Genomic DNA, 71,918 nt, shown 5'->3' with positions numbered 1-71,918 from the left:
TATTGATGGGAATAACTTGGTCGACTCCTAATGTCCTGAAACAGATTTGGTCCAAAGAGACATAGGGTCTAAAACTGTTATTTCGATGAGGAATGTTTTGGCCGTATCAAATGATATATACCCTCCTTAGCCATATGGCTGAGGGTACCAAAAATTGTATATAATACTAACTCATTATTGCAGAAGTTATATACAGGGTGAGATAAAGCAAAAAATGTCGGAAATAGCAACAAATTTTAGAATAAGTTTAGATTTGTTCGAATTGGTCACCTTTAGCACGAATTATGGCCTTCAAACGACCAGTGAAACCGTCACACGCTGCCTGAATGTTGCTCTGTGATATTTTGGCCCATTCCCGGCGAGGCGCTTGCTTGAGGTGATCGACACGTTGGTATTTTTAGTGCCAAACTTGCTTTCCAAAATACTCCAGACACAATAGTACAACGGATTGGTATTAATACGAGCGGAGAGCGACCATCGGCTGTTATGGCGGCCCACACCATCACCATGGCCGGCGCTTGAGTTCTGGTGGCCAACCGAAGGTGAACATTTTCAGCTGACATCTTTGGCAAGTAAACACGATCATTTTAATTGCTTACAAACTGCTGGACAACGAATGTTTTCTCATCGGAGAAAACAAAATTCGGCAGTTGATCACTTTCGACCAAGCGAAGCAACTCTTTAGCTCGTTTGAGTCTATTTTCTTTCTGTTGAGGTGTAAGTTCTTGCACTTTTTGGAATTTCAATGGCTTTATCCCGAGCTCATTTTTCAATATTTTCCGAATGGAATATTGCGATATATTCAGCTCACGAACCAGTTTCCGCCCACTGCGACGAGGGTTTCGATCAAGTCGTTTTTTTACTTTTCGAACCATTTCTGCTGATGTTGCTGGTTTCTTTCGCCCACTTCATTGACGTCGGGCTACGCTACCAGTATCACGGTAACGAGCGATGGGTACGAGACACAAACGATTTATTCACATATAATAGCTGGAGTGATCTAACGATAGCCACTTGTGGTTTTCCAGCCAAATAGAAAGAAATTACACTATCACTCTTGAATTCCATCACGAATAACTTCTTTTCTGGAAAATTTTCACCAAAATGCTTTTGTACGCTTGTAAACAATATAATGAGCTGTCACTGGAATAATTTTAAACGGCTGTCGGACGAGTTGCTATGGAATGACAGTAGTCTGAAGTTGGTTGCAGTTTTTTCATCTCACCCTGTATACCTTCTGTAGCCATATGGCTGAGGGTATAATAAAATTGTATCCAATAATAACTCAGTATTGCAGAAGGTATGTAATTATCATTATTTTTGACATTCTGCAAATGTCTAATAAATTTGTGCAGGGCAGAGTTCTGTTTCGGTTCAAACCAGTATTAAATTTTCTTTAAATAATTTACCACTGTGGAAAACATTTTATTTCGAGTTTATCTAGCTCAATAGATACCTGGAATTATAGGGTGGGTTATTTGGAAGCTTCTTTTTGAGCTAAGACTTATTTAAGGTATCGTAATGAAAATGAATATGTTGTAGGTACAGCTATCTTAGACACATGCATATTTAGAATCTTAAATACTGGTATTAGTTTTTTTAGAAAAAAAAAATTAACAAGTGAAAAGGCTGCAATTTCTGACGTGCCGAACTTTGAATACCCTCCACCATATGGAACGTATTTGGCAATTTTCAAAAAAATGAAATTCGTTAAAAATTCTTTTAAAATCTTAAAAATACCGAATGTAGCTGTTATATTACGGCCTATACGACGACGTGGACCTGCATAGTCAACTTTTGTCATAAGCAATTATAATATTCAAATACGAAAAAATATATTGGGGCTATACGAAGACGTGGGCCTGCTCAGATAATTTTCTGTCTTAGGCTGTACTATCCATTACAAACTTCAAATACCAAATTTGAAACAATTCCGGTGAATAATGCCGCTTAAATCATCAAAATACCGAATTTCGGGAGGTAACGTTATATGGATCCTATACGAATACGTGGACCTGCACAGATGTATGTCTTAGACTGTGCTATCCATTACAAACTTCAAATACCAAATTTGAAACAATTCCGGTGGATAATGTCGCTAAAATCATCAAAATACCGAATATCGGGAGGTACCGTTATCTGGAGGCTATATGAAGGCATGGACCTGCACAAAAAATTTTCTGTCATAGGTTGTAGTATCCATTACGAACTTCAAATACCAAATTTGAAACATTTCCGGTGAATAATGCCGCTTAAATCACCAAAATACCGAATTTCGGGAGGTAACGTTATGTGGATCCTATACGAATACGTGGACCTGCACAGACAATTGTATGTCTTAGACTGTGCTATCCATTACAAACTTCAAATACCAAATTTGAAACAATTCAGGTGGATAATGTCGCTAAAATCATCAAAATACCGAAAATCGGGGGTTCCGTTATATGGGGGCTATATGAAGGCGTGGATCTGCACAGACAATTTTCTGTCATAGGTTGTAATATCCATTACGAACTTTAAATACCAAAGTTGAAACATTTCCGGTAAATAATGCCGCTTAAATCACCAAAATACCGAATTTCGGGAGGTACCGTTATATGGGGGCTATATGAAGGCGTGGATCTGCACAGACAATTTTCTGTCTTAGGCTGTACTATTTATTACAAACTTAAAATACCAAATTTGAAACAATTCCGGTGAATAATGTCGCTAAAATCATTAAAATACCGAATATCGGAAGGTACGGTTATATGGGGGCTATATGAAGGCGTAAACCTGCACAAACAATTTTCTGTCATAGATTGAATTATCCATTACGAACTTCAAATACCAAATTTGAAACAATTCCGGTGAATAATGTCGCTAAAATCATCAAAATACCGAATATCGGAAGGTACCGTTATATGGGGGATATATGAAGGCTTGGATCTGCACAGACAATTTTCTGTCATAGGTTGTAGTATCCATTAAGGAACTTCAAATACCAAATTTGAAAAATTATCGGTGAATAATGTCGCTTAAATCACCTAAATAACGAATATCGGAAAGTAACGTTATACCAAAACGGTACCGGGCTATACCAAAACGGTGATCTACATGACCTATTTTCAATACCAAAAGTCTTGCAGACATAATATACATTTGAGTAAAATTTTATCAGTCTACTCCAATTCGTTCGGAAGCTAGAGTGATTTCCACAGACGGACGGACATCACTAAATCGACATAGAATTTTATGCTGATCAAGAATATATATACTTTGTGGGGTCTAAAATGTATATTTCGAGGTGTTACAAACGGAATGAGAAACTTAATATACCCTCCATACTATGGTGGAGGGTATAGTAACCACCACTTTGCTTAAAAATTTTCAAATATTTCATGAACTATACAGGTTCATCAGAATATTTGACACTTTTTTTGAAGCCTCTCTGCTTTTCTAGGAAAAAAAATGGGCCACCCTATAGAACAATCGAACACATTCATATGTATATATATGCGAAAATGTTTAAATCAACACATAAATGCAACTTAATTGCCACCTTTTATAACGGATTATGACTCAAATATTGAAAAACAAAAAAAAACGAACAAAAAGGTAGCAAATGGCCAAAGTTACCGCTGCAATGGTCTTGAGACAAGCACCAGATTTGAGACGAAACGAAGCAAAAAATACAGTTAGATAAACTAACTGTTTATGTGCAGTTATTGGGGCATTGATCGAGATTTTAACCTTGTTCGCTTGCTGTCATGTAATAATTCTGTGATTTTGTTGAGGTTTTTTATGCTGTTCTGGCATTTGATGGTGTTGCTGCTGTTGTTTTCGGTTTTTTTTTTTTTTTGTTTTTTTCGTGTTGACTTCATTGTCCAAACACGGTGTGGTGTGGTGAAACCACTGGAAAGACACTTTTGTCGGACACACTCTTATGAATGCAAATCGTGAGCGATTCTATGGTCAAACACCTCTGCCCTACCCATGGATGATTGAAGGCAAAGGTAGCAAGGGAAGGGATATAACAAGGAGAAGACAATTATTTGTTCGTTATTATTGTTGCCATTGTGTGGTCAAACAAATAAACTATTAATTCGTTAACCGACCATTCCCGAACAACAAAAAAAAGGTAGAACTTTGGAACCAAAATAACAATTGCAGGTAACAGACAACAGCCACAACAATCAAATCTTGAAATGTGGTTGTTCTACTTCGATAAATAAATTCTGAAATTTTGACTTATTTTGGGCGTTCTTAAAAACGTTTTCCATTCTAGATTCAGATTTGGAAATGGCGTTGACGAATATATGGCGATTTAAAGATTTCTTTTCATTGATATAATAAATTTTAAAATTTAACAAGATTTAATAACAAACAACTTGTGGCCGACTGGCAGTATGGGTAGGATGTTGATTGATTTTTAAAATAGATTATTGTGTAAATGCAAATATTTCATATTTCATAAACAATTAACATTTCAGTAAAAACCATAAAAAAATTGAAGGAAAAAACCGTCAACTTCGGAAAACCAATTATAATATTTTAGAGAAGACCAATGGGTCCTCTATGGGAAGACCTTCATGATGCCTATGAGTAGATCTTTACGTCGTCTAGACTCTTAAATCGTCTATGAGACCTTGTCAGCTCTTCTATACGAAGACCTTGTCAGCTCTTCTATACGAAGACCTTGTCAGCTCTTCTATACGAAGACCTGTCAGCTCTTCTATACGAAGACCTTGTCAGCTCTTCTATACGAAGACCTTGTCAGCTCTTCTATACGAAGACCTTGTCAGCTCTTCTATACGAAGACCTTGTCAGCTATTCTATACGAAGACCTTGTCAGCTCTTCTATACGAAGACCTGTCAGTTCTTCTATACGAAGACCTCGTCAGCTCTTCTATACGAAGACCTTGTCAGCTCTTCTATACGAAGACCTTGTCAGCTCTTCTATACGAAGACCTTGTCAGCTCTTCTATACGAAGACCTTGTCAGCTCTTCTATACGAAGACCTTGTCAGCTCTTCTATACGAAGACCTTGTCAGCTCTTCTATACGAAGACCTTGTCAGCTCTTCTATACGAAGACCTTGTCAGCTCTTCTATACGAAGACCTTGTCAGCTCTTCTATACGAAGACCTTGTCAGCTCTTCTATACGAAGACCTTGTCAGCTCTTCTATACGAAGACCTTGTCAGCTCTTCTATACGAAGACCTTGTCAGCTCTTCTATACGAAGACCTTGTCAGCTCTTCTATACGAAGACCTTGTCAGCTCTTCTATACGAAGACCTTGTCAGCTCTTCTATACGAAGACCATTGTCAGCTCTTCTATACGAAGACCTTGTCAGCTCTTCTATACGAAGACCATGTCAGCTCTTCTATACGAAGACCTTGTCAGCTCTTCTATACGAAGACCTTGTCAGCTCTTCTATACGAAGACCTTGTCAGCTCTTCTATACGAAGACCTCCTCAGCTCTTATATACGAAGACCTTCTCAGCTCTTCTATACGAGGACCTCTTCAGCTCTTCTACACGAAGACCTCCTCAGCTCTTCTATACGAAGACCTCCTCAGCTCCTCTATACGAAGACCTCCTCAGCTCTTCTATACGAAGACCTCCTCAGCTCTTCTATACGAAGACCTCCTCAGCTCTTCTATACGAAGACCTCCTCAGCTCTTCTATACGAAGACCTCCTCAGCTCTTCCATACGAAGACCTCCTCAGCTCTTCGTATAGAAGACCTCCTCAGCTCTTCTATACGAAGACCTCCTCAGCTCTTCTATACGAAGACCTCCTCAGCTCTTCTATACGAAGACCTCCTCAGCTCTTCTATACGAAGACCTCCTCAGCTCTTCTATACGAAGACCTCCTCAGCTCTTCTATACGAAGACCTCCTCAGCTCTTCTATACGAAGACCTCCTCAGCTCTCTATACGAAGACCTCCTCAGCTCTTCTATACGAAGACCTCCTCAGCTCTTCTATACGAAGACCTCCTCAGCTCTTCTATACGAAGACCTCCTCAGCTCTTCTATACGAAGACCTCCTCAGCTCTTCTATACGAAGACCTCCTCAGCTCTTCTATACGAAGACCTCCTCAGCTCTTCTATACGAAGACCTCCTCAGCTCTTCTATACGAAGACCTTCTCAGCTCTTCTATACGAAGACCTTCTCAGCTCTTCTATACGAAGACCTTCTCAGCTCTTCTATACGAAGACCTTCTCAGCTCTTCTATACGAAGACCTTCTCAGCTCTTCTATAAGAAGACCTTCTCAGCTTTTCTATGAAAAGGCCTTCTCAGTTCTTCTATAAGAAGCTCTTCTATACGAAGACCTTCTCAGCTCTTCTATACGAAGACCTTCTCAGCTCTTCTATACGAAGACCTTCTCAGCCTTCTATACGAAGACCTTCTCAGCTCTTCTATACGAAGACCTTCTCAGCTCTTCTATACGAAGACCTTCTCAGCTCTTCTATACGAAGACCTTCTCAGCTCTTCTATACGAAGACCTTCTCAGCTCTTCTATACGAAGACCTTCTCAGCTCTTCTATACGAAGACCTTCTCAGCTCTTCTATACGAAGACCTTCTCAGCTCTTCTATACGAAGACCTTCTCAGCTCTTCTATGAGAAGACCTTCTTAGCTCCTCCATGAGAAGACCTTCTCAGCTCTTCTGTACGAAGACCTTCTCAGCTCTTCTGTACGAAGACCTTCTCAGCTCTTCTGAACGAAGACCTTCTCAGCTCTTCTGTACGAACCCTTTTCAGCTCTTCTCTACGAAGACCTTCTCAGCTCTTCGTCGTCTTCTTTGAGAAGACCTTCTGGTCTTCTATGAGAAGAGTTTGCAGTCGGGAGAAAAAATTAAAAAAAAAATATTTCTGCAGATCTTATTTTAATCTTAACATAAACAACAAACATAACATTTTTTAAATGCAATTAAAAACAATTTCTAACCAATTTAATATAACTTTCAGACAGCGTCGTCAGATGGGTTGCAAAAATTGCCATGGATGTCTTCGAAGGGTCATCATCTGTGACGATACCCTGAAGACCATTTCTCAAACCCTGAACAAGTTGGGGAAAGATGGGTGTGGGTTTTCTCACCAAACACTCTAATGTCGTGCCGATTTGCAAGGAGAGTCTTCCAACGGTGGCAATATCCGTAGCTTCGGGAGCTGGGGCTCTCTTTTGACCAATTAAACCATCCGTGACATTGGCACAGCGTTTATCAATGCCTCGCTCATAAACAATGGAATTCAGTAGGGCAATGTTGACCACATCGACGACTTGTTCATCGCTGAGTTTAGGATTGGCGGTCTGGCGAATATAGGCAACGGCGGCATCGGCAACGGCATGAACTTTGAAGCGTACAGTTGCATCGTTGCTTATATTGGCCAGACAAAGTTTTGTCAAGCCATGGGCCTCAAAATTTGCCGCCACTTCGGACAGATCATTTTTAATGTTGCCACTTCCAGCCTGGACCAAGCTGATCAAGAAAACGAGAGCTGAAAAATAAAAGTATGCAATTAATAAAATTTGCTGTAAATTCGATTTCATTACAAAACTTACAAGCAATCACTGCAAAAAGATTCAGTTTTGTCATTTTCTTCTGAATGCTTCTGTTACTGTTGTGAAGACTAAGCGTTTTCGGAATGTCAGCTGTGAAAATGAAAACTCTTTTTATAAAGCAATGCATTGCGGAAGTTTGATTTTTATAACATTTTTGAAAAACTTCTTTTGCCTTAAATAAAAAAACAAAAACGCCTTGTTTTAACAGGTGGCACCTCGCCTTTTCATTTTTGAAATCAATTGATTTCCTCAATAAAAATTTTGTAAAATTTTTGCCCCCTAAAATATTTCGTTTTTTACACATTCCGAAAAAACCAGATGTCCGATATAATTGCTGGTCAAGTTTTGTGAAAGTGTGTCGATAATTTATGAGAATTGAAAAAAAAAAAAAAATCAAAAAAAAAAGCCACAGAATTTAATTTTTTGAATTTTGGTTAATGCCATGCAGTTTGATTAGTGACACACTTTGCAAGATGTGCGAAATATTCTACCAACAACAAGTATTTTAATTTTTATACAAATTTTTTGTTCTAAAATCCGATCCAGAATTGATCAGATTACAAAACATTGTCAAGAATAAAACAGCTGCGATAAAGAAATCCACAGATTTCTGGATCAGATTTTTACAATTATTTTTTTTTTAATACATTAAATTAAATAAATTGCAATAAATATTATTTATTAAATATTTCCATATGTTGCATTGTTATTAAGGCATTATGTTTAATCACAAAGAGACTTCATCACAGAGAGTTCTCAAATTTGAGTTGACGTCAAGGAAAGCTTATATTGAACTAGTAACCCACAAAACGAAACAGAAAATCATTTGTTTGGTATTCATACAACTGACTAAAAACCGTCTCTACCCTTTTCGAATTATATTCCAAAAATGGAAGTAGCTTTATAACATTAAACCCATAACGAAGCCCAGCATGGTTTCCAAAAAAAGCGAAGAATTTTTTGATGTAGAACACCAATAAGTCTTCCTATAGAAAATCATAAAGCTATCCTATGGAAACAGAAGGGCTTCTTAGGAAAGACTTAAAATAACGTTAGGAGATATTTTCATAGAAGACCCACCAGAATATTCTACAAAAGGTCAAGCAGACAGGTCAACTCAAAGACAAAAGGCCCATATATAGAAGACCACAAGGTAGAAGAGGCCTCCATGTAGCAAACAACAAAGTCTTTTTATAAAAAGCCATAGACATAGAAGAAGGATGGTTTTTCAGAAGAATTTCTCACACAGAAATGAAAATCAGAACATATTTTCATATTTAAATAAACCCTAAAAGGTTTCCTATAAAATCTAGTTATAAAAGACAAGATGGAATGTTCTCTATAAAATGAAGTTCGGAAAATGAACTTTTAAAAAATAAAAATAAAATCTCTCACAAGAACAGCAATTCTTCTCACAGAAAAGCTGAAGGGTTTCTAATAAAAGCCGAGATAGTATTTTCATTGAAGTCCAAAATGTCTTTTCATAAAAGACTTTACCGTCTTCTCATAGAAAAGCCAAATGTCTTCTTTGAGAATAACAGAAGATCTCATAGAATACAGGAAAGTTTTTTCATTGACCTAGAAGACCCATAAGTTTTGTCATGGTAGACCTATAAGTAGAAGGTAATAAGTTCTTCTCATTGAAGAAAAAGAGCTGAAGGTCTTCCATAGAAGTGCTGGCGAAGAACTGAAGATCTTCTCCGAGAGAAGCTTAAAGTCTCCTCGTAATGGAGCCGAATATCTTCGAATAGAACACAGAAGGCCAGCAGGTCTTCTCATAGAAGGCCAGAAAGTATTATCATAGAAGACCGGAAGGTCTTCTCATAGAAGGTCGGAAGGTCTTCTCATAGAAGGCCGGAAAGTTTTTTCAAAGAAAGCCACAAGGTCTTTACACAGAAGGCCGGAAGGTCTTTGCATAGAAGGTCACAAGCCCTTCTCATAGAAGGGCCAGAAAAGTCTGCTCTGAGAAGAGATAAAGAAAGTCTTCTCATGGAAGGGCTGAGAAGGTCTTCTCATAGAAGAGCTGAGAAGGTCTTCACATAGAAGGGCTGAGAAGGGGTTCTCATAGAAGGACTGAGAAGGTCTTATTTAAGAGGACAGAAGATTTGTTCATAGAAGGCTGTAAAGTCTTCACATAGAAGGCCAGAAAATTATCTCATCGCAGGCCAGGAAGGTCTTCTCACAGAAGGCCAGGAAGGTCTTATTTAAGAGGACTGAAGATTTGTTCAAAGAAGGGCGGAAAGTCTTATCATAGAAGGCCTGAAGGCCGGAAGGATTTCTCGTAGAAAAGCCCAAGAGAAGGTATTTTCTTCGAAGACCATAAGAGAAGGTTTGCTCACCAAAGACCTAAAAAGAAGATTTTTTCAGAGGAAAGCGGAAGAAAATTACTTTTTATCGGAAACAGAAAAAATGAATATTTTTAACAAAGATCAGAAGAAAGCTTGTTCTCAGAGAAGACCGAACGTTTTTTATTGAAGATCTTTTCATAAAAGACCGAAAGTTCTTCTCATAGAAAACCGGAAGGTCTTCTCACAGAGGACAGGTAGGTTATCTCAAAGTGGACCGAAAGGTCTTCTCTGAGAAAAGCTGAAGTTCGTTTCTGAGAAGATCTGGAAGTCTTCTCGGAGAACTCTCGAAGTTCTTTTCTGAGGAGGCTTAAAAGGTTTCTCTGAAAAGTGCTGAACACCTTTTTTTAAAAGAACAGAAGAGAATCATCGGAGACCACAAAGAAAGGTCTTCTCGTCGAAGGCCAGATAATAAGGTCTTCTCATCGAAAACTAAAAAAAATCTCATCATCTCATCTCAGCTCTTCCTATAACAGTATAGAAGGTCTTCTCAAGGCAGCTGGAAAATTCTTGTATAGAGGACAAAAGACGTTTGTTATTGAAAATTAAGATTTTTCGTGTAAAAGAAGAAGAAGAAGTTCTATCCGAAGAAATGCTGGTCGTCTAAACAAAGAATATCTTTCGGTATTCTTTGTTTAGACGACCAGCATTTCTGCGGATAGAACTTCAGGAGGGTCAGGAGGTTTCTGTATTGATGACCAAAAGGTCATCTTAAAGAAATCTAGGAAATTGTATTTTTAATATAGGACAGATGATTTTTATTATCGAAGCCAAGAAAATCTTACCTTTTCCATAGAGGGCCAAACGTCTTCATTGAAAATTCGAAAATCTTCATGATTGGAGTTCTGAAGTTCTCCTCATATTTCCCTACAAAATACTTGAAATCTGTATTCTTCTCTGTTACCTTTTACATCGTATTGCAAAATGTTGAATTTCTTTGTTTTATTATTTTTTAAATATTCCCCAAACAATGATTCGGAATAGCAAGTACAAAAGTGCTATGAGTTAAGATCAGCCTCCCAAGAAGAAACAAAAAAGAATATAAATAAAATGAAAAAGCTTTGTAATGGTCGTTCGGCGGACAACGCCTCTAAATGACCTCTTGAACTGAACTACTTTTATTCAACGAAACAATACAATTTAATATTGGAAACAAATGTAAGAGAGAAACACCAGTTCCAACGCCAACACTACCTGCAGTACACCACTTGAAAAGATCATTCAAACTGGTAATGGAATGGTTTTTGGAAATTGTATTGGTGTTAGTTAGCCAAAAACTACGAAACAATGCTAAAGGTATAGACATTAATAGTTTCCAGATTAAAATCGTCTGATAAAGATAAAACCATCCTGCACTGCCAACCATTGCTATGGTCAGTGTGATTTTTGAAACTGAATTTTGAAATTAGTCCAGGAAAACATTTCATATTTGAAACATTTCACAAAAACAAATCCCAAAATGCAGTGTAACATTCACTTTTAAATGACAAAAGTTCCAATTCCAATCAATGAAGGGGTGGTGGTGGGTGGCGTTTGAAAAATTGTTCAATTAAAACCGTGATTTGGTCCAATTTATGACAGTTAATAGATTTGTTGGCGTTGGTCTTGAACGATTTAAGCTTGAGTATCAAATGCCGGCTTAATTTTTTTTTGTCTGCTGTGTGTTTGACAGTCTGACAATGACATTTAAATTATGTTTGTTTTGAGTTTTTTGTTTACAAATATTCATTTGTAATTAGCCAGTGAATTTTTTGTTTGTTGCTTGGCCTTTTTTAGTTTTTATCGGTCATATGAAAAATTGCCGAGTCATTAAGAGCGGGTTTGCATTAATGTTGATATTTAAAAATGTTGTAAAGAAATAATATTAATATTTTTTATTGCAAAATTATTATTAAGGGCTCTATGAGCTACTGGTTGCAAAAAAAAAACGTTTTAGGTCTATTACAGAGAAGGTGTTTCACTGTCTTCTCTTGCTCTTCGTTTCTACAAATGTATTTTTAATCAGGAAATATATCTTCAATTCCTTGTCTTGGACAGGTAGAAGTTTATTTGTAAAAATACCTACACTTTTGTCTATTTTAAACGAGTCAAGCTTAATTTAACTTTCTGACGGTAAACACATGACCAATAGGAGGACACCCTCCACTATAAGATGAAGGGTACATTGAAATTATCATTCGGTTTGAAACTCCTCAGAATATTCATCAGCTTATATTTGAAAAGTCGATTTAATGATCTCCAGTGTGAGATGAAAGAACTGCAACTAACTTCAGACTGCTGTCCTTTCTAAGCCATTCGTCCGGCAGCTGTTAAACTTTTTCCAGTGACAGCTCATTATATTGTTTACAAGCGTACAAAAGCATTTTGGTGAGAATTTTGCAGAAAAAATGTTATTTGTGATGGAATTCAAGCGTGGTAGTGCGATTTCTTTATATTTTTGGCAGGAGAACCACAAGTGGCTATCGTTAGAGCACTCCAGCATTTAAATGTGAATAAATCTTTCGTGTCTCGTACCATCGCTCGTTACCGCAATACTGGTAGCGTAGCCCAACGACAAGGAAGTGGACGAAAGAAAACAGCAACATCAGCAGAAATGGTTCGAAAAGTAAAGAAGCGACTTGATCGAAACCCGCGTCGCAGTGGCCGAAAAATGGCTCTTGAGATGAACATATCGCATTATTCCATTCGGCAAATATTGAAAAATGAGCTCGGGCTAAAGCCATTGAAATTCCAAAATGTGCAAGAACTTACACCGCAACAGAAAAAAAATAGATTCAAAAGAGTTGCTTCACTTGGCGGAAAGTGGTGAACTGCCGAATTTGGTTTTCTCCGATGAAAAAACATTCGTTGTCCAGCAATTTGTAAACAAACAAAATGATCATGTTTACTTGCCAAAGAGGTCAGCTGAAAATGTGCACCTTAGGTTGGCCACCAGAAATCAAGCGCCGGCCATGTTAATGGTGTGGGCCGCCATAACAGCCGATGGTCGCTCTTTGCTTGTATTAATCGACCGTGGCATCAGAATTAATGCCGAATATTATTGCAAAAATATTCTGGAGGGTGTATTAAAGCCTTGGGAACGCAAACATTTTGGCCGCAGACCTTGGACATTCCAATAGGACTCAGCACCATCGCACTTAGCACACGCCACCCAAGAATGGTTTCTAAATGAGATTCCTCACTTCATTTCCAGCGCACAATGGCCACCAAAATCACCGGGTACCAATCCGTTTGGAGTATATTGGAAAGCAAGGTTGGCAATAAAAAATACCAACGTGTCGATCACCTCAAACAAGCGCTTCGCAGAGAAAGGACCAAAATACCGCAGACAAATATTCGGGAAGCATGTGACGGCTTCATTGCCCGTTGAAGGCCGTAATTTGTGCCAAAGATGGCCAATTCGAACAAATCTAAACTTTTTCTAAAATTTTATGCTATTTCCGAATTTTTTTTTTTCTTTTCATTCAATAAAATTTAAAAAAAATGTAAAAATTATGGCGTTTGACTTTTTTGCAGTTTTTATTATCTCACCCTATCTATCCCTAATATCAACAAAGACGTCAATATCAAATTTCAGGATATGAGCCCTTTAACTTCCCCATCACCAAATTTAGTACCATTTAGTACAATTATTGTATCAATTTCCAAAACCACCTCCATATCTCAATTAAAGATTCCAAAAATACCTCAATACCAAATTTCGGCATTCCACTCTTCACCCAATACCTGATTTAGTTCTACTTAGTACTTCTCGAACAATTATAGTACACATATCCAAATCACCACCATATCATAACCACGGTGACACCTATATAAATTATTATGATACCAGCCCAAATCTCAATTTCAGATACAACCTCAAATCAAAAAATCAATTTTCTGAATTTTATCTCTATTCCTTTACCTATCTCTATTCCCTACCAATACCAAATTTTGTCCATTTCCATACATATCTCCATATCTCAATTCCAGATACCATCTGTATTCCAAATAACAAATTTCAGATTTTTATCTCTCTTCTTTCACCCACTACCAAATATAGTGTCATTCAGTGCTTTTCGTACAATTATGGTACACGTTTCAGAAACCACCTTCATAGGTCCAGCTTACACATGAAAAGCGACCCTAATACAAAACGTCAGATTTCAAGCACTATGTATTCACCCAATAATAAATTGTACCAAATATAGTACTATTTAGATTTTGTCGTGCACTTGTAGTATACATTTCCTAATCCACCTGTTTATCACTAACCAACCACCAACAGAGACTTCAATACAAACTTTCAAAATTCCAGCTTTTTCCGTTCACCCTTAACCGAACTGTTCCAAAATAAGTACCATTTAGTACAATTCCACACTTAGTACACATTTTCAAAACGGCCTTCATTTATTCAAACTCTGTCCGTTCATATAATACCAAAAGGTATCATTTTAAAAGTTTTGTACCATTTTTTAACTTTTCGTAACCTTAAAGTTTAAATTTCCAAAAACTCTTTGGTACATCTATCCTACACTCCAACATTGACTCTCATTCCAAATTTCAGCATTCTAGCTTATTCCGACAAATCATTCGATATTTAGTACATTTTTCTACTTTTTACCTAATCATACGCCTAACTCTAGCTTCAGAAGTTTCGTATGGTCGCTGATTATAGATCAGTCAGTTAGTTATTTCACTACTCTTTTATTTATAGATTGTCTCCAATTTCGAAAAAAAAAAACAATTCATTATAAATTGTTTTCTATAGAGTTTGGTAGCTATTGAGAGCATCAACAATCAAATTGGCAGAAATTGCGTTGTAAAATGTGGCTAAAATCATGAAAATTCTGAATACCTTGAGGTACCGGTATAGGTATATGGGGACCATAGGTTAACATGGATCCACAAAGGCAATGTTCTGCCACAGGACGTATAATCTTTTGCGAACTCTGAATACCAAATTCCATTTTAAATTGTGGCTTAAATCGACAAAATACCGAATATCAGCAGGTGCCGTTAAATGGGGGTTATGCGAAAACGTGGATCTATCTTTCTAGTATTTGGTCGTCAACATTGTAAGCTAAAAACCAGTAAAGAAAGTCCTAAAGTCGGGCGGGGCCGATTCTATGATACTCTACACCACTTTGCTAATTTAGTTGAGCTCCACTTAATAATTAAAAGTTTTTATAGGAGAATTCAATCATACACGCTATGATTATAATTATAATTTAAAATTCTAAGGACTAAATATGCCGAAGCATTTGTATCTTTTAAATTCGGACTTGTATTGCCCATTTGGTGCGAAATTAATTTGAAATCGGATAAAAATATATATGGGAACTATATCCAAATCTGAACCGATCTCGATAAAATTTGGCAAAGATATTTCTGAGCTGTATTTGATATAATTCCCTGAATATCGTTGTTACGGAGTGCATATTACGGCTGTGGGTAACAAATACAATAAATCGGATGAACAATATATATGGGAGCTATAACTATATTTGAACCGATCTTCACCAAATTTGGCATGCTACCTTCTAGACTAAATTCGGTTGTATGTGGCAAATTCCATCCAATTTGGACAAATATTAGACGTTTCGTGCACAATAAATGGTAAATCGGACGAAGTTATATATGGGAGCTATATCCAAATCTGAACCGATCTCGATAAAATTTAGCAAAGGTATTTCTGAGCTGCATTTGATATATTTCCCCAAATATTGTTGTTACAGAGTGCATATTACGGCTGTGGAGGACAAAAATAACAAATCGGATGAACAATATATATGGGAGCTATAGCTATATCTGAACCGATTTCGATCAAATTTGGCATACTTATTTTTTTTTTTAAAGGCAAATCGGACGAAGATATATATGGGAGCTATATCTAAATTTTTACCGATTATCTCCAATTTCAATAGGGTTCGTCCTTGGGCCAAACAAATGTTGTTTGCAAAATTTCATCTCAATCGGATAATAAATGCGACCTGCATTTTGTTCACAAGAATACATGGACAGACGGACGGACGGACTGACATGCATAAATCAACTCAGAAAGTGATTCTATGCAGATCATCAAAAGGAACTATGGGTCTATCTCGTTTCCTTTTGCCTGTTACAAACAAATGCACAAAGACATAATACCCTGACCACCTTGTGGTGTAGGGTATAATAAGTACAAGTAGCAAAATTAAATCACCTTTGCCAACTCCTTCTATTTTTGGCCACACTTAATATGTCCCCTGCTTACTCGTATACTACTCTCCAGCTTTTTGGGCAATATCAGTTCACATTTATGTATAGCTCCCATATGCCTATACTTCTTGATTTTCAATATTCAAATGGCTTTCATATAAATTTGCAACCAAATTAGTTGAACTGAATCGGTTCACCTTTCACCAAATGTAAATTCAAACGCCTGAAAGTATGCTTTAATTTTGTCACTTACCACATGAGATTCATAGACGATTAACAGCAAAAATTAACTTTCCCTCGCATATAGTAATGTAAATAAATATTAAAAAAATTGTTTATAAATCAAAAGCAAACAATGAGTCCATACGTTGGAGCAACTGAAACTATATAATATCTTGAATAACCCAAAAAAAAACCTCCAACAATAATTAGGCGGAGCTATCAACAATAGCAATATTTACATACGTGTATTTTGTACATAAAGTTTATTATATTCTAAAACAGAACTTCCTACATCTTTAATACGAAACAATAGAAATTACTATTGCAGTAAACAAAAAAATTAACAAACACAGAATGTTTGTTTTAATTTAGCACTTGAACTTGTACAACACTTCAAACATGCTTAGAAAAGTAAAGAAAGTTTTACGCCTCTAAATCTTGGATTGACTATAAATTCAAAGAAACTTCCGAATTTTTATTCATAACACATTCGTAGCAGATATTAACAAAATGTTCAACAATAAAACCATTTTTCTAATTGGAGGTAAATTAAAATTATTTACTAACTACAAAAATCCAGCTTACACCTTTCTTTTCTCTCCCTATTCACAGTCCTCTTGGCCATCAGCATTGGCCTGTCATCCTCTGCCGGTTTATGTAAGGGCTGCAAAGGCAAACTGTTGGTGAAACAATTGGAAACTCTAGACAGCAAACGCAAATGTTGGTTAAGCATGGATAATCATGTTTTGCTCAACTTTAAATTGGCTGTTCTGAAGGGTGTTGCTGGTGTCCTTGAAGACCTCTACACAAAATCCAATGATTTGTCTCGAGCCGAATGTAAAACCGAACCCATTGCTGAGTGCGAGGCTACGGCTGATAAAGATGCCGATATTGAATGCATTACCAATCGCATGAAGGCAATGGCCAATGCCTATGTTCAACTTGAGGAATGTAATGGTGAACTGTTGGATCGTAAAGATTTGAATTTGATGTTTAAGGTAATGACTGGATCTGCCGTCGGATGGCGTGTTGTCCATCCTCAGTGTTAATTTGATTTGATGGTCAGTAAGACTGTATTGTAATTTTGTGTGTACAATCACGAGTTTTATTCGTGAAATGAAGAAAATGAAAAATTAAATGTATGTAAAATATCAATCATTTTGAATCAAATTGAATCGGGGATAAAAAAGAAAATTAATTAATTATTTATTATATAATCTGAAATGGTACCAGTTGGTATTTTGTGAATGTATAGATTAAAAAATTTTGTATAAGAATCAAGGTTGGATTGTTGTATGTGGTTTTGGATTTGAACACTAAGTGTGCGAACTGTACAAAATGTCACTGAACTTGAAACAATTTGGTTTCGGGTGAACGTTTGAAGCTGGAATTTTAAAATTTTGTATTTGGATCCCTGGTGATTGGTTTGTGATAAAGCGGTAATTTTGATATTGGGTTAACAGATAGTCCTTGAAACCTGAAATTTAGTATAAGGATCGCTCCTCATGTGTAGCCAGGACATATGGAGGTGGTTTTACAAACGTGTACTATAACTGTACGAAAAGTGTTGAATGGAACTATATTTAAAACTGGGTAAAGTGATGAGGATAAAATTATGAAATTTGATATTTAGTTGTCTAATGGTACCTGTGTTTAAGATATGGCGGTATTACGGAAATGTGTCTTACATTTGTACGAAAATTACTAAATGCGACTAAATTTGGATGTTGGGTAAAGGAGTTGAGATTAAATCTTAAAAATTGATATTGAGGTCTCTACTGGGATCTGAAATTTAAATATGAAATATTGTACGAGAAGTGCTAATTAGTGCTGTATTTGACATTGGGTGAACAGATAGTGCTTGAAATCTGAAATTTAGTAATAGGGTCCCTCTTCATGTTTAGCCTGGACATATGAAGGTGATTTCGGAAATGTGTACTATGATTGTACGAATAGTACTATTGGGTGAAGGTATAAAGATAAAATTCTGAAATTTGATATAAGTTTACTGATGCTACCTGTATTTGCCATGGTTTGGAGATACGTCCCATTTGTGTGCGAAAAGAACTAAATGGTACTAATGTAATGTGGTGTATGTGGTTGAGATGTGGGCCTGGTTTTGGATATGCGTTCTAAAATTGTACTTAATGGAACTAAATTTGATAATTGATTCTAGGATTGACATATGAAACAGTTTTGAAAATGAGTACTAAAATTAGACGAAAAGTAATAAATGCTACAAAACTGGGTATTGAGTGAATGTATAGAACTGGAATCCCGAAATTTGATATAGAGCTATGGTGTTGTAAACGCGCATTATGATTTTTCGAAAAGTACTAAAATTTGGCTAAATTCTCTATGAGAATACCTTCTGGCCTCTTATGAGAAGACCCTCTGGCTTTCTATGAAAATACCTTCTGGGCTTCTATGAGAAGACTTTCTGGCCTTCTATGAGGGTACCTTCTGGCCTTCTATGAGGAGACCTTCTGTGTGTAGACCTTCTGTTCTTCTATGAGAAGACCTTAATGGCCTTCTATGAGAAGACCTCCTGGCCTTCTTTGAGAAGACCTCCTGGACTTCTTTGAGAAGACCTTCTGGCCTCCTATGAGAAGACCTTCTGGCCTTCTATGAGAAGACCTTCTGGCCTCCTATGAGAAGACCTTCTGGCCTTCTATGAGAAGAACTTCTGGCCTTCTATGAGAAGACCTTCTGGCCTTCTATGAGAAGACCTTCTGGCCTTCTATGAGAAGACCTTCTGGTCTTCTATGAGAAGACCTTCTGGCCTCCTATGAGAAGACCTTCTGGCCTCCTATGAGAAGACCATCTGGCCTTCTACGAGAACACCTTCTGGCCTTCTACGAGAACACCTTCTGGCCTTCTGTGAGAATACCCTCTGGCCGTCTGTGAGAAGACTCTCTGGCCGTCTGTCAGAAGACCCTCTGGCCTTCTATGAGAAGACCTTCTGACCTGTTATCAGAAAACCTTCTGACCTTCTAGTTGGAACCTTTTTTAAATTTCTGCAGCTTTAGTTTGGCGCTTCTTATCAGGATTTGTTTCAGCTGGACTCAATACTCGATTCCTGGGTAGTCTTATGCACTAGATTGACTTTAAATCTTCGGAAATATATTTCTGTATTCGGCACGTTAGACTGAGGGTATAGAAAAGCACAGATACTATTTTCCAATGGCAAGTCCCAAGAATTTTGAAGAATTTCGCTGTAAGTCATTATTTCATTAATTCTTCGAGAATTTTAAAAAACTTATTTATTATTTTTTTTTAATTTTTATTGAAAACTATTATTTAAAAAAAATGATGATAATAAGTTAGGTGTACATAACACAATTTTAAAATATTAAATGACTATTTTGAATAACTACAGATTAATCAAATTTTTATTCAAATGCTTTTTTTTATTCTTTAAGTTTTGTGTTTAAATATTTCAGAATTTAATTTTCAAAAAAAAAATCAATTCATATTCAATTTTACAAAAATCACCAAAACTCAAAATTAACAAGTTGGATGAACAACACGCCAACCAGCAGTTGACCCAGCCATTACTCTGAACATCATATTCAAATCTTCAGGATCCAGCAGTTCGCCATTGCATTCTTCCAATTCCACATAAGCATTGGCCATCTTTTTCATGTGGTCAATAACGCATTCAATGTCGTCATCAGTATCCCCCGAGGGAGCACAATCGGGAATGACATCCGTTTTGCATTCGGATCGCGATAATTCATTGGATTTTTTGTAGAGATCCTCTAGGACACCAGCAACGCCATTCAGCACCGCCAACTTAAAGCTGAGCAGAACGTGATTGTCCATGCTAAGCCAACATTTTCGTCTGCCATCGAGGGCATCGAGACTTTTGGCCAATTGTTTGCCGCTGCATCCTTTGCAAACGGCAGCTGAGGCGGCCAGGCCGCAGCTGATTGCCAACAAAGCTGTGTAAATCAAGGAACAGAAGGAGTTTAAGGATTATTTTCCATGTTTTAGCTATTTTGAATTAAATTTGTATTGAAATTACCTCCAATCACAAAAAGTGCTTTATTGCCAAACATTTTGTTGAATTCTTTTCAGAAATTGTTCTGAATAAAAACCAATAACTTTCTTCGATTTTATAGTCCAAAATCGTGGAAATTCTTGAATTTTCAAAATTTAATAAACCTTGAACTTCAAATTAGGGTATTCTTTAATTGTTTAACAATTTTAAATTTTGTAGTTTACAAAATTAGGTCGATGTCAAACATGATATTTTTTTGTTATTGAATTAATCCAGTTTAAGTCAATATCTTATTTCCACCTGGAACTGAATAATAAAGTCAATATTATTCTAACGTTTTTCTTTTGTTTTTTTACACTCATAACATATGGAAATTCCCGCTTTTGTTGAAAATTCGAATCCGACATGTGCACATGTATATTTTTGCAAAAATAAACATATTTGTGACTTTGTGTTTCTAATAAAAAGTTCTTTGAAGATAATTTTTTTAATAATACCCTATATCGAGTGGTGGGTGTAAATTCTTCGAGTGAACAATTTTGATGAAATTTCTAAACCATAGAAATGAAAGACATCGAAACTGAGGAACAAGAAAACATTCCTGACCTGCTATGAAAAGATATTCCTGGCCTTCGATGAGAAGACTTTATGGTCTTCTCTGAGGAGACCTTGTGGGCTTTTCTGAGAAGACCTTGTGGCCTTCTTCGAGGAAGACCTTCCATTCTCCTACGAGAAGATCTGAAGATCTTGTGGAAAACCTTCCTTGCATTTTTTGGCCTTCTCCGAGGAAGACCTTTCGACTCGAAAGTCTTCTCAAAGAATGCGAGGAAGGTTTTCCACAAGATATTCAGATCTTCTCGTAGAAGGAAGGTCTTCCTCGGAGAAGGCCAAAGAATGCGAGGAAGGTTATCTAAGAAGACCTTCCTGGTCTTTCATTCAATTACCTTATTGTCTTCTATGGGGATTTTTTCTGGTTTTATTTAAGAACTTCTTGTCTTCTTTGAGAAGAATTTCTTGTCTGCTATGAGAAGGTCTTCTGCTTTTCTAAGCTTCTGGTCTTCTATGAGATACACTTCTGACCTTCTTTGAGAAGAACTGGTGAACTTCTATTAGAATAACTTGTGGAATTCTATGCGAAGACCTTTTGGCCTCCTATGAAAGAGCATTCTTGGTCTTCTACGAGAATACTTTCCTGGCCTTATATGGAAAGACTTTGTGGTCTTTTATGAGAAGACCTTCTGGCCTTCTATGAGAAGACGTTTTAAAAAATACTTCTGATCCTATTTGAGAAGACTTGAGAAGATGTTCTGGTCTCCTTTGGGAATTAGCTTCTGGTCTCCTAGGGATGAGATTTTGGTCTTCTTTGAGAAAATACCTAGTGGTCTTCTTTGGGAAATGACCTTATGGTCTTCTATTTGAAGATCTTCCTACTCTTCTAGGAGGAAACCTTCCTGGTTTTCTACGAGAAGAACTTTTTGCCTGATCTTCCTATAGGTAAACCTCCTGATCTTCTATCGGAGTACCTTCTTATCATCTATAGGATGACCTACTACGGAAAGACCTTCCGGTCTTCTGTGGAAATACAATCTGGTTTTTGATGGGAAGACCCTCTGATGTTCTATGAGAAGACCTCCTGGAATACCTTCTTGTCGTCTACGAAGAGAAGATGTTCTTCTCTTCTGTGAAAAGAAGTTGTTCTTCTCTTCTGTGAAAAGACCTCCTGGTTCTCTATGAGAAGACCTTCTGCTCTTCTATGAAAAGACCTCTTGGTTCTCTATGAGAAGATCTTCTGCTCTTCTATGAGAAGATCTTCTGCTCTTCTATGTGAAAGCCTTAACTCTTCTATGAGAAGACCTTCTGCTCTTCTTTAAAAGACTCTTTTAAGAGAAGGCCTTCAGATCTTTTGAAAGAAGACCCTCAGCTCTCTCTCAAGACTTTCTACACTTCTGAGAGAAGTTCTGTTAAGTGAAGATCTTCTGAGTGGACACCTTCAGATCGTCTGAAGGAATACCCTCAGTTCTTCTGAGAGAAGACCTTTAGCTGTTCTCAGAAAAGACCCTCAGCTGTTAAAATAAAATTAGTTAAAATAAAATAACTACGGTATCCCAACAAATATGCCAACACTGTTCAATTTTTATTTTTACAAAAACAAATTGTAGATCTTGCAAAGAAGTCCTACTATTATGGGTGTAATTCTGCGGTCTCCAATAAAAATATGTAAGACTTCACAGTGAGTATTTATTTATTACAGGTTCTTGAGGGATATTATTAAAATATAGGAGATTTGTAGCTCTCTATAAAAAAGAACACAAAGTTCATCCACCAGAGCTTCTATAAAAATAATACTGGAAACTTCAAAATACGGCCAATGGGATGCACCGACCTGTCCACGTTTTGAAGTTTTTTATCTTCACTAATAGCCCAAAGTGCATATTTGCAAAAAAAAATCGTTTAAGAAAAATATTCAATTTGTCTAATTGGGCGCCACAATCAGAAATCATCAGTAAGGTACAACACAGTCTAACACCACCCAAATAATCCGTTTCAAAATATATTATAAATATTCTAATAAACATCTGCTAAAATAGCAAACAACGTCTGGAGTTTCAGTGTTTTCCAGAAATTCTAAACGACTACGTGTCGGAACATCTTTCAATTCGCATCATTTTATTTTTCTAAGACGGAAACAAGTGCAACACAACGCATTCATCAAGATGCAAATTTCAATAATTTTCATCCTGATATCCATGTGCTCGTGTACATGGGCCCAGTACCGATCATCGATATCAATACCACCGACCGAAAAACGTTTGGTCTGCTACTATGATTCGGCCAGTTCGGTCAAGGAAACTCTCGCCAAAATGTTTATCGACGAGTTGGAGCCGGCTTTCCAATTTTGTACCCACATTATCTATGGTTTTGCTGGCATCGAACGGGATACCTTTAAGGCCAAGAGTCTGAATGAGAATTTAGATTTAGACTTGGGTAAAGGTCTCTATCGCAAAGTTAACCGCCTCAAACGAAAATATCCCCATGTTAAGGTAATGCTGAGTGTGGGTGGTGATCGCGATGTAGATGCCAGCATTGGTGGTAAGGAAGTACCGAATAAATATTTGGAACTACTGGAATCGGCAATAGGGCGTCAACGTTTCATTCGAAGCATCTATGCCACTCTCAAGAGTTATGGTTTCGATGGTGTCGATGTGGCTTTCCAATTCCCAAAAAATAAACCCAAAAAGGTTCATGGTATCTTTGGTAGCATTTTGAAGCGCATAAAGAAGGCATTTTCCGGTAGTTTTGATGTCGATCCAAATTCCGAGAAGCACAAGGAACAATTTAGTTCCCTTATACGTGAATTGAAAACTGAATTACGTACGGATAATTATTCTTTGTCGGTCACGGTGTTACCGAATGTTAATTCAACGAAATTCTTCGACATTGGTCTGCTGGATAGTTATGTGGATTTCATTAACTTGGCTGCCTTTGATTTTTATACCCCTGAACGTAATCCCAAGGAGGCGGATATAACGGCACCCCTCTACCCCATGAGTGGTCGTAAGCCAGAATTCAGCATTGATTTTGTGGTCCAAACTTGGTTAAGCAAAGGTTTCCCCAGCTCGAAAATTAATTTGGGAATTAGCACTTATGGTCGCCCATGGAAGATGTCTGCGGACTCTGGTAAATCGGGTATACCACCAATTACCAAGGTGGAAAATGAAGCTGCCAAGGGGGAAAATACTCAAATCCAAGGATTATACAGTTGGCAGGAAGTGTGCGGAATGTTGCCGAATGCAAATAACAGGTATATTAAGGAGGGACCCAATGCTCCATTGACAAAAGTAATAGCTGATCCTGCTAGAAAAAGTGGACTTTATGCTTATCGCGCTGCTAATAAGAAAAAGAATTTCGATGGCCTTTGGATTTCATATGAAGACCCCGAGACGGCCGCAGCAAAGGCAGCTTACTCGAAGAATTTGAATTTGGGTGGTGTTGCCCTATTCGATTTGGAGTTCGACGATTTTCGTGGCCTTTGCATGGGTGAAAAATATCCCATATTGAGAGCCATTAAATATCGTTTACTGCACTAAAATGTAAAATAGAAAAAATATTAATAAAAGCGAGATCAGATAACAATTTGAGAGTCGATTTTTCTAAAGGGTGAGGGGGCGGGGCTTGGATGTCCCTTATATGAGTTGTTTTTACCAGGGTAGTCAGAAAACTTCTTTGAAAAAAAATATGACAATATTGGTCAAAGTAATTAAAATTAAATAATTTGAAAGTATTATTTAAAGGCCCTATGAGGATTGATTAAGAATCGCTTTGAAGGACCATTTGGGCTAATGACTTGATTTCATTTTGAGGACCTTCTAAGCTACTTATGTGGGATTCAGTAGATTTATAAGGAATATTTTGGGAGGACCATCTCAGCTACTAAAGTGGAATTTTTATGGAAATTTTCAAAGGACGATCTAAGACAATTTTTTAAAGAATGCTTTCGATGCTACAATTCGAAATTTATTTGTTCGAAGGACATTCTTGAATCACCATCTATTTTAGATTTGTAAGGACCTTTTTGGAAACATCAAGTGAGGATTGTTCAAGACCATTTTATAGAACCATCTAAGATGATTTTTTTAAAGGAAGGACCAAGTGGATTTTTCCAAGGATATTTTTGAATGACCACCTGTACTACCAACGTGGATTTTTTGAATCCAATTTTGACGGATGTTAAATACAATTTTTGAGGGACCAACTGAGGTACTAACGTGGATTTGAAAGGATCACTTTTTAAGTAAGCTTCTAACTTGTCCTTGGGATCTTTATAGACAAATTTTTAAGGATCATCTGGTTTACTAACATGGATTTTTAAATACCATTTTTTGAAGGACTTTGTATATACATTTTTTTGAATGGCCATATGAGCTACTAACGTGGCCTTTGGATTTTTATGAATCAGAACCATCTAAGACGATTTTTTTAAAGGATGCTTTCCTAGGACCAATTAGATTCTTCGAAGGATATTTTTCAATAACCATCTGTGCTGCTAACGTGGATTTTTAGAGACCTTTTTTGTAGGACCATCTGAGCTACTGAAGTGGATTTTTAGACACATTTTTGAAGGACCATCTGTGATACTAATGTGGATTTTGGATATTTATGGACTACTTTTGGAAGGACCATCTAAAATGATTTTTTAAGGAATGTTTTTTAAAGGATCAAGTAGTTTCTTCAAAGGATATTTTTGAGTGATCATCTAAAGTAGATTTTTAGAGATCGTTTTAGAAGTACCATCTCAGCTGTTAACATGGATTTTTAAGACAATTTTTCGAATGATCAACTGGGCTACTAACGTGGCCTTCGGATTTTCATAGATGTTTTTTGAAGGACCATCTAACATCATTTTTTAAGGAATGCTTCAGAAAAGTCATTTGCATTCTTCAAGGGATATTTTTGAATCACCTTATTCTGTGCGACTAACGTGAATTTGAAACACAATTTTGAAGGGCCATCTGAGCTAATAACGTGGATTTGAGAATACCATTTTTTAAGGATCATCTGAGCTACTAACGTGGCCTTTGGATTTTTATAGACCATTTTTGAACGAGCATCTGTGATACTAATGTGGATTTTGGATTTTTATGGACCATTTTTGGAAGGACCATCTTAGTTGATTTTTTAAAGAATGCTTTCGAAGGACAACGTAGCTTACTACTATTTTTGAAAGATCACCAGAGCCACTAACGTAGACTTTTAGATACCATCTGAGCTACTAACGGGGATTTGTAGGGACAACTTTTTGAAGGATCAACTGAGTTACTGAAGTGGTCTTTGGATTTTATGGTTCATTTTTGGAGGACTTAGATGGGTTTTAAAGGAATGTTTTCAAAGGATCAATTAGGTTTTTCAAAGGATTTTTTTGAATGACCATCTAAAGTGGATTTTTAGAGATCGTTTTTTGAAGGACCATCTGAGCTACTAAAATAGATTTTAAAAGACATAGATTTTAAAAGAAGGACCATCTAACATCATTTTTTAAGGAATGCTTCAGAACGGCCATTTACATTCTTCAAGGGATATTTTTGAATCACCTTATTCTGTGCGACTAACGTGAAATTGAAACACAATTTTTTGAAGGGCCATCTGAGCTAATAACGTAAATTTGAGAGTACCATTTTTTAAGGATCATCTGAGCTACTAACGTGGCGTTTGGATTTTTATAGACCATTTTTGAAGGACCATCTGGTAGATTTTTAAAGACCATTTTCTGAAAATTTTTTCAAGATCTATTTTTTTGTTCAGATTTTTAAAGGACACTCTGAGCTACTATTGTGAACTTATCCAATAATGTTTTTAAGAACTATCTGAACCTAAAAATAAACTTTTGAAGACCATGTGGATTTTTAAAAAATATTCCCAAATCACCATTTGAACTTGTAACGTTCATTTTCATATATTATATTTTTGCGAACATATCCGAAAAAAAATAGGCTTCCATGAAGAGTGTTTACAAATTAACATAGACAGACGAACAGACGGACTTCCGTCGGGACCGACATACACCCCATAACTGGATCGACTCAGCTCGTTGAGATAGGAATAGACCTATGAAAAACTCGCTAGAATTCATACAAAGAGTTAAAATCACTCGAATTCGAGAGAGAGAGATAGAGGACTCTGGGAGCAAACAATTAAATTTAATTTCTCGATGTCGCTCGAAAAGAAGAGAGCATGTTATGTTCGGTTTAGAGCGTAAGCAAAACTCGTTCGAAATCGAGCAGATTCTTTGGTTGCCGTGCAAATTCAATTATTCGATATCGCTCGAGTAGGAGAGAGTATGTTTTCTTTGTTTGTTGTGTTTGTTTTCTTTTTCTTTGTTATTGAGCAGGGGCAAAGTTCGTTCAAAATCAAGCAGATTCTTCTCTTGCGAGCACTCTTTTAGTTTTTACATTCTATTGTTTTATTTCTCTGTGTGTGTGTGTGTATTTTTTCTGTTCACAATCACACCCCGTTTTTCCACTCTCATCAACCTCTACCCTCCTCATCCGTCTCTTCCCTCCCAACCCCTCCTCCCTTTTACCCTTTTCTTTTACAGTACACATCGACATTAAAACCGGTATGATTTTGCACACTATATTTTTCACTCTTAGAGAAAAGTCTTGCTCTGTTTTCTGCGATTCTTCTGCCCCCTCTCTAGTTTTCAAACAGGACTCACTCGTGAGCGCTGTCACACAAATCAAAAGACTGAAGAGTATACTCCGTAAAATACTCCCACTCTTCAAGCAATATTCGCTCCCGAGTGAACTCGAACAAATCTGTGCTATGTATAAGAAGATCGATATACTACATGGTGGGTCTAGGACCAACCTGAGGTCTTCTCTTAATTAATTTCGCTAAAAAAGTGTTAATTAGAAGAAAAATGTCCCCAATTTTGAGGCATTGTATTAAGTTAAAAATAAATAAATAAATATGTATGTATGTACATATAGTACATATTTATTTTCTTTTCAAACTGGATACAATACCACATGTTCTAACAACACAATCATCTGAATAAACATAAAATTCTCTATTATTTTGCTTTTGAAAAGTCCAAAGAAATTAACAATAAAATTTTATTTATTTTTTCTATCAAAGCAATTTAACAAAAAAAAAATAGAAAATAAATTAATTTAAATTCCCTCGAATTTTATTTTTTAAAAACATTGTAAGTTATAATTTTTTACGCAGTTCAGAAAAATGTTTCACAACAGAGTGTGTCCTGGTTTAGCAGGTAGGCCACCAATATTAAAATATTAACATTTAATTGAACTTTAATAAGAAAATCATCTTCTTCACATGTTCTCAGCCTTCTTGGTCATAATTGCCCTCACTGCCTCCCCCATCTCAGCCGACGATGCCGCAGCACCCACACAATGCAAAGGATGTTCTGGCGAGGCGATGATGGATTTAATCGGGAAATTTGAAGTTAAACGTAAATGCTGGTTCGATAGCAATCATCATGTCATTATGAAATTGAAACTGTGGAATCTAATTGCCTTGGTTGAAGATTTTAAAATGGTGATAACGAATAATAACGCCGTCGTTGCAGAAGAGTGTAAAAAGAAGGTGACTCTTGAGACTTGTGATATAACTGACACTGACACGGCCTCGGAATGTTTGATGGAAAATTTGAAAATTGTCGTGGCAACCTATCGTGATCAAGAGGCATGCCATGGCAAAGCTATTCGATCGCGACTATTTACTGTAGCCAAAAAGTTGTTGATTGGCTCCTTTGTTGGCTGGGGTATGATGCATCCGGACTGTTAAGGCAAGGGAGGAAAATCTATATCTATAAAAGAGGAAAATGTTTGTACGTTTGTTTGTTTGTTTGTTTGTTTGTTTGTTTGTAATTTATGGACTCGAAAACTGCTGAATAGATTTTTCTGAAAATTTCCATATATACTGCAACATCGCCTGAAAGTAACATAGGCTATATACATTTTTGAATTCCACTTGGAACTGGAGATATAGCATCAGAATCGGAGGTACCTCCCAAAAATTTAGATTTTATATGCACATATCTATTGATCGGTTAAAGATACAGTCTCCAAATTTGGAATGTGTAACGGAATTTGGAACAAAAATAAGTTTGCTAAATTATATTGTAATCGGTTCAGATTTGGATATAGCTCCCATATATATTTTCGACCGATTTCATTCATTTGATGCCTCAAACACAATATGAATGTTCGATTCCAATGAAATTTGGAATATGTGACGGGATTTGATCCGAAAATAAATTTGTCAAATTATATTGAAATCGGTTCAGATTTGGATATAGCTCCCATATACATTTTCGGCCGATTTCATGTATTTGGTGGACCAAACAAGATATGTATGTCCAAATTTAATGAAATTTAAAATAAGTAACGGAATCGGGAGCAAAAATGAATTTTTCAAATTATATTGAAATCGGTTCAGATTTGGATATAGCTCCCATATATATTTTCGACCGATTTCATGTATTTGATGCACCAAACACGCTATGTATCTCAAATTTCAATGAAATTTGAAATGTGTAGCGGAAATTAAAACAAATATACATTTGTCAAATTATATTAAAATCTGTTCAGATTTGGATATAGCTCTCATATATATTTTCGACCGATTTCAAGTATTTTATGCACCATACACGATATGTATGTTCGATTTCCAAGAATTTTGGAATATGTAACGGGATTTTGATTAGAAAATAAATTAGTCAAATTATATTAAAATCGGTTCAGATTTGGATATAGCTCCCATATATATTATCCGCCGATTTCACATATTTGATGCACATTTGACAAATTATATTCAAATACGCTCAGATGTGATTATAGCTCCATATATATACTTAGCCGATTTCACATATTTGAAGCACCCAAAGCGAGAGAGACAAAATCTGGCACCAGCAAAAATTGCACAATTATATTGAAATCAGTTGAGGTTTGGATATAGCTAACATATATATTTCGGCCGATTTCATACATATTATGCACCAAACACGATATATATGACCGATTCCAATGAAATTCAGAATGTGTGGCGGAATTTTGTTGTAATAATAAATGTGATAAATTAATTGGAAATTAGTTAAGATTTGGATATAGCTCCCATATATATATTCTCGGCCGATTTCACATATTTGACGCACCAATTTCAATTAAATATGAAAGGTGTGGCGGAGTTTGGTGTAAAAGTAATTTTTTTTTAATTATATTTAAATCGGATCAGATTGGGATATGATTTTAATAAGAACCATTGACCCACAACGCCTTAGGCTAACACTAAAAAACAACACAACAATTTATTTGAAATACGCTTATTACGGCGAAGTATGTTGCTATCTCGAATTCACTACTTGCAATAGAAATGCCACTCTACTTAAAAAAATTGCAGTTTCCTGCACGCTTGGTATTTGCTATGAAATAAATAAATCCAAAGGACAAACCCTTCGTGTATGCATGTCATGTTACTGCTTTTGTAATGATTTTGTTTATTAACGCATTAAATTAGTGCAATATTTTTTTTAATTTTTAAATTTGTTTTTCTTTATCCAACATATATTCGTAAATAAAATTTTGAATGCATATAAAATCAAAAGGGGTAGCGAAGCGCACCGGGTTCAGCTAGTAATTTTAATAAAATACAAATAATTAAAAAATCAAATAATTTCAAAAATAAATTAATAAATAAATAAATTTATATAAATCGTATAAGAAAAGTATACCTATATTTATAATTTTTATACATAACAAGAACTCAAAAACGTAAAAAATACTTGAACTCGGAGTTATCTTTATGGGGACCACTAAGAGGTTTTTTATAGAAAGCTTTCGACCACGTTGATTCCTGGAAGGATGTTTTTGAATGACCATCTGAGCCACAAACGTGGATTTTTGAGGACTATTTATTAAAGAATCCATTGAGCTACTTTGAATTTCTTTAGACCTTTTTTTGAGGGACCATCTAGGGAATGATTTCGAAGAATCAAGTAGATCTTACGAAGGATATTTCTCTGTGTTTAATATCTGTGCTACTAGTTTGGATTTTAGACACCATCTTATGAAGGACTATCTGACCTACTTACTTGCATGTTTAGAAACCATTTTTTGAAAGATAACGTGTATTTGTAAAGGCCAGGTCTTTGGAATTTTATAGATAATCTTTTTGAAGGACCATCTAAGATTAATTCTTTAAGGAATGATTTCGTAGAATCCAGTAAATTCTTGACAGGATATCTCTATCAAATTTCTATGATGAGACCAGAAGGTCTCATCAAAAAAGACCAGATGGTCTCCTCATAGAAGACTAGAAGGTCTTCTCATAGAAGTCTTCCATATAAGACCAGAAGGTCTTCTATGAGAAGACCTTCTGGTCTTCTATGAGAAGACCTTCTGGTCTTCTATGAGAAGACCTTCTGGTCTTATATGGAAGACTTCTATGAGAAGACCTTCTAGTCTTCTATGAGGAGACCATCTGGTCTTTTTTGATGAGACCTTCTGGTTTTCTATTAGAAGACTTTTTTGGTCTTCTATGAGAAGACCTTTTGGTGTTCTATGAGAAGACCTTCTGCTGCTCTTCTCGGAGAAGACCTTCTGATACACTTCTCTGAGAAGACCTTCTTCTGCTCTTCTCTGAGAAGACCTTCTTCTGTTCCTCTCTGAGAAGACCTTCTTATGCTCTTCTCTGAGAAGACCTTCTTCCGCTCTTCTCTGAGAAGACCTTCTTCTGCTCTTCTCTGAGAAGACCTTCTTCTGCTCTTCTCTGAGAAGACCTTCTTCTGCTCTTCTCTGAGAAGACCTTCTTCTGCTCTTCTCTGAGAAGACCTTCTTCTGCTCTCCTCTGAGAAGACCTTCTTCTGCTCTTCTCTGAAAAAACCTCCTTCTGCTCTTCTCTGAGACGATCTTTTTCTGCTCTTCTCTGAGAAGACCTTCGTCTGCTCTTCTCTGAAAAGACCTCTTCTCTGAAAGGACCTTTTTTCTAAGGATCAATTGAGCTATTAACACTGAATTTTTATAGAACATCTGGTTTATTAATGTGGCTATTAAAAACCATTTTGGAGGTCTATTTTTTGAAGGACCATCTAAACTAAGTTACCTAAAAAAGGGCTATTCTAAAAAGTGGCATTGCCCCGTTTTCAGTGCCATTTATTCTGGATGTATTTCAAAGATCTCTATCAAATTTCAAAGCCTTATCCTGAATGGTAAGAAATATATCGCAAAACTATAAGAGTCCCTTTGTATATGGTCTTTTTTGAGAAAAAGTGTTATAAAAGCATTAAATTTTATTGAAGTTACATTTCCATTAGCATTATTATCTGGGCCAAATGGTCACTTTTTATAAAAATGTTGCCATAGGTCGCAAAATATTGATTTTATTAAGTTGGGCCAGTCCTCCATTATATCTGTTCCCACACTCACCCTTTATTGAATAAAATTTCCACTGCAGAATTGTTTTCTTAAACATTTAAATTCTCTTTTATTATTTTTTTGTTTAAAAAAATCCTCTTCACAATCTCCCCCACGCATTCCCTCAACAATCTGGATGTATGAAACCCCAACCAACAAAGGATCCCAACACAAGTCTACTGGCAATTTTCAGCATCGGGGATTCAATCAGCTGGCCATTGCATTTCTCTTGATCACGATACGCTTCTACGACCGTCCTGAGATTATCCATGGCACAATAACAATCCTTGTCCCAATCTTTGCTGTCACATGATTCTAAAGCAACTTCTTTCTGGCACTCATCCGCCACTACCTCATTATTTTTATCAACAACTGATTTGAAATTCTCAGCAAGTTCCATGAGATTGTATACTTGAAGCTTAACGATGACATGGTGATTGGTGTCCATCCAACATTCCAGCTTCTCGGAGTACTTTTCAACGAGCGTGAGCATGGAATCTCCGGCGCAATCTAAGCATTTTGTATTGACAAGATCGGCTGACCGTGTTGGCGTGGTAAAAATTACCAGGAATACTGAAAAGGGGAAAGTATAATGGTAAAAATTAATAAATTCTGAATTCAATTATTCATGAACATACCTCCGACAATAAAACACAATTTTGTATTCAACATTTTGTTAGGAATAATGGATCTATAAAAGTTCTAATCATTTTATAGCCCATATGTTTGGCTTTTATATTCGCTATAATATTTAAAAAAAATCGTTGTTCAAATTAACTTCAAATATAAATATTTCGAATATAAATAATTAATTGGAAACAAATGCACAGATGGCATGCGTTAATAATTTATTTGCATTTAGTCTACTGAAATGTCAGCTGGGATCTTCAGCCCGTTTTGAAGGTTACGAAAAGTGTATGATAACTCACAATTGACCAGAATTTTTCCTTTTTAGTCCCATAAAAGAAGACAGGAATATTCCTCTTCATAACCTTCTGGCATTCTGAGAGAAGACCTTCTGGTCTTCTGAGAGCTGACCATCTTCTATGAGAAGACCACGTTCTTCTGATCTTCTATGAGAGGACATTCCTGTCTTCTATGGGAGAACCTTCTGGTCTTCTATGAGAGGACCTTCTGGCCTTCTATGAGAGGACCTTCTGGTCTTCTATGAGAGGACCTTCTGGTCTTCTATGAGAGGACCTTCTGGTCTTCTATGAGAGGACCTTCTGGTCTTCTATAAGAAGACCTTCTGGCCTTCTACGAGAATACTTTCTGGCCTTCTACGAGAAGAATTGCTGACCTTCTGGTCTTCTATGATAAGATATTCTGGTCTTCTATGAGAAGACCTTCTGGTCTTCTATGAGAAGACATTCTGGTCTTCTATGAGAAGACATTCTGGCCTTTTATGAGAAGACCATCTGGCCTTCTATAAGAAGACCTTCTGGCCTTCTGTGAGAAGACCTTCTGGCCTTCTATAAGAAGACCTTCTGGCCTTCTAAGAGAAGATCTTCTGACCATCTATGAGAAGAATTTCAGGCCATAGAATTTCTGGCCTTCTATGAGAAGACGTTCTGGCCTATATGAGAAGACCTTCTGGCCTTCTATGTGCAGAGCTTCTAGCCTTCTATGAGAAGACCTTCTGGCCTTCTATGAGGAGACCTTCTGGCCTTCTACGAGAAGACCTTCTGGCCTTCTACGAGAAGACCTTCTGGCCTTCTACGAGAAAACCTTCGGGCCTTCTACGAGAAAACCTTCGGGCCTTCTACGAGAAGAATTTTTCGCCTTCTGAGAGAAAATCTTCTGGCCTTCAATGAGAAGATCTTCTGGCCTTTTGATAGTCTATGAGTTGACCTTCTAGTTTTCTATGAGGAGACCTGCTTGTTTTCTTTTGGAAAAAGTTCTGGTCTTTTATGAGAAAATGTTCTGCTTTTCTCTGAGAAGACCATTTCGTCTTCTATGAAAAGACCTTATGGGTTTCTGGTCTTCTATGGAAGACCTTCTTCTCTTTTGAGGCATGACCTTCTGCTCTTCTAAAGACTTCCTGTTCTTCCCTGAAAAGACTTTCTATGAGAAGACCTTCTGGCCTTCTATGAGAAGACCTTTTGGCCTTCTATGAGAAAACCTTCTGGCCTTCTATGAAAAACCTTCTGGCCTTCTATGAGAAGACCTTCTGGCCTTCTATGAGAAGACTTCTGACCTTCTGAGAGAAGACCTTCTGGCCTTCTGAGAAAAGACCTTCTGGCCTTCTGAGAAAAGACCTTCTGGCCTTCTACGAGAAGACCTTCTGGCCTTATACGAGAAGACTTTCTGGCCTTCTACGAGAAGATTTTCTGGCCTTCAATGAGAAGACCTAGTGCTATTCTATGAGAGGACCTAGTGCTCTTCTATGAGAAGACCTGGTGCTCTTCTATGAAAAAGCCTTCTGCTCTTCTCTAAGAAGTTTTGCTGCTCTTTTCTTTGAAGAACTTCTGTTCTTCTTTTAGAAGAACTTGTAATATTCCCTTAGAAGAACTTGTGATATTCCCTTAGAAAAATTGTTCTCTTCTTTATGAAGACCTTCCGTTCTTCTATGAGAAGATCTGATCTACTATGAGAGAACCTTCTGCTCTTCTCTGAGAAGACCTTCTATTCTTCTATGAAAACAGCTTCTGCTCTCATCAGTGAAGAATTTCTGCTCTTCTCTTAGAAGAACTTGTTTTCTTCTTTATGAAGACCTTCCGCTCTTCTATGAGAAACCCTTCTGTCCTTCTGTGAGAAGTCTTTGTCATTTTTTATAAGAAGAAGGTATTCTCTTATATAAAATGTATTTCTTGTCTTCTATAAGAAGTAATTCTGGTCTTTTAAAAGAAGACCTGATACTCTTCTATAAAAATACCTTCAGCTCTTTTATGAGAAAACCGTCTGCTCTTCTATGAAGGCCTTCGGCTATTCATACTGCTCTTCTATCAGAAGATCTTCTGTAAAAAGACCTATTGTTTTTCGGTGAGGGGACCCTCTGCCCTGCCCTTTGTGGCGCCACATTTAATGTAATTTCGGAAGAAGTTAATTTGCGTGACTTTTTCTGGCCTTGCCAAACCTTTTATTCTTAAGGAACACGCGTGCAGTCACAATGAACCTAATTTAGTAAATACAGTTGTTTCACAATTAAATGGATAATCGAATGCATTGTGAAATTTCGGAAATCCCTTTGTTTGAAAGACCATTGTTTTCTCATTAATTTTATAAGCTATTTAAATATTTGCAGTAAATGTAGAAGTTAAAAAGAATGAATAAGCCAAACAAAAAGAAAATAATTAGGCTTTAGATTTATCATCTAACAACATTTGTATAAATTGGCCATCTGTCTATATAAGTACGTCTTGAAATGGATATATTCAATTCATGTTAGCCAATATATCACAAATAGACATATTCAGAATGTTTTATTCAAAAGTGATTATATTTCTTTCTGGTAAATAGTATTTTCTAATTATTTTATGGAGAAGTTAAAAATAAGTCTTTTGTTTTTTTAGCCTTTATCCTTTTTTGTCTTAGTTTCTCCTCAGCGTTGGAGGACCCTTGTGACCAATGTATTGGTGACTCCATTGCCGAAAAGGCAAATATAATTAGCAATAAACGTGAATGTTGGTTCAATGCCAAACATCATTATATGGTGAAATTTAAGGATCTGATGATGAACACACTCGACGAAGAATTTGAGACACTGGTCAATGGTGCCAATGCCGAAGCATCGGAAGCCTGCAAGCAGGAAATTGCAATCGATGATTGTGAAAATATCGAAGAAATGGATGAACAAGCCAAATGTTTTATTAAAAATTGTAAAACAATGGCAGGGCTTTATCGTGACATTGAAGAGTGTGAAAAGAAAATCTTAATGCCACAACAGGCGAAGCTGATTGAGAGATTTTTGACAGGCATCATTGGTGGCTGGCGTCAAATTCATACAACTTGTTAGGGGAACAGAGAGAGAGTGAAAGAAACAATTAAAAGAAATGATATTTTAATAAATAAATAAAAATAAAAAACAAAATATTTAAATGTTTTAATCTATCGTTCTGTTGGAAATTATTGAATTAAGCGTTAATGCATGTCCTTATTTGGTATGACGAAGAGACATTGATTATCCGTGCTAAATGCCCTAATGCATTCTTTAAAAAATCGCGAATATTGCCATGAAGGTTCTGGGTACAAATTCTTTAAAAACTACGATTATTGCCTTGATGGTTCCCAGGTAAAATTTTAAAAGAACTCCGCCATTATTCATTTTTGATAATATTCGGAATGTTTTTTTTTTTTTTAAGGATCCGAGTTAATTTGCTTGATGGTCTTTAGAAAAAATTCTATAAAAATCTACAATAATTTACTTGATGGTTCACAGGAAAAATTATTTTTTTCGTGATTATTGCCTTGATGGTCCTTAGGAAAACTTCCCAAAAAATTCACAAATATTGTTTTAATGGACCTTGGGAAAAAAATTTTGCAAAAAATGCACAACTACTGCATTAATGATCCTCAGGAAAAATTACAAGACGATAATTTTTCCTGAGGATAAATAAAATATAAATAAAATAATGAATGTTACATCGATGGGCCTAAGGAAAGAATCTGTAAAAAAATTAACATTATTACTTCGATGATCGTCGGGAGAAATTATTTTAAAAAATCACAATTTTTACATCAATGGTTCTCAAGAAAAATATTTAACAACTTTCAAATTGTTATTGATGGATGGGTCCTCAGGAGAAATTCTTTAAAATCAATAGTTATTGCCCTGATGGTCTTAGAATTCATTATAAAAATTAAAATTTTTGCCTTGATGGTCCTCTGGAAAAAAATCTTAAAAAACCCCACAGTCATTGCCTTAAGGATCCTCTAGAAAAAAAATTTAAAAAAAAATCCGCGGCATTTGCCTTGATAGTCCTTTGGAAAAATTACAGGACTATTGACTTGATGGTCCTCTAGAAAAATACTTAAAAAAATCCGTAACTATAAACTTGATGGTTCTCCAGAAAAACTCTTAAAAAATCTACGACCATTGACTTGATGAAAAATTCTTAAAAAAATGCCTTGATGGTCCTTTGGAAAAAAAATCCACTACTATTGCCTTGATGGACCTAAAAAATTCCCCTGTTACTGTCTTATGGTCCCAATAAAAAATATTTACGGCCATTGGTTGAAATGTCCTCAGGAAAAATTCTTTAAAAATTCCAAAATTATTATTTCGTTTGTCATCAGAAAAAAAGAAATCTTAAAAAATCTTCAATTATTGCCTTAACGGACCTCAGGAAAAATTCTTTAAAAATTCCGCAATTATTGCCTTAAGGTCCTCAGGAAAAATTGTTTAAAATATCCACACTTTTTGATTTGATTTGATTTGATCTTCACAAATCCTTAAATTCTAAGGAAACTCCACTTAATTTGCCATAATTATCCTTAGGAAAAATTATTGTAAAAATTATCGGATATTGCCTTGTTGGTCCTCAGGAAAATTTCTCTAGAATTATTCTAGGTTCTGAAGAAAAATTCCTTAAAAAGTCTAAAATGATTGACTCGTTGGTTCCAGTTAAAGTTATTTAAAAACACCCAAATTATTGCCTCAGGAAAAATTCTGCAAAAAATCCACAATTATTGCCTCGATTGACCTCAGAAAAAATTATCTAAATTTTTCCATATACAAGCCCTACAAACCAACAGTGACATGTATATCAAATTTCAGGATTTCAGCTCTATTCCTTAACCCAATACCAAATTTACTATCATATAATACGCATATCCAAAACAACCGAACCATTATAGTAGGTATTTGCAAAACCCCCACCTGATCTCAATTCCAGATACAAACAGAGACAGCAACATAAAATTTCGGGATTCCGGCTCTGACCCTTTACCGAATATCTAATATAGTGCCACTTAGTACTTTTCGTATAGTTTTAATACCTATTTGCTAAATCGTTCTATATCTCAATGCCAGGTAACACAGAGACTTCAATATCAAATTTAAAGATTTCGGCTCTATCCCTTCACCCAAGACCAAATTCAGTACATTTTAGAACTTTTCGTACAATTATAATACACATTTCCAAAACCACCTCTATATCTTAACCACATACACCTACAGAGTCTTCTATATCAAATTTCGAGATTTCAGCTCTATCCCTTCACCCAAGACCAAATTTAGTACATATTAGTACTTTTCGTACATTTATAGTTCACATATCCAAAAAAAACCCATATCTCCTTTTCAGATACCAAGAGAGTCCTCAGTGTAAAATTTGGGGATTCCAGCTCTATATCTTTACCTAATACCCTATTCAGTACCACTTAACACTTTTCAAACAATTATAGTACATGTTACCAATAGAGACCTCAATATTAACTTTCGGAATTCTAGCTTCAATTTAAGTATTCATTTCGAGAACCATTTCATATCTCAACTCTAGATAACAACACAAACATAAATATCAAATTGGGGGATTCCAGCCTTATCTCTTTATCCAATACCAAATTTAGTTCAATTTAGTACGTTTCGAACAACTATAGCGCGCATTTCCAATCCCACCTCCAAATCCGAACCTCGAATACCAACAGTTACCCAAATATCAAATTTCAGAACTTTATTCCTATCCCTTCGCCCAATACCAAACATAGTGCCATTTTGTAATTTTCGTACAATTTTCGTACAATTTTCAGACCACACACGAACAGCGACCCTAATACCATGATTAACACTTCAAGCACTATCTCTTTACCCAATACAAAATTGTACCAAATATTGTACTATTTAGTACTTTTCGTGTACATATGATACACACTTCCAAAACTACCTCTTTATCACAAACCTAGCACTAAAAGGGACTCCAATATCAACATTTCAAAATTCCATCTTCATCCGTCCACCCTAAAACCAACTATTCCAATTTTAGTACAATTTATTACAGTGCGCACACTTAGGACACATTTCCAGAACCACCTTCATACTTACTTTTCAACCCTCGTAGCAAATTTTAAGTTTTTCGCTCTATCCGTCCACATAAAATAAATTGTACCTTTTTAGATGTTTAGTACCATTTTGGAACTTTTCATAATCTTAAAGTTCGAATTTCCAAAATGATGTGGTACATTTATCCTGCACTTCATCAGTGACTCACATTCGGAATTTCATAACGTTTGTTCAAAATATTAATTTTTTTTTTGTTCCTTTAAGTATTTTTGTACCCTTTTAGTACAAACTTCCAGAAACTCAGCCTTATCACACACCTACCCACCAAGACTGACTCTCGTAAAACTCATGACTCGTCCGCTTCGTCTGGGCGTTGATTCTCAGTCAGTTATTTCAGTACTTTACAGATTATTATCTAAGGAAAAATTCGTTAAAGTTCCACAATTATTTCTTTGTAGTCCGACTTTGTTTTCGGAAACGATGCATATTAAAAAATGAATAGCTGCAATTCCGTGTTGAGTTGTTTTTATATCTCCATTGATTTTTTTCAAGTCCCTTAAACTTATCTATTCATTAACAAAAACAAACACTTGTGTAAACTTCAGGCGGAAGTAAAAAAATTGACTACGCAAATTGACAACATGTCCTAAATCTGCAGCATTGTTCAGATTGGTATATAAATACAAATTATGTTAAAAAAAAAAATAAAACGTGCTACTGAAAATCAACAGCGGATAATTTAAAAATGACAAAAATCAGCACTTATATTGCACTTGGTGGTAAGAAGAAAAATTATTCAAAACATAAAAACCTATTAAGAATTAAAATAACTTTTTTCTAGTTCTGGCCTGCCTTGTACCCTCTTCGCATCAAAGTACTGCCCGCACTACAACGGTTTGCAATAACTGTCCAGGCGGACAACTTGAAACGGATGTAAATCGTTTAACGACACTTATACTTTGTTACAATCGTCGCGGTTTATTGGGTGTTTTACCCATAAGTTTATTACAAATCAATGCCGCCAACCTACAACTTGAAGAACTGCACAGAAGTTGTTACAATGCGGTTCCATCAAATTGCCGAGATCGAGTGGCGCCACAGACCTGTTCTGAAATTGTTTGCACAACGGATCGTATGCGTCGGCTAGCCGCATCCTATAATAGAATGGAAATTTGCAACGGTGGTCCACCGAATGATCTTCAGGTGAGGGGTGTTTTAACCCTTGTCGGATCACTATTGAATACGGTACTGGGATTGCTGAATCCGGTCATTCGATTGTTATGTTTGGTGTAGAGGGGTTATACAAACATATGTAGGTTTAAAAAAAAAAATATTCTCAAAATGTTTAATATACCTTCGAAAAACTAAGCAAAAAAATTGACTCTTTTTTCGATCAAGGCAATAATTGTGGATTTATTGAGAACTTATTAATGAGGACCATCAGAACAATAATTTAGGAATTGTGAAGAGGTCCACGAAAGCAATAATTGTTGATTTTTCACAAACAGGTCCCCCAAGGCAATAGTTGGGCAATTCCCTAAGGAATATTATAGAAATTCCTTTGGAATTTTAAAGGATTTTTCCTGAGAATCATAAAGTCAAAAGTCGAGGATATTTTAAGAATTATTAAGAGGACGATCAAGGTAATATTTATAGATTTTTCGAGAATTTTTCTGATGTCCATCAATGCAATAATTGTATGTTTTTAAAATAGGAGGAGGAGGAGGATTTTTAAGGATTCTACATAGAGGATGAGATAAAAAAAACTGCAACCAAGTCAATTTTTACTTTTTTTTCATTTTATTGAATGAAAGCAAAAAATGTCGGAAGTGTCATAACAATTTAGAATAAGTTTTGATTTTTTCGAATTGTCCACCTTTGGCACGAATTATGGCCTTCAAACGGCCTATGAAATCGTCACACGCTGGCCCATACCCGGCGAAGCGCTTGCTTAAGGTAATCGAAACTTTGGTATTTTTTAGTGCCAACCTTGCTTTCCAAAATACTGCAGACACAATAGTCCAACGTATTGGTATCCGGAGATTTTGGTGGTCATTGTGCGCTGGAAATGAAGCGAGGAACCTCATTTTGTTGCCATTCTTGGTATCGTATTGGTATCCGGAGATTTTGGTGTCCATTGTGTGCTGAAAATCAAGCAAGGAACCTCATTTTGTATCCATTCTTGGGTGACGCGTGCTGAGTGTGATGTTGCTGAGTACTGTTGGAATGTCCAAGGTCTGCTGCCAAAATGTTTATGTGCCCAAGGCTTTAATACACCTTCCAGGATATCTTCGCGACAATATTCGGCATTTATTCTGATGTCACGATCAATTAATACGAGCAGAGAGCGACTATAGACAGTTATGGCGGCCCACACCATCACAATGGCCGGCGCTTGAGTTCTGGTGGCCAACAGAAGGTGCACATTTTCAGCTGACCTCTTTGGCAAGTTAACACGATCATTTTGTTTGTTTACAAACTGTTGGACAACGAATGTTTTCTCATCGGAGAAAACCAAATTCGGCAGTTCACCACTTTCGACCAGCAAACAAGCGAAGCAACTTTTTAGCTCTTTATTTGAGTCAATTTTCTTTCTGTTGCGGAGTAAGTTCTTGCACTTTTTGGAATTTTAATGGCTTTACCCCGAGCTGATTTTTCAATAATTGCCGAATTAAATATTGTGGTATGTTCAGCTCACGAGCCATTTTTCGGCCACTGCGACGCTGCGATTCAGTCGCTACTTTACTTTTTGAACCATTTCTGCTCTTTTACTGTTTTCTTCCGTCCACTTTCTTGACGTCGGGCTACGCTACGAGTATCACGGTAACAAGACATGGTACGAGACACAAAAGATTTATTCACATTTAAATGCTGGATTGCTCTAATGATAGCCACTTGTGGTTTTCCAGCCAAATATAAAAAAAATCCCGCTAACACGCTTGAATTTTATCAAAATAACTTTTTTTTGGAAAATTCTCACCAAATGCTTTTGTACGCTTGTAAGCAATATAATGACCTGTCACTGGAATAATTTTAACAGTTGTCGGACGAGTGGCTTAGAAATGACAGCAGTCTGAAGTTGGTTGCAGTTTTTTCATCTCACCCTCTATGTACTTAATGTTACTTAATTTGGTATTGGGTATTTCTTTAACCAGCTGAATTTCTGAAATTTGATAGTGAGGTCACTGTTGGTCCCTAGTGTTTACATACGGAGGCGTTGAAATAGTTTTGGACATATAAATTCGATGTGGGTCCATTTCTTAAACCCTGCTCGGCAATCTTCAAAATAGAAAATGTTGAGGACTTTTTGTTAAAAGTTAACATTTTTCTAATAGAGTTTTTTTTCAGATTTCTTAATTTTTTTTTTATGGACCAACAATGGCCTACTTTTGTGAACCCAAGCTCTTTTCAGGACTTCTTAAGAAATTGTAAAATATAAAGAAAATTGTGTAATTATTGTATTAATTTTATTCACTTATTCAACATTTATTAACAGTATGAGAGGAAACAACTAATCTAAGTAATAATTTTACAACTACCGATCTACCGGCCAAAGAGACCAAAACCACCAGAGAGACCACCTAAATTTGCGGAGAGCCCAAGGCCACCGTTGCTCGATGAAGCACCATAGCTTCCTGACGATCCATGATTTCCACCACCAATTGAGGCAGACAGACCACCTAAATTAAGTCCGAGGCCAGAACCTCCATAACTACTGCCGTGGGATGATCCAACTGAGCCGCTGTAACCTCCACTATGCGAGCCACCAATACCTCCATTATGAGTTCCCTTGGAACCATAAGATCCAGAGTTGCCACTGGCACCAATAGACCCAGAGAGTCCACCTAGGCCAAGAGAGGCACTGCCACCATGGCTGGATCCACTGTAGCCACCATTATGCGAACCACCAATGCTAGCACCAATACCACCAGTATGAGTTACCTTGGAACCATATGATCCACTATGTGTGGATCCAGAATTGCCACTAGCACCAATAGATCCGGAGAGTCCTCCTAGGCCAAGAAAGGCACTGCCGCCATGACTGGATCCACTGTAGCCACCACTATGAGTTCCAGCAATGCTCGCTCCAATACCTCCATTGTGACTTCCCTTGGAGCCATACGATCCGGAGTTGCCACTGGCACCAATGGAGCCCGACAGTCCTCCTAGACCAAGAGAGGCACTGCCACCATGACTGGATCCGCTATAACCACCATCATGCGAACCACCAATGCTAGCTCCAATTCCTGCATTGTGAGTTCCCTTGGAGCCATACGATCCGCTATGGGATGATTCAGAATTGCCACTGGCAGCAATAGAAGCACTGCCAACATTACTGGAGCTACCACTGTAACCGCCTTTGTGTGTGGCATCCAAACCAGCAGATAAACTTCCACTGGAGCCATGAGATTGTCCCTTAGCGCCAGAGTTGCCACTGGCACCAATCGATCCAGAAATTCCACCTACATGCGCCTCTTTGTGGCCACCACTAACGCCAGCACTCAATCCACCATGGGAGCCACCAATTCCAACTGAACCACCTTTGTGGGCTGCATTTAGTCCAGCCGAACTTTGTCCTTTGGAAGATACGGTAGCTTGACTTGCAGCGGAAGCTAAAGCAGATGAAACACTGGAAGCAACAGCCTGGGAATTTGCGACGGCAGAAGCAACTGCATTGGCGGCAGCGGATGTAGCCGATCCACTACTGAGGCCAGCGGCGGAACCTACGCCAGTAGCTGTGGCAGATGCTGCAGCTGAGGATGATCCAGCTGCAACATGGCTTGTTCCAGAAGCGTTGCCACTTGCAGTACTTGTTCCTTGACTGGAAACCGATCCAGTAGCAGAGCCATGAGCAATACCACTTCCAGATCCTACACCAGCAGCGGTTGCGGATCCACTTGCAGTAGAAGCAGATCCAATTCCACTGGCTATTGATGATCCATGAGCACTTCCACTTGCACTTCCAGATCCACCGCCAGAAGCTGTTGCGGATCCACTTGCGGCGCTAGTTCCTTTGAGGGATGCTGATCCTGTTGCGGATCCGTGAGCTGTTCCACTGACAGATGCTGATCCATGGGCAGAGGCAGACCCAATACCATTACCACTAGAAGATCCTACCCCAGAAGCTAATCCGGATGCAGTGCCATACGAGCTACCACTTGTAGTGGCAGTTGCTTGGGAAGTACTTGTTGCCGCACCTTGACTTGTTAATGAGCCATGAGCATTTCCACTGGCTGTTGAGGATCCAGTTCCAGAAACTGTAGAAGTGCCAGTGGCGGTAACTGAACCTTGAGCAGAGGAGGATCCAGTAGCGGAACCAGAGGCTAATGCCTGAGCAGAGGCAGCCCCACTTGCATTAGAGGTACCAGATGCGGTAGCATGAGCACTGCCGCTGGAACTTGCTGAACCATGAGCCGAAGCAGAACCAGAGGCGTAGCCAGCACCACCAGCTGATCCAGATCCCTTTGAGAGTGATGAACCATGAGCATTGGCCTGATTAAAAAAATATAATTACAATCTCTCTCTCTAAAATAAAGTCCAGTCAAGAAACCAACCTGATTTGAGGCGGTCACAGCGGAGGCAGCAACCTGGGCATAAGTGGCACCCGAGCCATGAGCTGCGCTCGATGTGCTACCATAAGCCGAGCCCGAGCTAGTACCTGAGGCAACACCATTAGCCGATGAAGTGCTACTGGCAGATCCGGTAGTGGCAGATCCACTACCAAAACTTGTGGTGGATCCATGGCTGGTGGCACTGCTTTGGACAGTGGAGGAGGAGGTTACCTGTGTTAAAGAAGAAGAACATATTGATGAGCCTTAACTCCCTTGATTTATCCACGGATGACTCACCTTAACTATGGACGAAGAGGACGAAGATGATGTTGAGGAAAATCCAGCGGAACCCTGGGCTGAGCCACTGCCAGATCCAGAAACTGTAGACGTGCTAGTTGTGGTACTTGTTGTAGTTGTAGCCTTGTTTCCATAGCTACCTTTATTACCACCTGCTCCAAAGCTGCCAGAGGCGCCACCGTAATTTCCTTTATTGCCAGCGGCGCCACCTTTGTTGGCACCACCAAAATTCCAGGAAGCACTACCCTTATTAGATCCACCATATGTTACCTTGTGTCCGCCACCGATACCAGCACCAATGCCGCCGGAAGTGCTACCTTTGTTGTAGGCTCCTGTGTGAGAACTACCAGACACAGTAGCGCTGGCGGAAGAAGTTGAGGTGGAACTGCCTCCAATGCTACCAGCCACACCACCTTTATGTCCGCTACCAATGCCAGCTCCAAAATTGCCAGAAACACCGCCCTTGTTGGCTGAACCATAGCTTTGTTTATGACCCCCACCAATACCGCCTCCGATGCTTCCAGAAGCACCACCTTTGTTGTAGGAACCTGTCTGAGAGCTGCCTGACACAGTAGCGCTGGCGGAAGAAGTTGAGGTGGAACTGCCACCAATGCCAGCTCCAAAATTGCCAGAAACACCACCCTTGTTAGCCGAGCCATAGCTTCCTTTATTACCAGCACCAATACCGGCTCCTATGTTTCCGGAAGCACCACCTTTGTTGTAGGCTCCCGTGTGCGAACTACCAGACACAGTAGTGCTAGCAGAGGAAGTTGAGGTAGAACTGCCACCAATGCTGCCAGCTAAACCACCTTTATGTCCTCCACCAATTCCTGCTCCAATGCTGCCAGAAACACCACCCTTATTAGCTGAACCATAGCTACCTCTGTTACCACTGATGCCAACGCTTCCAGATGCACTACCCCTGTTGTAGGCTCCGGTATGGGCTGCACCAGAGTAGCCTCCTTTGTTAGCAGAAGAAGAGACACCTGAAGTGCTTGTGGTTACAGAGGAACTTGAGGACGAAGTGGAACTGCTTCCAATGGCGCCCAATTCAGCATCTTTAAGACCACCACTAATTCCAGCTCCAAAGCTTCCGGAAACACCACCCTTGTTGGCGGAACCATAACCACCTTTGTGACCACCACCAATACCGGCTCCTATACCTCCGGAAGCACCACCTTTGTTGTATGTTTCTGAATGTCCAGAACCAAGGATGCTAGAGACACCAGTTGCACTGGCGCTAGCAGAAGCAGTAGACGAGCTGGTAGAACCAGCTACATTTTCGCCACCAACACCAGGCCCACTAATGCCAGATGCACCACTAATACCCGAGGCAACTCCTTTATGGATGTCACTTAAACCTGCTCCAATGTTTCCAGAAGCAGAAGCATCAGCCGTGGCAGACGAAGGAGCTCCAATGGCGCCAGATCCACCATAACCAACTTTGTGGCCACCATCTTGGATTGTGGCTCCGCTGTGAGAGGCTCCAATATTACCACTTAATCCACCCAAGGAACCACCAATGCCAGCTGAACCCTTTGAGCCGCTATAAGCTCCACTGGCTTGTCCATTGTGAGACGTACCAATACTTCCACTCAATCCACCAAGATTAGCACCAATACTGGCAGATCCTTTAGAGTCACTGTGGGAGGTACCAATACTTCCACTTAATCCACCAAGATTGGCACCAATGCCAGCTGAACCCTTTGAGCCACCATAACTTTGACTCGTTGCGCCGCTATGAGAGGCTCCAATATTGCCACTTAATCCACCCAAAGAGCCACCAATTCCGGCTGAACCCTTTGAGCCGCTGTAAGCTCCACTGGCTTGTCCATTGTGAGAAGAACCAATACTTCCACTTAATCCGCCAAGAGAAGCCCCAATGTTGGCAGATCCCTTAGAGTCACTGTGGGAGGTACCAATACTTCCACTTAATCCACCAAAAGATCCACCAATGCCAGCTGATCCCTTGGAGCCACCATAACTTTGGCTTGTGGCTCCACTGTGAGAAGCTCCAATATTGCCACTTAATCCACCCAAAGAGCCACCAATGCCAGCTGAACCCTTGGAGCCACCATAACTTTGGCTTGTGGCTCCAATGTGAGAGGCTCCAATATTGCCACTTAATCCACCCAAAGAACCACCAATGCCAGCTGAACCCTTGGAGCCACCATAAGCTCCAGTTGCTTGACCATGAGAAGCTCCAAAACTTCCGCCAAATCCGCCAAGATTGCCACCAATACCGGCCGAACCGCCATAACCTCCCTTCTTTTTACCTTCAAGACCCGCAGAGATACCAGATCCCAGGAATCCACCATTATCACTACTGGAACCGCCAATATTTAAACCTCCGCCCAGGCCACCAAGGTTGCCACTTAATCCAATGCCATAAGCTGCATAAATACACAACATTGTAATTCCGTCTAAACTCAAACTTTGCCCGAACTCACCATTGGTCAGAGCCACTCCAATCGCTAATAATCCAAATACCGTTACGCCTCTCATCACTGTCAATAGAACTATGTTTCAAAATTTCCAACCGCCGGCTTCTTTTATAGAACTTTGCTGAGCCAAAAAAATATATTTTTAATTTTTTGATAATTTTCTTTTCCTTCTATTTTTGGCTATCTTACTGTCGCACGTTTGTAATTGACCATAAAACAAAAACAAGAACACAACAAACGTATCCAAAAACTGGTTCCTTTCTTTTGTCTCTTTTTTTCAGCTGGTTCTTCACACAATTCTAAGAAACGGATTAGCATAATTTGATCGATTTTCTCATGATTATTTAAATGTGATTTTTATGATAGGCCACTACTAATTTCGTAGCGCCTGGAGCTTCTCCATCTATTTTCTAAAACGTGCTACATATTATCATTAACAGATGGGTCCATAATTACAAGAAATCTAATCCAAAATCTGTCATGACGTAAAGGTGGCTTTAACGCGACACAAACATAAGGCGATGGTCATTTTTTTTTTTTTTTTTTTTTTTTTTTTTGAAAATATTGTATATATTTTGTTAATTTTGAAACTCACGAACAATTCTAGGTGTTCACACCCACCTAATGAACAAGTAAGCAAAGGCTATAGCCGTGCGGGGCCGACCATGTGATATGCTACAACACTAAAATATGTTAGAAGCCCCTTTATGTCCAAATCCATTTTGGAAGATTTCTCTTTTGAAATTTTTCTAAATATATTGCGGACATCTTTGATAAGAATAGGCCTAGCCCTTCTGAGCCTAACCCTACCCTTGTGAAAATTTGGATCGGATGATAATTGCAATCTGTATATAATAACCCTAAGCTGTGTTGTAAGGATGGAAAAGTATTACAAAATATACACTTCAATATTAAGTCAAATTGAAACCAGTAAAGAAAGTCCTAAAGTCGGGCGGGGCCAACTTTATGATATTTGCTAATTTAGTAGAGCTCCGCATAACAATTAAAAGTTTTTATGGGAGAATTCAATCATCCACCCTCTGATTAGAATTATAATTTAGAGTTCAAAAGACTAAAATGCCGAAGCATTTGTATCTTTAAATTCGGACTTGTATTGCCCATTTGGTGCACAATTCAAAGACATAGCAGTGTAAAGATGGGACAAGACAGAGTCAAGAATAGAATTTTGAAAACCAATTTTTGGATTTTTCAAACGTTTTTTTATCATTTTTTTCTATAAACGTGTTTTTTTATATTAACATGGTCCTATGAACTGTTATCTAGATAGTATAGCCACGAACCATTTGCTCAGAATGCATTTTGTCTAGTCTTTACCATTTTAGGTCTTTGCACAATTAATTTGAAATCGGATAAAGATATATATGGGAGCTATATCCAAATCGGAACCGATCTCGATGAAATTTAGCAAAGGAATTTCTGAGCTGCATTTGATATATTTCCCTAAATATTGTTGTTACGGAGTGCATATTACGGCTGTGGGTAACAAATATTACAAATCGGATGAACCGTATATATGGGAGCTATAGCTATATCTGAACCGATCTTCACCAAATTTGGCATACTAACTTCTAGACTCAATTCGGAGTAAGTGCCAAATTCCATCCCATTGGGCAAATATTAGACGTTTGGTGCACAATAAAAGGTAAATCGGACGAAGTTATATATGAGAGCTATATCCAAATCTGAACCGATCTCGATAAAACTTTGCAAAGGTATTTCCGAACTGCATTTGATATATTTCCCCAAATATTGTTGTTACAGAGTGCATATTAAGTCGGCGTCCAAACAAATGTTGTTTGGAAAATTTCATCTCAATCGGATAATAAATGCGACCTGCATTTTGTTCACAAGAATACATGGACAGACGGACTGACATGCATAAATCAACTCCCTCTCCATGTTACAAATAAATGCACAAAGACATAATACCCTTATGAAAATATGAAATAATAAGTATCACAAAATACTACAACATATATTAACGTCATTAATGGCATCTTTTTATGCGATTTTTTTAGATTCTTTCATTTTAAGCCAATAGGAGATTCTGAATTGACAAAATCTGTCAAAATCGGTCCAGCGATTCTTGTAGTATAAGCATTCTAGCTTACATCGCTTTCCTTTGTATACGCATTGTATATATATCGCTATATATATATCCGATATATTTACTATCGGCATCTACGTAACGGTCAGAATTAACTTTTCATCGGGATTGAAAATATTCGAGGTTTAATGGAAAATTTGACTTTTAGTTAACACAAATGTTGTGGTCCATTACACCTACTAAATATTACCCAATGACCATCCAAATTGGAAGAATTCAGCCCAGACCTAAGCTCTAGCTCCATGCATGCTCCCGCACATCTCTGTGGGTCTTCAAGGTTAAAAGGAGCTTTTGGCGGGTATTGGTGGAAATCTTGGTAGGTTAGGGGGAAATAGAGCAGACTCCCACAGCGGACAGGATAGTGGAGCTTATGGTGGCTCTAAGTGCTCAGCAGGCACTTCATTGGGTCGATTATCTTCCAATAGTAGAGCCTTTCACACTGGAGCTACAAGACCCTTGCTCACAAAATATGCATTAGTAGTTGTGAGACACTCTCCTGCCCTGCCAAATAAACTTCAAATGCAAATCGAGAGAGAATACATTTACTTTGTTTAAACTTATTCGTTCGAGGGTTCTACCGACTACGGATAACTGGAAATATTGGTGCTTTACATAATGACCAAACGAGTCGAGCTTAGGGTGTCTCCAAGGCTTCAGCTGGAAGAATTGGTTCTTCTCACAATGGACAAGCCAGTGGAGCTTGTGGTGGCTCTAAAGGATCAGCTGACATTCGTGGCACTTTGGGTGAATTAGGTGGAATTTAATGGATTCTCATAAAGTGTGACGCTTATGATGTTTCTAAGAGTTCAGCAAGTATTGACGGTGGATATGGAATCATTGGCGTTTTCTATAGTGTTGAAATGAATGGACCTTACAGTGGCTCCAATGGTTCAACTAGCATCCGTGGATTACGTGGAATACTGGTTCCTTCCACAGTGACTCTAAGGATTCTGCCAATATTAGCACAAATCTCTTTGGATTGACTGACCATATTGGATATATAATAATATGACCACTTATATTGGTGCCGGCCACAGCACAGATGTTGGTGGAAGTCATGATGTACTACTTGCATTGGTGGTTATCATAAGGATACTGCGTCTGCCTCTGCTGGCATTGCTGGTAATATTGGCGGATCATATAGGAGTAGCGAGTCTGGTACCATTGGAACAGGAATTGATAGAGGCCACATAGTTGGTTATGGCGAATCTAATAAGGCTGGCACATATGTTGAGTTTGTCTTTTATGTCTGATTTTGCAGCTTTTGCAGGCATTGGAGCCTGTATAAGTGGCATTCGTAAAGGAGTTGCCCCGAGGAGTTGATAACAAAGGTTATTATGATGCATCTAGCAGCATTGGTGCTGGTAGTGGTTACGGAAATATAGCTGGTTTATCATGTTCCACCAGTGCATATACAGCATCTACTAGCGCCAGTGCAATTGGTGTCTCTAGGCTCCTTGGTTCTGGCATACAGGAGCATACAACAAAAGGATGGTATTTCGGAAGTTATAGGTGTCTGTATAGGGGGTGGCCACAAATAAGGATGGTATTTCCGGTGGTCTTGTAGCTGAAATTGGTCGTGACAAGTCACACTGGAGTCTACAACAAAAGTGGTGTTTTCGAAAACATTGGAGCCGGTTTTGGCGCAGGTAGTACCGGTACGGGATGCTACAATAAAGGCGGGGCTTTTGGAAACATTGGAGCTGGTCATAAAGGAAGCTATGGTTCAACCAACAACAGCAAAATTTGTGGTTGCTTTGGAGCTGGTACTGGTATCAGACACAGAGGCAATGTGGCTTGTATCTTTAACATCGGCAGTATTTCTGGTAGCATTGGAGCTGGTACTAGTGTTGGACACAACGTTAATATGGTTTGTAGCCCTGAGGGTATTTTTTCCGTAACTCCATGTGGCAGTGCTTTAGTATCGGGTAGCACCCATACAGGAGTAGCCGGAATTAGTAGTGCTCACAAGGCCAGCTATGATTCCACTTACGAAGCGGTGTTTCCAATATATGTCACCGTTTGGTGTCTGTGGTTGAGAGGAGGAGCTGGTTTTGGAAATCTTCACTATAATGGTTAAAAGTACTGAATGGTACAGTATTTGGTACAATATTTGGTACTATAAATAGGGTATTGGGTAATGCTGAAATCCTGAAATTTGAAATTAAGGTTTCTCTTGGTATCTAATATTGAGATATAGAGGTGGTTTTGAAAATGTGTACTATAATAGTACGAAAAATGCAAAATAATACCTAATTGGGTATTGAGTGAAGGGAAATTTTATTTTGTGGTCTCTGTTGGTGTGGAGATCTGATGCTAGTATAATTATATTTTATAACAGCTCAATTTATTATTTTTTTTATAAATAATCAAAAATTCAATACTTGATATAAATTACAACTTCAACGGTGTTAAAAAATCAACATCAATATTGACTGTTGCATTGACAAGCTGACAAACTGACTACTTGCTGCAACTTATAATGAATGCAGCGACCACAACAAACCGATAATCATCATCATTAAATGATTGGAAAATAAATTATAATTTTTATTTGCAATAACATTAAACGTTATTAATTGCATGCAGATGGCAGATGTTCCGAAATAAGGTAGGTCATACGAAGGGAAAGGGAATTGTTGTAATCATCGATTATTGACGAATAGAAATAGAATATAAAAATATGGTAGTAATATATTAAAGAAGTCTCTATAGAGTCACCAGATTCGTAGACGACATACATCTTTCCTTCCGAACATTAATCAAAACATTCTCCTGAATAAACTGATTTTTAAACCCTCCATCTTGAAAAGGATGCCATTTTGTTTGTAGCATCCCTAAATATTCATCGTAGACCCCATAAAGTATACAGGGTGGGATGAAAAAACTGCAACCAACTTCAGACTGCTGCAATTTCTAGGCCACTAGTCCGACATCTGTTAAAATTATTCCAGCGACAGCTCATTATATGGTTTACAAGCGCACAAAAGCATTTTGGTGAGAATTTTCCAGAAAAAAAAAGTTATTCGTGATGGAATTCTAGCGTGATAGTGTGATATGTTTGCCTGAAAAACCACATGTGGCTACCGTTAGAGCACTCCAGCATTTAAATGTGAATAAATCTTTTGTGTCTCGTACCATCGACGTCAAGGAAGTGGACGGAAGAAAACAGCAACATCAGCAGAAATTTTTCGGAAAGTAAAGAACCGACTTGATCGAAACCCACGTCGCTGTGGCCGAAAAATGTCTCGTGAGCCGAACATATTGCAATATTCTATTCGGCAAATATTGATAAATAAGCAAGGGGTAAAGCCATCGAAATTCCAAAAAGTGCAAGTACTTACACCGCAACAGAAAAAAATGGACTCAGAAGAGCTAAAGAGTTGTTTCGCTTGGCCGAAAGTGGCGAACTGCGGAATTTGGTTTACTCCGATGAGAAAACATTCGTTGTCCAGCAGTTTGTAAACAAACTAAATGATCGTGTTTACTTGCCAAAGAGATCAGCTGAAAATGTGCACCTTCGGTTGGCCACCAGAACTCAAGCGCCGGCCATGGTGATGATGTGGGCCGCCATAACAGCCGATGGTCGCTCTCCGCTCGACCGTGGCATCAGAATAAATGCCGAATATTATCGCGAAAATATTCTGGCGGGTGTATTAAAGCCTTGGACACGCAAACATTTTGGCCGCAAAATTTGGACTTTTTAGCAGGACTCACCGCCATCGCACTCAGCACGCGCCACCCAAGAATGGTTACAAAATGATGTTCCTCGCTTCATTTCCAGCGCACAATGGCCACCAAAATCTCCGGATACCAATCCGTTGGACTATTGTGTCTGGAGTATTTTGGAAAGCAAGCTTGGCACTAAAAAATACCAAAGTGTCGATCAACTCAAGCAAGCGCTTCGTCGGAAATGGGCCGAAATACCGCAGAACATCATTCGGGCAGCGTGTGACGGTTTCATTGGCCGTTTTTTTCCGACATTTTTTGCTGTCATTCAATAAAATTTAGTTTTTTTATCTCACCCTGTATTACCTTTACTATTCAGTTTGTAACATCCCTAAATATTCGTCGTAGACCCCATAAAGTATATATATTCATGATCAGCATAAAATTCAATTTAACGATGTCCATCTGTCTGTTGACTTCAAGATACAGCCCAAATTATTTGACGTAGAGCTTCAAAATGTGGCAGAACAATTTGAATTGGGCCTGTTTCAGAACTGCAAGAATGTAAAAGTTTTTACTACGACAACCGATTTTCCATTTATTATATCTAGGAAAATTGCAAAACTAGTAGATTCTTACTGGTACTGGAACCAAGCAATTGTGTCTGGGATGGTTGGTATTGAACATGAGATATATCGGTCCATATTTTGGTATAGCCGCCATATGACGGTACCTCCGATTTTCGGTATTTTGGTGATTTTCGCCACATTTTCTCACGGATTTGTCTAAAAATTAGTAGTTGTAGTTCATGTAGGGTTCTAGCTCCGGTGGCGGAACATATATGTGTTAACATCTTGGGATGGCCCCATATAACGATACCTCCCGATATTCGGTGTTTTGATGAATTTAGCAACATTTTTCCACGGAATTTTCCAGAAATTGGTATTTGTAGTTCGTAATGGGTTCTAGGTCCTGTGGCGGAACATAGTAGGTATAGGCTCACGTTTTTGCATAGCCCCCACAAAATGGTACCTCCAGATATTCAGTATTTTAGTCGTTTTCGCCAACTTTTTCCCACGGATTTGTCCAAAAATTGGTATTTGTAGTTCATAATGGGTTCCGGTGGCAGAAAATTGAGTATTTAGGTCCACGTTTTCTTATGGCGCACATATAACGATACCTTTACTTGTTGATAATTCAACGGTTTAATTTACGAACCGAATTGGCTGTGCTTTCGCTATTTATGTTCTTATTGTTAAAATATATAAATTTGAAGATATGCCCAAACATTTACAACGCCGGTTGAGATTTGAAGGCCCTGGCTACGTCGGTATAGACTTGATGATTATTTTTTACAGATGATCATAAATTTTATATTGTCTCCAAAATTTGTCTCCCAGAATAAGCCACTTATCGTAAAGGGTGTTTTTTTAAGCCCGATAGAACTTGAAATTGTAAAAAACAACAAAAAAATTAAATTTTAATCAATTTTTTTTATTCGAAAGATTAATACATGACATTAACATTTGAAAATGACTTCGGGCATATGGACACCGCGGCTGTTCTTGACGTCCAATTTTTGGCCACTTTTTCGAGCACTGCTGGCCGTATGTCACAAATAACAAGGCGTCAATTGTTGCTGGTTTATCAGCATAAACCAGTGATTTCATTTTTTAAGAAATAAGGTCCGATGATTCCCCCAGCTTGAAAACCGCACCATACGGTGCATTTTTCTGGATGTAATGGAGTCTGTAGGGTCTCTTGTGGATTGGTCTCACTTCATATGCGGCAATTTTGCTTATTAACAAACCCGTTAAGCCAAAAATGCGACTCATCGGTGAACACAATTTTGCGATAAAACAACGGGTCATTTGCCAAGTGCTCTAGAGCCTGATTTTCAAAGTAAATTTGGATAATTTCGTAGCATGGTTCAAGCGTGAGTCTATTCATGATGATTTGTCGGAGTATACTGAAACAAATAAAAACAAGTTTCATCAAAATTTAACTTTTTGTGTTACTTTTTACAATTTAAAGTTCTATCTAGTTTAAAAACACCCTGTATTAGATTGTAGGATTTCTCAAAAATTCTCAGCATTTTCACTGAATATCGAATCATCTATTGTAAGAAAACCGCACTATCACTCACAGAACATCGTAAGCTAAAAGTTATTCCAATCTTTTAATAGATATTTTACATGGAAATTACTTGGCACGCTAATAATGACGTTGTGGATGACGAATTGAATTGGGAATTATCTTCAATTACAAAAACAATACCTTTATTTTCCTATTTCATTTTGATCCCCTCAAACAAGTTTGATTGGAGGAAAAACAAATAGTGGTTTTGTAATAAAAAAATACCACTAAACTTGTTGTAATTTTAATTTTGGATTTTTTTCCCAGTTACATCTAAACGTAAAACCCATTGTTAGTTTTTGCAACAAGTTATTAATTGAAAACCCCGCATAATCCAGCTGTTGGGACTTTGCTTTTCAAAACAATAGATATTGAGATCAAAGGTTGTTGACTCTGGCGCCCATTTGTACCATATGTTGGACTAATGTTTGAACTAATTTTTAAAACAAATATCAAAATTTCATTAATATCAATAGCTATAGGGAGTCTACAAAACCACAAACATTCAAAGCATTTGTGTTCTAGTTTTGGGGGGATTTATTTGCGTTGCTAATAAGTTCTGTACATTGTTGTTGGTGGTGGTTTTGAAATATATATATATAAATGAAAGTTGTGTTAGTTACTATGATATCGAAATAATTTAATGCGGTCACACCAAAGTTAAAAGATAATTACTTTTTCAAAATCGCTACAAAATCACGAAAAAAGAGATCTCACTGCAAAAATTCTCAAAACGGGAAAATATCGAAAAACATTTCCAATGGAATTGAATTTTAAAATAAAAGTACATTCTATTGACAAACTTTGTAAGGATCTTTAAACAGTTGTTGTAAAAAATCAGCGAACAAGTTGAAGATTTTTTCAATTTGTTATTCTTCTTTTGTCAATTTTTTTTTCAATTTGTAATATCATATTGAATTCAGTGGATTTGTGGACAAAATAAAGAATAATTTTTCACTATATACAATTTTTCACCAAAAAATGAAATAAGTGCGAAATACGATGGTAACTGACATCTACCTTTCAACTCCAGGGCCTACATCGTGGTTCAGCTGGAAGATGCGAACACATTTAAACAAACAAAAATGGCCGAAAAAGACTAATGGGGCTTATTTCAAAGCGTGGCTCTACTTCTTTCATGTGACAATAATCCGTCCAATGAGAGCTCAAAATGCAAAAATTTTTGGGAGTACAATCAGTAAAATACCAAATATAAAGGGTGCAAAATAGTAGAGCGAATGGGAAAGAAAAGGATTTCTATCCTTCCAAAAATTCTTCCTAAACATTTAAGATACCTTAAATCGCTTTTGCAGATCATGATATCGGTCATAAATAACCATCGTATGATTTAAGCCATTTTTGGAGTCTGCCACATAGAAATTTATTCATGTAAAGTCCCCACATTGGAGTATCCCCAAGTCCACTTTCACATCTAATGTATGGTCAGAAAAGAAAATTTTGTATTCTATTGAATTTGTAACCCCCAAGAGTATATTGGTTGGGAACGTAAATTTGGGATGTACATCTATATGAAATAAATTGTGAAAACATGAACAAATTACAAATATAAGAAAGTAGCACGGGACCGAATATTTGTTGAATCGTCATTGAATTATACTATAATGAAAAATATGGACTTTATGGGGTCTCCAATTTACAATTTAAATGACAAATAAAATTAGCTCCCATATTACGGTAATGGGTGTAAAATAGTATATATTTGACTATTCTGAAATCAGTCTGACCTCAATTATGAGGTGGATAAAACTATTTTTACTTATTTAAATCACGTGATTTTTTTTCAGTTTGACATGCTATGTTGTTCTGCTATATTTTCGATTCGGCCTCTATTTTTCATCCTGGATTATAAGGGGTGAAGAAAGTTTTCAATGAAGGTCGATGTTTCGCATTTTAGCATATTTCAAAGGATTTTGCTAAAAATGTGTATTTGGGGGTGAAAATCTTACACAAAAATTTCAACATATCTACAAATTTTAGAATTTTCTACATGTAATAGTACCCCCTCAAGTCCACCTTTTGGCGGACAAACAGACCGACATGGCTAGGGGGACTTATGAGGACTCTAATGCACAATCTGAGGTGCTAATGGGTTTAAAAAAGTAATTAACTTTGGCTATTTTTAAATCAATTAGCCCTCAATTATGAGGCGTACATTCCAAATTACTGCTCATTTGACTAAAAATTAAAAACTAATCGACCAGTACGTGAACATTTACAACATTCATATCTTTGAATAATTATGCTTTGACAAATATGCATAATAGACAAAAACTACGGACCGGCAACGCGGACCGGGCCAGCTAGTATTTAATATTTATAGAACGACGTGCCCCCTTTCGTACGAATACAAGACGAAATATTGAAACGTATTTGTTAATTAATTTATAACAACGGGAATTAAATGCTACATTTTTTTAAAGAAAAAGGCAAAGATCGTTAAGGTTTCACAAAATCGGTAATTTTTTTCACCAACAACTAAAAATAAACTTTTAATAAAAATGGATTCAAGCCAATCAATTTTCTGATGTTGGCAATTAGTCCAATAAATAGTCTAATCCTCTGGATAAAGACATCCTTATATAATAAGACCTTCTGTCCTTTCCTACGAAGGCCTTCAAGGAGACCCTCTTTTCATAGAAGAGTTTCTAGTCCTCTGTGATAAGACCTTCTGTAAGAAAATATATCGCTCTCCTAGGAGAAGACTTTCGCATCCTCTAGGAGAAGAGCTTTCGCTTCTATAGGAGAAGAACTTTCGCTCTTCCAGGAAAAGAGCTTTCGCTCTTCCAAGAGAAGACCTTCTAGGGGAAGACCTTCCGCTCTTTTGGGAGACAACGTGACACGCTTCTATGAGAAGACCTGACGTTCTTCTCTTTTCTGAGAAGACCTCTTGCTCTTCTTAAAAGGTCTTCACACAGAAGACCAGAGAGTCTACTTAAAGAATAACAGAAGATCTTCTCTGAGAAGACCTTCTGGTCTTCTTTCAGGTCTTACGTGAAAACACCTTCAGGTCTTCTAAGAGAAGACCTTCTGGTCTTCTAAGAGAAGACCTTCTGGTCTTCTAAGAGAAGACCTTCTGATCTCCTAGGAGACGACCTTCTGCTCTCCTGTAGGAGGACCCTCAGATCTTCTGGTATTCTTTAGGAAGACTCTCTGATCTTCTGTGAGAAGACCTTCGAGCCTTGTGCAAGAAGACCTTCAGCTCTTCTGCGAGAAGGCCTTCGCGTCCTCTTTGAGAAGAACGTCAGGTCTTTATGAGCAGATCCTTGAGTCTTCTGTGAGAAGACCATTCTTGTATGAGAAAACCTTTGTAGAAAAACATTCTGATCTTTTCTGAGAAAACCTAAATATTTTCTGTGTGGAAAACTTTTGGTTTTCAATGGGAAGAACTTTCTGTCTTTTGTGGATAGACTTCGGATTCTCTTCGAGAGGACTTTCGGCTCTTCTATGCGATTATCTTCTTGTCCATCTATGAGAGGGAAAAAACTTTCTTCTATAGGAAGGACTTCTAAGTTTCTCTTATATAATCTGTTGCTTTTCTTGTTATACCCTACAACACAAGGTGGTCAGGGAATTATGTCTTTGTGAATTTGTTTGTAACAGGCAAAAGGAAAGGAGATAGACCCATAGTTTCTTTTGATGATCTGCAAAGAATCACATTCTGAGTCGATTTATGCATGTCCGTTCGTCGCATTTATTACCCGATCCAGGTGAAATTTTGCACAAATCATTTGTTTGGCCCAAGGACGAACCCTATTAAAATTGGAGATAATCGGTAAAAATTTAGATATTGCTCCCATATATATCTTCGTCCGATTTGCCTTTTATTGTGCACCAAACGTGTAATATCAGCCCGAATAGTATGGAATTTTGTACATACAACCAAATTAGGCCTGAAAATATGTATGCAAAATTTGATCGAAATCGGTTCAGATATAGCTATAGCTCCAATATATATTGTTCATCCGATTTATTATTTTAGTCCTTCGTAGATGTAATATGCACTCTGTAACAACAATTTTTATAATTTATTATATAATATATCAAATACAGCTCAGAAATACCTTTGCTACATTTTATCGAGATCGGTGCGGATTTGGATGTATCTTCCATATATCCTTTTCATTGTGCACCAAACTTTTTATTGTGCACCAAACGTCTAATATTTGCCCAAATGGGATGAAATTTGGCACTTACGACCGAATTTAATCTAGAAGCTAGTATGTCAAACTTGGTAAAGATCGGTTCAGATATAGCTATAGCTCCCATATATATGTTGTTCATCCGAATTGTTATATTTGTTACCCACAGCCGTAATATGCACTCCCTAACAACGATATTTAGGGAAATATATGAAATACAGCTCAGAAATATCTTTGCCTTATTTTATCAAGATCGGTTCAGATTTGGTTATAGCTCCCATATATACCAAATGGGCAATACAAGTCCGAATTTAAAAGATACAAATGCTCCGGCATATTTAGTGTTTTGAACTCTAAATTATAATTATAATCATAGCCTGTATGATTGAATGCACCCATTGTTATGCGGAGCTCTACTAAATTAGAAAAGTGGTGTAGGGTATCATAAAGTCGGCCCGCCCGACTTTAAGTCTTTCTTTACTGGTTTTTCTATGAGAACATCTTCGGAGTTTCATTTGAGAAAACTTTCTGGCATTTTAAGTCTAGAACCCTGGATAATAGCAGTAGGAGTTTCATTTTTATCAGTAATTTCAAACAACAAATAACTTTGAGATGTCACTATTTTGATCTACCTTGTATTTGTTATACATCTATTATCAAATAAACTCATAATTCAAAAGCTAATATAAGCTATTCTTCATTTATTTAATATCATCACGCCAAGCTATGTATTATGTTGAACAACAGGTTCGAATTTCCAAGAAATATGGAAAATTAAAATTTAAAACCAGGTAGTGTTTTTGAATATTATTAGTTATGCAATCAAGAAATACAAACGTGAAATTAAAACCAAAATAAAGAATATGCTATCGCTATGGTTTCTTTGAGGTTATATTTTTTATAAATATACTTTTTAGCAAATGTATCATATGTAGAAAAATCAATCCTTTGGCCTTAATATTATCAATTAATGTATAAATTAATTGAGACCTTGAGAATGATAAAAAAAAACAATTTTTTAATATTATAAAATATCAAGCGAAACCTTTTCATTTGGTGGTCAGAATGTCACCTAGGATCCATTTAAAGGGACCTTTAAACCAATGCTTATGTTAATACAATGTCAATATTTTGCCATATTAAGGCTCGAAGCCTACATTTTATGGTGGTTAACGCATAATATTTTGTAGGAAAAGCGGACAAAAATATAATTTTTTTCTAGGTTTTGCAGCTGGTCGACAGGTCACAATTAAAGACCAATCCACACGGAATTTTGATTAGGGTTAGATATGAGAACCAGATATGAGCCTACCCTTTAGAATGTTCGAGGGAAGTTATTTAGAGAGTGAACATGACTTTTGGTGTGAAAAATACTAACATTTCAATTCAACCTCGAAAATTTTTAATGCTGAAAGTCATTTTATGGCGAAATTCACAAAAAAAAAATAAAAAGGATTCTTTTGACCTTTACACGGCTGCTTATTTCTCAGACGGATATAGTCAGGTATCGGATATATCGCAAAATATATATAGAAATTTGCATTTTCAATCATTGTTTGGAATGAATATTAGACCGACAGAGATTTCCACAAAACTACTACACTTTAAGATATTCAAAGGTAATTTATATAATTTGTTTTATAAAGAAACTTCCATAATATATATAAAGAAACTTACAACTATGAAAAGTAACAACAAATTTATTTGTAAGTTCGAAAATACATATTTTAATACTGTGAAAAATTTACACAAAAATTGCAAAATATACATTTTTTCCAGAACCTTGTTATTATGAATACGTCTGTCTGTAACGGGTATAAACATGAATCTTCACATTTGATTTTAAAAAATATTTTTTAGAATTTCAAAATATTCGTGGACGTAATTTAAACAAGTAAGCAAAGGCTACAGTCGTGCGGGGCCGACCATGTGATATCCTACAACACTACAATATGTTAGAAGCCCCCTTTTGTCCAAATCTATTTTGGAGAATTTCACTTTTGGAATTATAACACGGAGCATTGCCTTGGCATCCTGGCCAGAGACATTTGCCCAATATTTACAAACTCCGTCGTGCTGTTAGTTGTTCTGGTCCACTTTACAGCTAAATATAATCCAATGGTCATCCAAAACGCTGGAATTCTTCCTCTGTCCCCAACTTTCTTCTCAGGCGTGTTGATTGGCTTCAATTGTGTGATCAGGAAAAGTTTTCTATTTTTGGTTCACCGCTAAATATTTTTCGATCATCTCCAAAAGCAAGAGGCCCCTCTGTATATCCAAATTTAGACTCATCTATACGATTTGCTTATCTACGATATTTGACTATATTCGTCAACGAAATCAGTTTAAAAAAGCCAAAAGTTCGCCTTTTGTGTACTTCGGATATAGCCTGTAAGTAATGCTGGTATTTTTTCACACAAAAGTAGTGGTACATTCTACCCACTGTCTTAAATTCTTACTTCATGCGAGTTTTCGTGTCCTTTGGTTTCTATTTGTGACCTTAAAACGGCTGAAAAATCAGGAACATTTTGAGTTACTGGTCCATTTCAACCCCTAAATATATTGCGGACATCTTTGAAAACAATAGGCTTAGCCCTTCTGAGCCTAACCCTACCTTTGTGAAAAATTTCGTGAGGATCAAACGATAATTGCAATCTGTATATAAATAATAACCCCAACCTGTGTTGTAAAGTGAAAAAATATTACAAAATATACACTTCAATATTTTAAGTCAAATTGAAAAAATTCGCATGCGATAAAAAATATGAAAAAACAAGTAAGCCAATGCTACAGTCGAGCGGGGCCGACCGTTGAATACCCTACAACACTAAAATAAACGATACAGTTTATATAAACGAAATACTCGACAGAATTCCACAATATATTGTGACAAATAATTAAAGAAAACCATCAGGTTTCGTTCTCTAATTTTCGAAAAATAACAACTTAAACTAATTTGCTCATTTCCAATTTATTGGTAGATGTTGCACGTAAATGGTCTTCCTAGATCTGGAACCAATATTTCCCAAAGACCTATAATCTCTCAGAAGTGGCAAAAGATTAACATTTATTATTGATTTTTGACTGAAACGCACCTATATGAGATACAGACATTTGACTACATTCTTAAACGAAATAGTCAGAAGTGCGTCTTTCCTGTATTTGTGAATTCTCCAAAAAGTCTCTGGAATGGACATTTTCGTATTTTAACCACAAAAGTTGGCAAACTATTTCACACATTGAATATTTTTGGATGGCCATTAGAAACTGCTTGGCTTTTGCAATGTCCGGTAACCCCCATTCAAATGTGCGTGAGGATCGGGCGATAATTACGACCTGCCGACAATTTTGCAGTTTTTTTTTTTTTTTTTGTCAATTTCAACCCCTAAATATATGGCGATCATCTCCAAAAAGAGTAGGCTTCTATTCTGACCCTCATCTTATCCCCATGCAAAATTTCGTAAGGATCGGGCCATAAATGCGATCTGTATATGATATCCTGATATCCCAACTACTTAGTTTTGTTAGCTGTAGAAATATTACCAAATGTTTAATTCAAAATGATAATATGCCAAAAATATGACAAAATTGAAAAAATATGAGAAAATTTTACAAAATCAATATTTTCATCTTTAGAGAGATATTTTTATGCGATTTTTTTAGACGTTTTTTCTTTCCTGCCAAGAGGCCATTCTGAATTAATGAGAACTGTCGAAATCAGTTCAGCCGTTCTCGACATATAAGAGATCTTTCAAGCATACCTTCTTTGATAGACATATATATCGCATAAATTTGCTATATATCCGATTTGTTGGATGTGAACATCAATGTAAAAGTCAGAAGTAACCTTGTCATGACTTTGTGATTTCGCCGAGATTAAAAAAATTCACGGTTTAATGAAAATTTTTGAAGTTTTTCAACACAAAAGATATGGTCTATTTTACCCGCTAAATATTTTCCGATGACCACCCAAATTGGTAGGCTTCTTCCCCGCCCTAAACTCTATCTACATGCGAAATTCCGCGTCGATTGGTCTATAATTCGACCTGTATATCAACTGCAAAATCCGACATTTTTTCAGTATTTGGTCCATTTCAACCCCTAAACATTTGGCGATCATCTCCAAAGGAAATAGGCTTCTATTCTGACCATAACCCCACCTTCGTGCAAAATTTCGTCAGGATCGGGCCATAATTGCGACCTATAGCGTGATTACAAATTAACATGGACAGACGGACAGACGGACGGACGGACATACATAGCTAGATCGACCCAGCTCGGCGAGCTAGGAAGATCCATATATACTTTCCTATATGGGAGACCAATATTTCGAGGTGTTACATAAATTCTGGGCCAATCAAACTTATAATACCCCCAACACATAGTGTTGTAGGGTATAATTATAAATTTTATTTTTGTGAAAGATTTACACACAAAATTGCAAAATTTAAAATTTTCCCAGAACCTTGTCGTTATTAATAAGTCTGTAATGGATTAAGCATGAATCTTCACAATTGTTTTCTTTAATATTCTAAAAATATTTTTTTAATATTTCAAAATATTTGTGGACATGCTTTTTAAAGTCATTTGTCATGGACTCACTCATCAACATTATGTTAGTATTAATTCTTAGAAATCGATTTCTTTTGGCACGAGCCTGAATGATGTGTTGTTATTAGTGATAAACAGTTGTGTAGAAAATAATAGCACCTCCCACTAAAAAATATTCAGATGACACTTATATTAATATTTGTACCCATGGAAGTATTGCATTCAGGAAAATGCTCTTTATGTAGAACCCTGCATATAAAATTTTGAAACATATAAGCGAAGGTGGAGGGAAAATGCTGAATTGGGGTTGATTGGGGTTAAAGCAATAGGTTTCGATAATTATAATATAGCTATTATATATTACATTGTTGTAAGTCTACATTTTACCCATATCCATCATTAATCTTGTGAAAGATTTGCCACATTTACATATTTCTTACAGAAGTTCTGAATAATTAATTATGAATTCATAATTTCGTTACAAAACGTGATGAATTCCAAGAATGTCCATTTTTGCCAGACCTGCTATTCACATAATGACAAAGCATATTTTATTTATTATTATGTAAATATATAAATTCTTAGAAAACGAAAACGTTTTTTGGCACGAGCTCAGACGATTAATGTTTGATGCGTGAGACAGTTGTTTAGACATGTCCAAAAACATGTTCTAAAATGTTTGAAGATAAAATTGGTTTAACATTTTCGAAAATTAGTTAATAAATTGTAGTCGACCAAGTCACACGGTCTGGAGAAAATTAATTCCAAGAATCAAATATTTTTTTTTTTTTTTTTGAAACGTGATTTTTTATCTTTACTTTGAGAAATTTAACGGATTGAAAACAACGACTGTCATATTTATTCGTATAGGATGTTTTTAATATTTATGTGTAAGAATATATTCTGAAATTTTGAAAGTATTCGTAATAAATTATAAGTAGTGAAATGACTGACTGACATGACTGACTATCCAACGCCTAGACAATACGGCTGAAGCTCGAAATGAAATCTTGCACGGGGGCCAGTCTTGGTGCGTAAGCGTGTGATAAGGATGGATTTTTGAAATTGGAGTCATTGATAGAGTAGAGGAATGATTTCGGGTTTCCGGAAATTCGAACTGCAATGTTACGAAAAGTTCTGAAATAGTACTAAATTCCTAAAATGGTACCATTTGATATTATGTTAACGGTTGGAAAGTAAGGGTATATGCAATGTATATATGTTTTGGTCATGTGTACTATAATTGTAAGAAAAGTACTAGATAGTGCAAAATTCGGTATAATTTGGTATTGGGTGAACAGATAATGCTTGAAATCTGAAATTTGGTATTAGGATCGCTGTTCATGTGTCCCCTGGACATATGGAGGTGGTTTCGGTAATGCGTGCTGTAATTGTACGAAAATTACTAAATTTTGGTATTGGATGAAAGAATAGGGCTGGAATCCTGAAATTTGAAATAGATGTCTCTGTTAGTGTTTTTGATTAGGATATTGGGGTGATTTTGAAAATGAGTACTAAAATTGTACGAAAAGTACCTTATTGTACAAAAATTTGATGTTGGGTATATACCTTTATAGCTGGAATTCTGACATATAATTTTAAGATCTCTGGTTTGAGATCTGGCGGTGGTTTTGGAAATGTGTACTATAATTGTTCGGAAAGTACCGATAATACTAATTTTGGATCACTGCTGGTGTCTAGGATGGAGAGATGTAAATTGTTTTGGATATGCGAACTAAATGGTACAAAACTAGGCATTGGGTGAAGGGATAGTGGTCGCTTCTCTGTTGCTTTCTAGGGTTTAAAAATGGAGACCTTCAAATAGTTTTGAACAGAAAAATTGTTAGTTGGAACATTGTGCAATGATTCTACTAATATCCACCTCAATTGTTTAGTGCATTTTCCTAATTTCTGCATTTTAAGTAATAACAAGTAAAAAAGTTGTAAGTTCGGCCGGGCCGAACTTTGAATGCCCTCCACCATTTGGTACAAATTTGGCAAATTTTCAAAAAAATAAAATCCATTAAAAATTCAGTTAAAAGCTTAAAAATACCGAATGTAGCAGTATATTAGGGTCTATACGATAACGTGGACCTGCATAGGCAACTTTTGTCATAAGCTATTATAAAATTCAAATGATAAACTTGAGAAAAAATCGGAAAATAAATAAACTACCGAATACAGGGAGGTACCATACGTGGACCTGCACAGACAATTTTCTGGCATAGGCTGTAGTATCCATTACGAACAAATACAAAATTTGAAATAATTCAGGTAAATATTTGTAATGACTCTAGCGACAATCCAAATACCGAATATCGGGGTTACCGTTATATGGAGGCTAAACGAAGACGTGGACCCACATGACTCATTTTCTGTCTTAGTCTGTAGTATCCAGTGCGAACTTCAAATACCAAATTTGAAACAATTCCGGTAAATAATATCGCTAAAATCATCAAAATACCGAATATCGGAGGGTATGTGGAAGAGGGGAAACTTGCCCCCTCTAGTCAGGTTCCTGTGCAATGTAAACTTTAAAAACGTCGATTTGTCTAGCTCTACTTTTATAATCTGTTCGATTTTACCTTTATTGAAAAAAATTAAAATTTTGTCACACAATGATTTTGGACATTTTAACCTTCATGTCCTTGCTCTTGTCCTGAGTTATAATAGAGAATTTGTCTAAATCAACCACATAGAAATCCCTACCCTTATTATATTTCCTGCGAAAGATTTCCCATGTGTGTTCGTGTTCAATTTCTTACAAAATATTTAAATTTAAATAATTTCCAACTAATCCGCTTAACAGACGCCATTATCGATGACCCCAAGTTGCATCGATTTCGTGATTTTATTAATTCCAATAACAACACCAAAAAACAATAGTGAATAAATAACGATTAACGAAATATTCGTAACAACTCAATTAGATAACAAAATTACAAAACTTATTGATTTCAATATTGATTTCTATACAAATTTGTAGTAGTAAATGTAATGTCCAAACGAAATACAGTGAAACCTTTGGCAAGTGGGCATGTATAAATGCTGGAAAATGCCCACAAAAAAGATGAGAACATTATCTGGAAGATTTTTATTTCGAATTGGGTTCACAGATGAGGAAAAATTCAAAGAAATCTAATCATGTTCCAAATCAAATATTTTCGCAATATCACATATTTTTACAACATGCTTGCGCTGTTGCAGAACCTGCAACTTTTTTGAATATTATAAAGGGAAAATCGGTTATCGTAGTAAAAAGATTTCAATTCCTCCACTTCTGAATAAAAAAAATCAAATTCTTCTAATTATCCCCTTAACATATTCATGATCGCGAGCAAATCATTTATATATTCGTTAAAAATTTATTGCAATTTTAATTTGTGCTTGCCACGAAAACTCTCTAATTATTATTAATTTTCTTTTTTATTTCAGGTTTAACCCAGACCATAATTAAGATATTTCCCATAATTTGATGAATGCCCAATGACCACAGAGGGCGTCATATTCGAGAGTTTACTTCCGTTTGGAAAATGACTATGTTAATCATCGGCAGCATTGTTGTTTCGCTCATTCATTATTACGCCATTACATCAGTCAGCATCGTTTCAAAAAATAAATATTATTTGCACCTCATTTGTTCATCGTGATATTTCGTTTCGATGAAGTGTTTGATTAATTCTGCCAGCATTTAATGAGCAATCATTAGAGGCCAGAAAATCAATATCATTATAAATAAAGAAAAAACAGTTAAGTTCTACACTAAGAGAAAATTTTGACGAAAACAGAAGGACTAATAATAGACAGAAGGACACATAATAATATGAGCTTATGAAAGAGGGTTCTATCTCTAGAAAACTATAAAAAGATATTCCATTTGTATAACTCTATGAGAATTGCACAAAAAGTCTTCAAAAACCCTTCCATCTATGTAAGACAGTTGTGGGCAGCCTCGAACGAAAAAGTATAAACAAACCAACACGAACTCGCAATGAGAATAAGAATCAGTCGTCGATGAGACACCGACGAATGAAGACGTGTGTGGCTGCACGCATTGCTACCGTTGATGCACTTAGCGAAACAATAGTTTTATTTGCACTATTTTATTTCAGCTTAACTACATGCCAGAATGCTACAATCGTATTTTATGGTTAAAAATGCTTTTGATAATATTCAATGCATTTTATGTGGCAAAATAAAAAATATGACGTATTGAGACGTCATTTTAACAACTTTTTAAATGTAAATATTAATATTTTTATTAAGTGTTCCCTGCTTCAAAAGGCTTAAATCTCCATTTTTTATTTAACTACTTTTGTATCGATTATTTGTAAATTAATAGGTGAATTGTTTTTTTTTTTACATTTAATTTAATTATTTATTTATGTTTTTAGTTGAATTAAAATTAAATTTATATATTTGTATTTATACAAAACAAAACATTTCCCCCTATAATATGCTAGTACACTGTAATAATAATAATATCATTATGCATTAGTTGGCGCCAACAACTCATGAAATTTCTTTGAGTGGACGTTCACTCTCTCGCACCAATACACATTCATTTTTTGTTTTGAGCATCCCTGATGTAAGACCAATAAAACTTCTCCTACCCATATAAGAGCTATGAAGGCCTATATACAATAGATTATCTTATATCTTTAAAATACCTTAAGACCTGTAGAACGTCTTACAATTAAATACTCCGCCAAATATTTTTTTTCCATAACATAATGAACACTCCTTGCTCATTTTCGAAAAAATATGCCTCCGAACAGAAATCCTCTCCAAAACAGTGTCTCGTTTTGGGTGCATTGGTTTTTCAATGCTTGTGTGAGTCCCCAATGCGACAATTTAGCTTATTTACCAACAGAACTCTCTTCTTTCAAAGCAGACATGGATTGCGGACATATGCGGACCCGGTTGCAGAAAATGATCTATAAAGGCTTACGATTTTATATAGCACCTAACCCCGTTATGCCTCTGCATATCGATACATTCACGGGTTTATTCACATGTTATACCCTCAGCCATAGGGTTCATATGCCTCATTGAAATAACAGTTTTAGACCCTAGGTCTCCTTGGACCAAATCCGTTTCAGGACATTTGGAGTCGATCTAGCGATGTCGGTCCGACTGTTTGTCTGGCTGGTGAGCACGATAACTCTCGTTTGGTCCAAACTTGGTACATAGTAATATAATCAAACTTAGATCAAGTTCGAAGATGGGCTATATCAGTCCACTACTTCTGCTACCTCCCCCGTAGAAGGTCGAAATTTTCAAAAAAAAAGAAATATTTTAATGCACAGAAAAGAAAGGGTAATCCGATTTTGCTCCAACTTTGCAAATCCAAATATTTGCATCAGTGCTTGGTCAGGTTGGAAAATGAACACTTCATTATGTACCTCCCCTACAAAGGGTCAACATTTTGAATCATTATAACTCTTATAATATGTGAGGTAAAGTCCGATTGTCTTCAAATTACACACATCACAATATTTCTATTTATCCAAGATCTGGTGTTATTATGGAAAATAACGGTCCACTCGTTCTGGTACCTCCCCCACAAATGGCCAAAATTTGGAATTTCCATGAAGCTCATAAAAAGCAAAATTGAAATCCAGTTCCTTTCGAACTTGGCACATCTCAATATTTCTACCAGCAAAAGATCTGTAATAAAGATGGCACAGATCGGATAATTTTTTCTGGTACCTCCCCCACAAAAAGGGTCAAAGTTTTCAATAAACAAAACGATTATAAAATCCAAAATAAGCATCCGGTTCTCTTCATATTTCACAGTCCCTATTATTTCTACTAACGCAATATTTGCTGTGAAGATGGGATATATTGATTCACGCCTTCTGGTACCTCCCCCAGAACAAGGGTCAAAATTTTGAATTTACATGAAGCTCATAAAACGTGAAATTAACATCCGATTCTATTCAGACTTGGTAAATCTCAATATTTTTCATCAACACAAAATCTGTTATAAAGGTGGCAGGGATCGAACCATTTCTTCTGGTACCTCCCCAACATAGGGTTCAAGATGTTGAAACACAAAACTCTCAAAGAAAACGAAATATGCATCCATCTCTCTTCAAATTTCACACATACAAACATTTTTGCTAACACAAGATCTGTTGTGAAGATGATATATATCTGCGAACCCCTTCTGGTACCTCACCCACACAGGATCACAATTTTCAATACTTTTATCTGTCAAACTTGCGAAGCAAGTCAGCGATTCTTTACAACTTGCTATATCTAAATATTTCTCTCAACCAGAAACCTGAGATGAAAATGGTTTCGCATAAAATTGGAAATAAATGTTTGATTTCCTTGTAATTTTGCGAACGACGAATCCTATTGAAATTGGAGATAATCGGATCAGATTTAGATATAGCTCCCATATATCTTCAACCGATTCCGGGTTAATTGTGCACCAAATGGCCAATATAAGCCTAAATGACCTGAATTTTGGCACATCCAACTGAATTCGGTTTAGAAACAAGTACATCAAATTTGGAAATTCGAAAATCGGTTTAGATATAACTATAGCTCCCATATATAAGTTTCATCCGATTTGATCTTTAAATCCCTCACATTCGTAAAATGCATTCGACGACAATGATTTTTTGGTACCAGATATCTTATAGAGCTCGGAAAAACATTTGCCAAATTTTATCGAGAGATTGGCCACCAGAACTCAAGCGCCAGCCATGGTGAGGGTGTGGGCCGCCATAACAGCCGATGGTCGCTCTCCGCTCGTATTAATCGATCATGGCATCAGAATAAATGCCGAATATTATGGCGAAAATATTCTGGAGGGTGTATTAAAGCCTTGAGCACTCAAATATTTTGGCCGCAGACCTTGGACATTTCAATAGTACTCAGAACTTTCGCACTCACCACGCGCCACCCAGCGTACAATTGCCCCCAAAATCTCCGGAAAGCAAAGTTGTCACTAAAAAATTCCAAAGTGTCGATCACCTCAAGCAAGCTCTTCATCGGAAATGGGCCAAAATACTGCAGAGCAACATTCGGGCAGCGTGTGACGGTTTTATTGGCCGTTTGACCAATTCGAACAAATCTAGACTTATTTTAAAATTTGATGCTATTTCCGACATTTTTTGCTTTCATTACTTTCAAAAAAATGTAAAAATTATGACGTTTGACTTTGTTGATGTTTTTTATCTCACCCTGTAGGTTCCTTCAGAACCTACTCCATAGAGGGTCAACAATTTCAATTATCACATGTCAAAATATATTTAAATAGTCGAACATTGGCTGAGGGTATACATCTGTGGGCAAAACCGTCGGATACTTTTTAACTGGTCATTTTTCTTACATTTTTGTAAATTTTACTAGGAAATGGTAATATTTTGCAGTTGAACCCCCGAAATGTAGAATACACAAATGCCGAAAAAGTGGTCATTTGGCCTCATGAACACCCTTCGAACTACCCTGAAATGAATTTATTTATCATTTTACCCTAGGAATATCCCAACTGGTAATTTGACTATATTACTGTCCAATGGAAAACGCCTCTGGGCAGAAAAACCCATTACTTGTTCTGATCCAATTAAAAATTATTAATTAATCACCCATCTCATCAATAACTTAACAAGGTATCGCCCGGATTTTCATTATCACTAATTGATTTCTAAATGATTATCAAATCCCATATGAACGTGGCATGCAACGTCACAAATGTACGAATACGCCTCATTTCCATTCCCAGTGACCCGGACGTTATTAAAGCCACCTACGAAAAAACCACATCGAAGAGCTGATTCACTCTGGGGCATTT

The 71,918-nt window shown here is 36.9% G+C and overlaps 7 protein-coding genes across 7 annotated transcripts; 4 read left to right on the top strand and 3 right to left on the bottom strand.

The window, feature by feature from the left end:
• Nucleotides 1-16,792: 16,792 nt before the first annotated feature.
• Nucleotides 16,793-17,470, top strand: LOC105262259 (uncharacterized). Its single transcript, XM_011296801.3, has 2 exons — nucleotides 16,793-16,839; nucleotides 16,908-17,470. The coding sequence occupies exons 1-2, from the start codon at nucleotides 16,806-16,808 to the stop codon at nucleotides 17,342-17,344; spliced, it is 471 nt and encodes a 156-aa protein (XP_011295103.2). The 5' UTR covers nucleotides 16,793-16,805; the 3' UTR covers nucleotides 17,345-17,470.
• Nucleotides 17,471-19,679: 2,209 nt separating this feature from the next.
• Nucleotides 19,680-20,475, bottom strand: LOC105262256 (uncharacterized). Its single transcript, XM_059129836.1, has 2 exons — nucleotides 20,323-20,475; nucleotides 19,680-20,239 (listed from the first exon to the last, which is right to left on the bottom strand). The coding sequence occupies exons 1-2, from the start codon at nucleotides 20,354-20,356 to the stop codon at nucleotides 19,803-19,805; spliced, it is 471 nt and encodes a 156-aa protein (XP_058985819.1). The 5' UTR covers nucleotides 20,357-20,475; the 3' UTR covers nucleotides 19,680-19,802.
• A 2,406-nt stretch (nucleotides 20,476-22,881) lies between these two features.
• On the top strand, nucleotides 22,882-24,426 carry LOC131805977 (imaginal disk growth factor 6-like). Its single transcript, XM_059129795.1, has one exon. The coding sequence runs from the start codon at nucleotides 23,013-23,015 to the stop codon at nucleotides 24,384-24,386; it is 1,374 nt and encodes a 457-aa protein (XP_058985778.1). The 5' UTR covers nucleotides 22,882-23,012; the 3' UTR covers nucleotides 24,387-24,426.
• Nucleotides 24,427-28,021: 3,595 nt separating this feature from the next.
• On the top strand, nucleotides 28,022-28,660 carry LOC131805999 (uncharacterized). Its single transcript, XM_059129844.1, has 2 exons — nucleotides 28,022-28,069; nucleotides 28,145-28,660. Exons 1-2 carry the CDS (start codon nucleotides 28,036-28,038, stop codon nucleotides 28,603-28,605), a joined length of 495 nt encoding a protein of 164 aa, XP_058985827.1. The 5' UTR covers nucleotides 28,022-28,035; the 3' UTR covers nucleotides 28,606-28,660.
• Nucleotides 28,661-32,273: 3,613 nt separating this feature from the next.
• Nucleotides 32,274-32,943, bottom strand: LOC105262251 (uncharacterized). The gene is made up of 2 exons (XM_011296785.3): nucleotides 32,870-32,943; nucleotides 32,274-32,804 (listed from the first exon to the last, which is right to left on the bottom strand). Exons 1-2 carry the CDS (start codon nucleotides 32,901-32,903, stop codon nucleotides 32,356-32,358), a joined length of 483 nt encoding a protein of 160 aa, XP_011295087.2. The 5' UTR covers nucleotides 32,904-32,943; the 3' UTR covers nucleotides 32,274-32,355.
• A 2,605-nt stretch (nucleotides 32,944-35,548) lies between these two features.
• Nucleotides 35,549-36,269, top strand: LOC131800586 (uncharacterized). Its single transcript, XM_059129834.1, has 2 exons — nucleotides 35,549-35,682; nucleotides 35,744-36,269. Exons 1-2 carry the CDS (start codon nucleotides 35,613-35,615, stop codon nucleotides 36,184-36,186), a joined length of 513 nt encoding a protein of 170 aa, XP_058985817.1. The 5' UTR covers nucleotides 35,549-35,612; the 3' UTR covers nucleotides 36,187-36,269.
• A 6,445-nt stretch (nucleotides 36,270-42,714) lies between these two features.
• On the bottom strand, nucleotides 42,715-47,561 carry LOC101900999 (fibroin heavy chain-like). Its single transcript, XM_059129828.1, has 3 exons — nucleotides 45,021-47,561; nucleotides 44,727-44,966; nucleotides 42,715-44,664 (listed from the first exon to the last, which is right to left on the bottom strand). The coding sequence occupies exons 1-3, from the start codon at nucleotides 47,523-47,525 to the stop codon at nucleotides 42,715-42,717; spliced, it is 4,695 nt and encodes a 1,564-aa protein (XP_058985811.1). The 5' UTR covers nucleotides 47,526-47,561.
• Nucleotides 47,562-71,918: the final 24,357 nt, after the last annotated feature.

The sequence above is a fragment of the Musca domestica genome, unplaced genomic scaffold, assembly GCF_030504385.1.
Source record: "Musca domestica strain aabys unplaced genomic scaffold, Musca_domestica.polishedcontigs.V.1.1 69, whole genome shotgun sequence".
Taxonomy (NCBI): domain Eukaryota; kingdom Metazoa; phylum Arthropoda; class Insecta; order Diptera; family Muscidae; genus Musca; species Musca domestica.
This window is presented reverse-complemented; position numbering and strand designations above follow the sequence as displayed.

Bases quoted from the DNA above. Each gene is read 5' to 3' on its own strand.
- LOC105262251 (XM_011296785.3), bottom strand. From the start codon at position 32,903: ATGTTGAATACAAAATTGTGTTTTATTGTCGGAG. The intron at 32,805-32,869 runs GTATGTTCATGA...TCCCCTTTTCAG, and splicing joins ATTGTGTTTTATTGTCGGAG to TATTCCTGGTAATTTTTACC.
- LOC105262256 (XM_059129836.1), bottom strand. From the start codon at position 20,356: ATGTTTGGCAATAAAGCACTTTTTGTGATTGGAG. The intron at 20,240-20,322 runs GTAATTTCAATA...TGATTTACACAG, and splicing joins AGCACTTTTTGTGATTGGAG to CTTTGTTGGCAATCAGCTGC.
- LOC131800586 (XM_059129834.1), top strand. From the start codon at position 35,613: ATGTTAGCCAATATATCACAAATAGACATATTCAGAATGTTTTATTCA. The intron at 35,683-35,743 runs GTAAATAGTATT...TTGTTTTTTTAG, and splicing joins AGTGATTATATTTCTTTCTG to CCTTTATCCTTTTTTGTCTT.
- LOC131805977 (XM_059129795.1), top strand. From the start codon at position 23,013: ATGCAAATTTCAATAATTTTCATCCTGATATCCATGTGCTCGTGTACA.
- LOC105262259 (XM_011296801.3), top strand. From the start codon at position 16,806: ATGTTCAACAATAAAACCATTTTTCTAATTGGAG. The intron at 16,840-16,907 runs GTAAATTAAAAT...CCCTATTCACAG, and splicing joins AACCATTTTTCTAATTGGAG to TCCTCTTGGCCATCAGCATT.
- LOC131805999 (XM_059129844.1), top strand. From the start codon at position 28,036: ATGTTTCACAACAGAGTGTGTCCTGGTTTAGCAG. The intron at 28,070-28,144 runs GTAGGCCACCAA...ACATGTTCTCAG, and splicing joins AGTGTGTCCTGGTTTAGCAG to CCTTCTTGGTCATAATTGCC.
- LOC101900999 (XM_059129828.1), bottom strand. From the start codon at position 47,525: ATGAGAGGCGTAACGGTATTTGGATTATTAGCGATTGGAGTGGCTCTG. The intron at 44,967-45,020 runs GTGAGTCATCCG...ATATGTTCTTCT, and splicing joins CCTCTTCGTCCATAGTTAAG to TCTTTAACACAGGTAACCTC. The intron at 44,665-44,726 runs GTTGGTTTCTTG...TTTTTTAATCAG, and splicing joins CTGTGACCGCCTCAAATCAG to GCCAATGCTCATGGTTCATC.